Genomic DNA, 50,666 nt, shown 5'->3' on the forward strand with positions numbered 1-50,666 from the left:
AAAATCTATATTATATTTCATTTTCAAGACAAACATTTCTAAAAATATGGGGTATTTTGTGTAGTTGAGTGAGATATAAAACATTTAAGCTGCATTTTAAATTCAGTCTGTAATACAACAAAATGTGTAAAAGTCGAGGGGTGTGAATTATTTCTGAAGTCACTGTATTTTAAGATGAATGCTCTAATTGTATGTCTGCTAAATGACTAAAATGGAAATGTAATAGTAATTAATGGTAAATAATGTATTGTGTAACTTTGGAGTCATGTTTATTGTAAATAAGAATAGAATACTATGATTAAAGATAATAGCACTAATGGTGAGAGGTTAGTAATAGTAAGGTATTAGCATGGTAAATAATGTATTGTGTAACTTTGGAGTCAGGGCATGTCTTGGGGTTATGATATAAAATGCTAAACTCCCCTATTATTGGTAATGGTGAGAGGTTAGCATGTCTTGGGGGTATGATATAAAATGCTAACCTCCCCTATTATTGGTAATGGTGAGAGGTTAGCATGTCTTGGGGGGGTATGATATAAAATGCTAACCTTCCCTATTATTGGTAATGGTGAGAGGTTAGCATGTCTTGGGGGTATGATATAAAATTGGGGTATGATATAAAATGCCAACCTTCCCCTATTAGTAATGGTGAGAGGTTAGCATGTCTTGGGGGTACATATAAAATGTCACCCCATATGAAACATTTGATCTCCTCCCCATTAGCTTCACTGTAATTGGTGATTCAGGTTACAATGTCTTGGGGATATAAAATCACAGAACCAAGGTCACATCCGTAGCCCAGCATTTTCATGTCTGTATTTATTCAAATACAACTGGGGAGTAACTTCAAAAGATACTCATAGCACCTCTGAATCTTTATGTGACATTCCTCCTCCAGACCTGATTGGGTGTTAGAAGGCTCCATTACAGCTGCTTCCCTTTGTCACGTTTCCTGTTAGGACCGGCCTGAATCCCAGACCATAAATCTTCCTGAGTTAAAGAGTTACAACGGTCAACAGAATCATCTTAAATGGGATTTTCTTACATTTGCTTGTCTTTATTAATATTGCAGGTCTTCCGGTGTGACCATGCTGAATAAGAGGTTAGACACCACAGTGTATTTCACAACAGGAGGATTTCAAACCAAACCAAATATAAGGGATGTTATATCCTCTAAATAATCACACTCTCTATCCACCACATCTACATGTGTACTACATTTAGTGTGTATACTTTATACATTAGGTGAAGTAGTCAAGACAAGGGCAGGTATTGATGACATAAGCTACTGAAAGAATGTTCATGCTAGTGTTGAAGAGCAGCATGATTGAAGTTGGGCTGAATGCTGCACCTGTTGAGGCAGGTCTGAGGGTGTTGGGGCTGGGTCTTGTTCTGCCCATGTTGAGACTGGGCCTGGTTCTTCCCATGTTGAGGCTGGGCTGGGTGTGTTGATGTTGGGCCCAGTGCTGCCACTGTTATGGCTGGGCTCGGGGTTGTTGATGTTGGGCCAAATGCTACCCCTTTCGAGGCAGGTGTGTGAGGGTTGAGGCTGGGCTGGGGGTTTTGAGACTGGGACTGGTACTACCCCTGTTGAGGCTGGGCTGGGGGTTTGAGGCTGGGCCTGGTACTACCCCTGATGAGACAGGTCTGAGTGCTGGTCCAGGTGCTGCCCCTGTTTAGGCTGGGGCTGATGCTGGTGGCCCTGTTAGGCCCTGTGTGCTGGGGCCTCCCGCTCTCTTGCCCTGTAGGGTGAAAAGAACCGTACACATAAATAGCAACACAAGAATATAGATGGTGAGAGTAAGCAGTACCTGAACATATAGAAGAGCATGTAGGCACTCCGGGCTCTGGTCCTCAGCACAGTGGCTTCATTGGACATTGACACCTGGCTGTCGTTACAGCAGAACCAGTTTCCACTGGCATGCAATATGTCACTAATGTAGTGCCCTGTGGAACAAGGAAGACAGACTAGAGGTCAAGGGTCAGGCTATTGTGGGTAATAGAGTGTTTTGTAACAGTTAAACAGTTCATTTGGGAGGTATTTTATCTGTTACATGTGTCAAGTTTTGAAATCAGAGATAAACAAATACATGTCGCATATAATTAGGCATGCCTCTCCATTCTTTTGAATTAAATTGAGCAAAGTCTAAACATATTGCAGTGCTTGTTGGGATGACACTTCACTGAAGCCTGCAGCCTTGCTCGCTTGGCCGAAATGGCTGTTGAAGTGTCTAATTATCCCCGAAAACAGGGTTCCACAAATGGCGGCCCGCGGGACAAATTTGGCCCAAGGATGATTTTATTTGGCCACCTATGTTTTTTAACCAAATAAAACGTAATTGTTAAAAGACTGTAAAAACACAAGCAAATCAGCTCCAAGTGATTTTCATTTTGGAAATTTGTTTCAAAGTATTCCCACGCACAATAAAGAGATATATATGTGGTTGTACACAAATGTAAGCAAGGTTTGAAATTAGTCAAATATTATATCTGTTTGGCCTTCCTACGGTATATTTGCAGTCTACAAATTTGAGATATTTTATTCCACACCTCTTCCCATCTGGCTAAGAAAAAAATGGTTGATGATCCCTGGCCTTCACCCTCGATACTTTTCACTCCCTCAGCTTTGGGATGCTTGTGTATACGGCAGAGTCACACGTGAACATGCAAATTGAGATCCAAGGAGAAGGGAGTGATTTGGAATTCAGCTGATGTCATATGTATTGTGCATCTGCATGTGTGTGTTTGATGGTATTTACTTACCGGAGTTTGCGGAGCCTCCCAAATGAGAGACGACGCCAGTCAGCTGGTAGTAACCATTCACTGACTGCACTGGCTTCTGCTTCTGTCAGAAAACACATGTGATGATAGGATTCTCATTTCCTCTACAGTTCACCACACTGTCTACAGTCTACTACAGTACTAGTCTACTACAGGAGGTCTACTACATTGTGTACTCCTCATAACTATCTCAGTGTTCTGTCATAACTTATTTTTCACTGCGTTCACTCTCTCTCTCTATCTCTCTCTTCTCACCACTGAGGCTGTCAGCAGCACTTTCCCTGGTTCCTGCTCATTTGAATCTGAGGGGTCAAATATACATATCAAGAGCTGTGAAAACGTGGTCACTTGTCTGAATTGCTCTGGACTAAATCAGCTCCCATACATCACTAAAGATATCTGAGAAACATTTTAAATTGCAGCTTCTAGATTCTCTGTCAGCAGGACCGTTTTGGGAGTGGGTGGTTTGTGTGGTGTTGGAGCAAGAATAGTGTTATGGTGCCATGACCTACCTGAACAGCAGAGGGCGCTGTCTTTGGTCTCTCCAGGTGGGCTGGAGACTTGGCTGGCGAGGGTCTGGGGGATGGACCCCTGGATGCTGGGGGCCTGGCTGGTGAGGGCCTGTGGACTGGCACTGTGCAGGTGTGGCTCCATGTCCCCACAGAGGGTGGAGAGCCTCAGCTCCGAAGGAAACGAAAGAGGAGCCTCCAGCTTCTCCAACCCCCCAGGTCCTCCAAACCTCTTCAGATGCAGAACCAGCACACTGCCCAGAAACAGAGAGGAAGAGAGATGAACAGACAGACAATGAAACCAGTCAACAACATAACAGATGAGTGAAATTTGTTTGGCGGTGCTCACCTCTAAGTCCTACAACCTGCTCAGGAAGGTAACTACTCCTAAAGGCTCAGGACATTAAACACTGCTAGTACTATGAGAGGTTATAAAGGGACAACTCACAGAGGCAGTGTGTGGAACTGCTCCACCTTTGAGGCGTGGAGGCCTTTACAGCCCTCACATGTGAATTCAACCTTTTCACTCTGGTTAGAAACAAAAGCATTACATATTGAATGATACCACTACAATAATAAGATAGCGTATTCTGAGGCAGTGGGCAGCTTGCCCTGGGTGTTAGTCTCTACATGCAGGGCTGAGCCCTAAGTGCTGACTTTGAAAGTGAGTGCCAGGCTGCTCAGCAAGGTGCGCTCAGGGCTGAAGTCCAATGAGAGGTGGTTGTAGTCCTCTCTGGTAGACGACTCGCGCCCACAGCTTCAGAAGCAGGACAAAGAGAAGAAAAATGCATCAAGTCTGTTTCTGTTTCAGGTCTCTACAATGTTTCTGTTATGCCATGTGTTTTGTAATAGTAATATACACTGTATATATATATATATATAGAAAGATCATGTTCTCAGTAGATACATTACAACCACCCTCTTACCTGGTACATGTGCGCACCGACACAAGTTGGAACTCCAGCTGGGAAACAGGGCAGGTATAGTTCATCCCGAGTGTCTTCAGAATCATGCCCTCCTCCTTCAGCTGGCACAGCATATCGACAAGTAACTCATGTGCGTCCTATGATGAGGAAGAGAAAGAAACACACCAAGATAAAAGCAAATTAAAAAGAGAAAATGAACCCTTGCAAGAAGAGCACTCGTACACAAGAGAGTAGTGCTTCAGTTACCTGTTGCGTGTCCCCCAGATACTTCAAATCGTATCCCGACAAGGAGTACTTGACCTTCCACATGAGGTCTGCTTTTGAGGCCTGGTTTGCCACACTGTCAGGTCGACCCGAACGGTGCACATCAGAAAGAGACCTGTAGGGGAGACAGAGAGTAAGTTAGCAGCTGACTGGATGGAGTCAACCTACTGGCTTACACCTGAAGAGGCAGATGAGTAAATACAAATATGTTTTATCTAGTGGCACCCCATCGTTAGAAATGTTTCATTCGATTCGATGCAATTTCACCTTTGAGGACGGACAATGAAGCCAAACAACAAAAAAGTATTGTTTATTCTCCTAAGATATTTGGTTTGGATACTGCTCTCAATTCCAGAGCATTTTAAAAAACTACCAAATTTACAAAGGTAATGTGGAATGTTCAGTCAATGAGCATTATGGGTCATGTAGTCATTCTACACTTTCCAAATTGGCCTACAAAATGCCTACATGAAAGTCAGTGTGTCATTGTTGTTCTTCTGGGTTATTAAGATTCCGAAAAACAAAATAAACTGGAAAATAGACCTAAAATACAGTAAACAGCAAAGTATGAAGTGGTTAAGGTTAGGATAAGGGAGGATTAGTGAAAGTGCTCTCCTAACCTGCTACGACAATCACTTTCTATCGAAGTGGTGTGAAAAGAGTGTGTCCCTTCTTTAATTTATGACCACAATTAATGGGTGTGTGGGGTGAGTGTCTGCTTTTGAGCATTCCCTTACCTGAGCAGGTTGGAGAAGGGGGAGGAGCTCCAGAGTTGTTCCTGGTTCAGGATTTCCTTTGAGAAGGATGGCAGGACCAGGAGGCATTGTAGGGTGGCGTTAAGGAAGCAAGTGTTGCCAATGTTAGGCAACCTGTGAAGAAGAAGCAGTCATCAGTACACACATAGAGATGAATCATAACCTTCATATCTCTATAAAGTGATGATAATGGCAGGGGATACGGGATACATTATATTTAACACAAAGAAGTGGATGTCCTTTAGACCAAGATTGACATAATTCATGGGTTTATAAATATCTATTAAAACGGACATGCTCGATAGTAAGCCCTATCCCCATAGTATATCAGACACTGATCTCTAAACAATAAAGAACTTATATTCAATTAATTTGCAGTGTGTTGTGGTTTACCCAAGAAGTTCCATGTTGAGCAGTGCCACCCGTTCTCCTCTGGCCCCCTGGGTCTCTTCTGGCCCTCTGGTGGCTGAGCTGGCCCTGTGAAGAGTCATGCTTCTGGTGGCTGAGCTGGTCCTGGGAAGAGTCATGCTTCTGGTGGCTGAGACTGGTCTCTGGGGCATTGGACTAGAGTGTTCCTGAAGAGACAGAGGTCTGGAGGAAGGAGAGAAACAGGTCTAACACCTCCAAACACAGATATTATCACTCTACACAGTCTCTCTATTAAATACTGTACTGTACTATAAACACAGCTGAGTAGTTATGCATGTACTGCTGTCCATATAAATGCAGTGTTCCAAGTAGACCAGGCCAATAGGTTAGTACTCTCTTTATCCACTAGATGTAGACAGAAGAGGCTAAAACTAGTTTCAGGAAAATAACTTTCTGGGACTGTGTTTATCAAGTGTCTCCGACTTGGAGTCTGATCTCGGACCAGTTTTGCATTTTAGATCATAGATCAATGAATCAGATTATTATGGACAGAGAGGACCTGATCCTAGATTAGCACTCATACTGTTGATTAACACTGGCCCTGGTCTGGTAGCACTCAACCCAACTCTCCAAAGAGACTCTCGGATGGCACTGTACTTTATGTTTGGATTACCTGACTGTTGTGCCCTCCTGGCTGGTGTCTCCATGACGGTCCAGAGGGTTGGTAGGAGAGGGAGAACAAGGGTGGGACACCACTGGACAGGATTTCACTGGGGAAGGGTTTTTGGCAGGTGACCGGGGTACAGAGGGTTGTTTAGCAGGAGAGCAAGGCTGAGAGGAACATTTAACAGGAGAGGGAGGTGGATGGAGGGAGGAGAGTTGGTCAGAGGGTGAGGGGTCAGAGGTCGCGGAGCCATTCCGTTCAGAACGGTCAGATGGAATTGGAGAGGGGATGAAGTGCCCCTCTCCTTCTTCTTTCTTGTCTTCTGCTCCACATCAACTGAATTTGCTTTCTGACGTTTTTTCTGTTGACAAGAAAATGTGATAGTGCTAAATACTTCCCCCCAGATCCCCAGCCAATGGAAAGGGGGGGTCATAAGAGTAGGAAGAGGATGGCCTAAATGGAGAATCATAGGAATCTATCCTAAACCTCAAATAACACAGTATAGACAGGTTACATTGAGTGACATTTGCAATAGCCGAACTTCATGTACATTTCATGTACACTTTTGACGTATTCGTCAATCAGAATGTCATTGTACTTTTACTCTTCCCACTAGGTTTAAGAGAAAAATACTACTCCAGAATTATAGTAGTTGTTAATTGATTAAATGACCTGATTTCATACCTTTTTGCACCAGCAGAAACAAGCCATGTCGATAACCAATGAAGACTGATACATTTCCTCATTAACCCATTGTTCAAATTGGCTTTAAGACCATTGTGATGTCATCGGTCATGTATGACACCACCATTTGGCAACCCAATCTATAACATTTTAAAATATATTGTTCAATGAACAAATGTGTTTTATTGAAGAGCAAAGTTATGCAGTATACATACAATATTGTAGATAATATGTTCCGTTGTATTCTTGTTTTTTTTTTACATTCATTTTTTGTATGTTGTTTCATTAAACGTACGACCACAATAAAGGCATTTTAAGTGCCTTGATCTTCATCTTACAAGTTTTTTGATAGCTTCCATGTTGTTTGTGGTTTGGTTATCGGTTTATTTAAACGCTAAATGCGTTTTCTCTTATTCACCAGCAGATGGACAAAGTGTTGGTTAAAAGAATGTGAACAGGTGGTAGAGATTTAGCCTAAACCCCAAACAACAATCCAGATTGGTTAAGGACAGTTTTCCGTATTCAATCTTGCCCTGAGGGCAGCTCTGTCTCAAGGAGGTTGTCACGGGATACTAGGAGTGTTGGGTTGGAATCAGGCGCAGAGAGCAGGGTTCAGTATATCGTGAATTTATTCTCCGGCAAACAAACGGTCACGCAAAACAGTCCGGAGAATACACACATGAAACTCCAACAGAGTAACAAAAACAATCCCTGACAAAACAATGGCGGGACAACCTACTATATATAGGGAAGCTAATTAAACTAAAATACACACAGGTGAAACTAATAAGACAAAACCAACAGACAAACGAAAAAGGGATCGGTAGCGACAAGTTGGACGGTGACGACGACCGCCGAGCACCGCCCGAACAGGCAGGGGAGCCAACTTCGGCGGAAGTCGTGACACACATAATGAATGTGATTGGTTCAATTAAAGCTCAATGGTCAGTGGGCAGAGCTTACAGTGCGTGTTAAATACACTTGCTTGGTGATAAATTGGTGTTGAATGGAAGACATAACACAAGGTTGCTGGCATGAATTTTGTTTTCTAACCTCCAACCCCTAAACAATTCTTCTTACCTAAACTTAACCCAACCCTAGCTAGAGTCCCAGGTCTGTTTAGTGCTGTCTTGTCAACTCCTACCAGCTAGAGTCCCAGGTCTGTCTTTCCTACCAGCTAGAGTCCCAGGTCTGTTTAGTGCTGTCTTGTCAACTCCTACCAGCTCGAGTCCCAGGTCTGTTTAGTGCTGTCTTGTCAACTCCTACCAGCTAGAGTCCAGGTCTGTTTAGTGCTGTCTTGCCAACTCCTCCAGTGATTCTTCCAGCATCATATTGCAGCACAACTTGCGGGCTGCCGCAGAATTCTATGGCACATTATTTATTATTTAAGTGTCAGACATTGTTGCCATTAACGCTCGTTAGAGCTAGTTTGACCACCAGAGAGCATCTTTGAGAAGCATTTGACCGTTTTTAATATGAAACTAATCGTTGGATAACAGATCTGCTCTCGGAACTCATTTACACACGTTACTGTGTGTGTTTCGTTTCTCTCTCGCACAAACACACACATACACGCTCACCCTCTATAACCACTCTTATATTTACAGTGGTGATGGACAGCTGGAGGCATTTTGTTGTGAATTCTAAAAACTAGCCAACCTAACTCAGAAATACATTTCACTGGTTGCCATGGTGAATAATCCGATAATAATTGGTTGGACACATGAAAGGAAACAAAGAGTTTACCGGAAACTGAAAATGAAAATACTTGCAGATCAATTCAGATCAACAATTTTCAATAGTAGATCTAATTACATTTAGAGGATTCTAAATTAATATCTAATTGGCTTTTATACAATGATAATGCAGGGATAATAATAAATTAATATATTTGTAGGGGTTGGGCAAATCTGGTTTTAGACTACTTAAGCATTGAATACATTGAAGTTTGCCCATTTTGCTACACTTTACAATAGGACTCATCTCTGACTGCCTGCAAAATCTACAGTGGTACAATATAAATATATTTTTGAATTACTTTTTAAAAATGTATATGTTTATTAAGTTGTCTTGCTTTTCTCAGAGCAGCACAAAAAGGTGCTGAAATAGTTGACCATACGCGGGTAGGCTTTTGCTTCAAATCCTATTGTAACAATTGGATGACATTGGGAGTTTCAGTAAGCAACAATTTGTTGCCTTCACTAGCCTACTTTATTCTTAAAATAACTCCAGCACATAAAAGAGAAAGGAGCCTTAATTAATTAAACAATAAAGTGATTTAATTCACAAATGCATTTGACTGTACTTAATATTGGCCATCAACCAGAAAAACACCATGGTTGAAACATGTTATAGATTTTTTTTTTTTTGTTTACTATTTGAGAATGTACACATTTATTTAAGCTACTGTGCAGTCTGACAAGTAAACATAGCCCACAGTAGATAGTAAACATGGCAAAGATGCTTAATTCCTGACATAAGGGAGAGCAGGCCATGTCAAGACTTTCTCAGTGACCTCAAGTACTCATTAACTCTGTCTTGAATGTTTTTTTCGGGTTGCATCAGTCTTGGTCACAGTATTAATGATGAACACCTGGAGGTTCACTGGTCAGCCACATTTGCCTTGGGATCCATCCCAGTTGGGGCGGCATGTCGTCTAGTGGTTAGAGCGTTGGGCCAGTAACCGGAAGGTTGTTGAATCAAATCCCTGAGCTGACAAGGTAAACATCTGTTGTTCTGCCCCTGAACAAGGCAGTTAACCCACTGTTCCTAGGACATCATTGTAAATAAGAATTTGTTCTTAAATGACTTGCCTAGTTAAATAAAAAATACCAGTATCTGTTTCTGCAAATAATGAGTGATACTGATTCATGTGCACCTTCATCAGATGAGCAGAATGGTACTGCTCTGCGTCCCCATCGATTGTGGTGTCCTTTGATAGAAATGGTAGATCAATTAAGAATTAAAAGTGACTCCAACACACAAATTCTGCATAATGAATCATGTTTTAAGAATGTAGCAAAACCAACCGCTTTCATGGGAACCATGTGTTTTTACGGAGTGGCCCGTTGTCCAGCCCTTTGGATGGTGATGTTCTAACTGTGATGTCTTATAGTTTTTAACCCTGTAGGTACTGGTATTAACCATGATATCTGACTGGTTTTAACCCTGTAGGTACTGGTATTAACCATGATATCTGATGTTTTAATGTAGGTACTGGTATTAACCATGATTGCTGACTGTTATTAACCCTGTAGGTACTGATATTAACCATGATTTCTGACTGTTGTTAACCCTGTAGGTACTGGTATTAACCACGATATCTGACTGTTATTAACCCTGTAATGCTTCCACCTTGTGGTTAAAGTGAGAGATGAACTCACCATAGAGGTGAGTTCAGACTCAGACTCTGTAGTACAGACTCTGTCTCAAGACATTGGATAATACAATCCCAGGGGAGGGACCTTGGACCATCACATCTAATAGGGTTGAAAGGAGGAGAGGAGATAGAGACAGAGGAGGAAGAAGAAAATTAAGAGAATGAGGAAGACAAATAATTGTTGTGTTTAGATTTAGAGGAGAGTATGTAGTCACACTGTACTCTGTAAAATGTTTCTTCATTATTTTGATTAGAAACATGTCATGTGATTTGCAGTAGGCTTATGCTCAGTAAAAAGAAAGTGGGTCCAATTATCAACCTGTGATCATCACTTTAATAATAAGAATAACAAAGTCACAGATCAAAAAATAAAGGAACAATGTTCTTTAACAAGGTCTACCAGCTTCCTGATTGAATGTGATTGGATACTTAAAACAGTGTGACCTCGACACACAGAGGGCAGAACAGTGCTGAGATGGCACACACACACACACACACAATGCTAATGAAAGGTGAGAATGACTCACAACCTTTGTTACGAATCCCTTTTGGCCCGACAGTCTAGGGGGGATGGTAATGCACGTAACATAACTCACAAATTATTATTGTGACAAAGGAAAACTGTAATGAACGAAATAACACGACAACTGAAATCACCGTCAAACTCTAGGTTTATTTATAAACACACGGTAATGGGGGGAGCAGGAAAAGGGGCTGAGCTGGACAAGGAAAGAAACAATAAGTATTCTATGAAAAACACCCCTAAGCTAGACTAGCCTACTTTAACAACAGCTAACTAACTAACCAAAAATACAGTGGGTGGTCCACCCAGTTCTAACTAGTGTATTTAACAAAGTTCACCTACGGGTAGTGTATGCCCATGGGCGACTTGTCTTGTTTCCCCTTTTCCACCAGCAATCAAACACAAACACCATAACCAAAAACAATACTCACAGGTGATGACAAAGTGCTATGAGGTGCTTAAACAAAAGAGAGGTTACGACACAAAGCGAGAGTGAAACATCAGAGACCACAGACATGGCATTTACAGAGAGATTGAGCTGAGCTGAGCTGGGCTCTAGAACAAACAAATGGGGTTTTTAAACCATGGGGAAGGAACTGTGATAGGTCAGGAAATTGGAGGAGGTGTGTCTTCTGATTGATGATTGGTTGTTGACTGATTGGGGAGTGATGATTTTCACCTGTGAGGGGAGAAGAGAGAAAAGAAACACACACCAGGATACAACACACCAGGTAACTGTATCCGTAACAACCTTCATTGTACATGGGACAGCATGGTGACAACAAAGCACCAGTGGAGCTGAGAACAGGTGAAACAGATCAGAACTTGACAGGAAATAGCTTTTGACTTCTATGATATAGCCTGCAGTAGCCTATATGTGGTGCTCAATGCAGGCATACATTGCAGGACACTTTTAAAACGTTTTACATTCTGAAGATATTGACAATAATTCATAATTTTTTATTTGGTCTGTAACATCATGGGCCAAATAGGTGACTGTAAATGGTATTGTATTGTATTATGCCAGACACCACTCTACAAAATAAAATGTGTTATTACCATACAGAGAATTAGACAATGTAGGCTAGACCTCTGCCTATAAACGTATTTACATATTCAAACCTGTCTCAAAATACAACATCGCCCCTTTAATTAAGACATCAGCTTTTTACCTGTCTGGCTTTTCAAAGACAGCTTGAAGTGTTGGCTCCTCGTTTTGTGCTCCTATACCCATATTAATGTAGAACTGGGCTAATTACTCGTCAACTAGCAAAGAATATCAACAAATGTGCCCACGAGCCGCTCTGATCTGATGTGAAAAGCGCGTTCACTCCTGGGTGATTGAAAGACCAGTCTTGCGCAACCCCTGCCAATTAAATTCTACTCCGTTGTGCTGTGGCTCTGCCAACAACAAAATCACAGACTCAATCTTGGAAAATTTGATTTGTTATGTTTTGTTGCATTGAAAATAGGCTGATATAATATTGATACGATCCCTGATAAAACATTGATCTTTATAGTGCAAACTAATGGGGTTGAACTCAGTGAAGTTCAATCTCTTCCACCTCTGTGTTGCATGGCGTTTCTTCTGTGCAGCAGTCCTGGAGGAAGTGCGCCGCCGCTTAGTTCAGAGTGAACATGGCTGTCCGCAACACAGTCTTGTTTTTATGGTTCAAGGTCACGGTAATAGAAGGAGAAACTGAGCTTGTAGAAAATGGCCAGTAGGGGGAGACAAACACTTATAAAAGTAGGTATTACACCCAAAAGAGGGACTTTTCTGACCAGCATCCAACTACAACCAGATGATAGACCAAACCCAAAACTGACCATTACCTTAACCCTAACCCAACCTTATATCAATGGATGAAAAGTGGCCTGTGTTTTCAGGTCAGATGCAGTACATAAGACCTACATAGAATGTGAATAATGACATAAATCTCAATAAATCTCACCATATTCCCTGTATAGTGCACTACCTTTGACCAGGGTCCATCACTATGTAGGAAAAAGGGTTCAATTTGCGACACATAGAGTTTAGGGATGTTTTTGATTTCAGCATGTGTTGCTGTGCCAACTCATATTTAGCCATACCACTGACTTCCTTTAATAAAGCTTCCTGTCTGCAGCTGTCCTGTCTGCATGTCTGTCTGTCTGTCTGTCTGTCTGTCTGTCTGTCTGTCTGTCTGTCTGTCTGTCTGTCTGTCTGTGTTTGTCTGTCAGTGGTTGGTGGTTATTAGCAGACCTGGGCCACATATTCATTAGGGCACACCATCGTAAAATGGTTTACAACGGCAAAACAAAACACTTTATTCTTATTGGACAGGTACAGTTAGTCCCTCCCTGTTTCAGTTTTCTATCTTACATTTGGTTCCTAATGAATATGACCCAAATACTTGAGCTGTGCTTGGTTGAGATTGCCTGGCTTAATAGAAGCAACAGAATAGCCCCAAACGCCCCAAACGCTCGACGTATTTGACAGATTTCTAATTCTAGTTATTTAAATCATCCAGAGACATTATTAAGATACATCCAATATGTTAATCAGTGATACAGAGTAGTAAGAGATCATATAACAGGGTGTGTGTCTGGTGTATGTATTTGACATTTGCATGTATTATGGGACATCATTAGTTCCTGAGAGAATGTAGGAGAGGATTGTGGTATGTTATCAGCCAGGACATGTTACTGTGTCTGTGCATATGTTTGTGTTGCTTCACAGGTATGTTACTGTGGAACTTAGCCAGGAAGACCTGGAAACCAGCTCAGGAATCAGGAAAAAGGTGGAAAGAAGGTGTCCCAACATAACCAGCCAGGACATGTTACTGTATAACCAGCCAGGACATGTTACTGTATAACCAGCCAGGACATGTTACTGTATAAACCAGCTGTATAACCAGCCAGGACATGTTACTGTATAACCAGCCAGCTATGACATGTTTCTGTTCCACAAATCCCCACCTACAACAGGGTCAAAAGCAGTCAGCTTTTGACTGTCACGTCCTGATTTGTTTCACCTGTCCATGAGCTTGTCTCCACCCCTCTCCAGGTGTCGTTCATCTTTCCCATTATCCCCTGGGTACTTATACCTGTGCTCTCTGTTTATCTGTTGCCAGTTTGTCAAGTCAATCAGCATTTTGTCTCAGCTCCTCAGTCTCTATTTTTCTCGCCCTCCTGGTTTTGACCCTTCCTGCCCTGACACTGAGCCCGTCTGCCTGACCACTCTGCCAGCCCTGACCCTGAGTCTGCCTGCCGTCCTGTGCCTTTGCCCCTACTCTGGGTTACCTCCCTGCCTGCCTGACCCTGAGCCTGCCTGCCGTCCTGTACCCTTGCCCCACTACTCTGGATTATCGACCTCTGCCTGACCTGACCCTGAGCCTGCCTGCCGTCCTATACCCTTGCCCCACTACTCTGGTTTACCTCCCTCTGCCTGACCTGACCCTGAGCCTGCCTGCCGTCCTGTACCCTTGCCCCACTACTCTGGATTATCGACCTCTGCCTGTTTTGAACTGCTTTAAGACACTGTAGCTATAGTCAGAAAACATTGTTGAAAATGTCTGAGTCCATCTACACCAAGCCAGATATGACAGAGGTGCAATGGAAGAGAGGATTGTGGATATCTACATCAGTGCAGAGACCCTGAGAAACGGTGAGACCAGCACCTCAACACATCTGCAGAATGGCCAGCAACATAACAGTTACAACACCCATACTGAAGAGAGAGAGAGACCAGCTACAGACTAGCTAAGACCACCTGACCAAAGAGAGACCAGCTACAGACTAGCTAAGACCACCTGACCAAAGAGAGACCAGCTACAGACCAGTTTTAACAACCTGACTGAAGAGAGATCAGTCATATCATGTATTATATTATCACACTAAGGGTGGTGGGAGTCATATCATGTACTATATTATCAAACTAAGACTGGTGGGAGTCATATAATGTATTACATTATCAAACAAAGACTGGTGGGAGTCATATCATGTAGTAGGTCATCAAACTAAGACTGGTGGGAGTCATATAATTATATTATCAAACTAAGGCAGGTGGGAGTCATATCATGTATTATATTGTCAAACAAAGGCTGGTGGGAGTCAAATCATGTAGTTTATTATAAAACTAAGGCTGGTGGGAGTCATATCATGTACTATATTATCACACTAATGGTGGTGGGAGTCATTCCAAGTAGTATATTATCAAACTAAGGCAGGTGGGAGTAATATCATGTATTATATTTTCAAACAAAGGCTGGTGGGAGTCAAATCATGTAGTTTATTATCAAACTAAACAGGTGGGAGTCATGTCATGTGGTGTATTATCAAACTAAGGCTGCAGGGAGTCATATGTAGTTTATTATCAAACTAAGACTGGTGGGAGTCATCATGTATTATATTATCAAACTAAGACGGGTGGGAGTCATATCATCATGTATTATATTATCAAACTAAGGCTGGTGGGAGTCATATCATGTATTGTATTATCAAACTAAGACTTGTGGGAGTCATATCACGCATCATATTATCAAAATAAGGCTGGTGGGAGTCATATCATGTATTGTATTATCAAACTAAGACTGGTGGGAGTCATATCAGGATGCATCATATTATCAAACTAAGGCTGGTGGGAGTCATATCATGTAGTATATTATCAAACTAAATATGGTGGGAGTTATATCATGTATTATATTATCAAACTGTGGTTATATTATCAAGCTAAGGCTGGTGGGAGTCATATGATCAAACATGTCATATCATGTTATATTATCAAACTAAGGCTGGTGGGAGTCATATCATGTATTTATTATCAAACTAAGGCTGGTGGGATCAAACTAATGGGAGTCCATGTAGTATATTATCAAACTAAGGCTGGTGGGAGTCATATCATGTAGTATATATCAAACTAAGGCTGGTAGTATATTATTCAAACTAAGTCTGGTGGGAGTCATATAATGTAGTATATTATCAAACTAAAACTGGTGGGAGTCATATCATGTAGTATATTATCAAACTAAGGCTGGTCGGAGTCATATCATGTATTATATTATCAAACTAAGGCTGGTGGGAGTCATATCATGTAGTATATTATCAAACTATGGCTGGTGGGAGTCATATCATGTAGTTATATTATCAAACTAAAACTGGTGGGAGTCATATCACTAAGGCTGGTGGGAGTTATATTATTAAACTAAGGCTGGTGGGAGTCATATCATGTAGTATATTATCACACTAAGACTGGTGGGAGTCATATCATGTAGTATATTATTCACACTAAGGCTGGTGGGAGTCATATCATGTATTATATTATCAAACTAAGGCTGGTGGGAGTCATATCATGTATTATATTATCAAACTAAGGCTGGTGGGAGTCATATCATGTAGTGTATTATCACACTAAGGCTGGTGGGAGTCATATCATGTAGTATATTATCAAACTAAGGCTGGTGGGAGTCATATCATGTATTATATTATCGAACTAAGGCTGGTGGGAGTCATATCATGTATTATATTATCGTCAACTAATACTGGTGGGAGTCATATCATGTATTATATTATCGAACTGATACTGGTGGGAGTCATATCATGTATTATATTATCGAACTAATACTGGTGGGAGTCACGTGGTGGCTGACTGTGTTTTACTGATAAAGAGTTTCACTTCTATAATTCACACAGAGACAGGACATTGCATGGAGAAGACACAGCTACAGACGCATATTAGAGCAGATGTAAGAAGTAGAAGTTACTGTACTTGATCACAAGTGTGTTAGAATGTCAGAGGGAGTCTATCAAAACTCAGATGGATTTGAAGACGATGAGCTTGATGTAATGAAGAACACAGACATTGATGGCCAATTATATGCCAACGTAAGAGCCTTCAAGTCCAGTACAAGAGATGGAGTTGTTGCTTCAGGTAAGATTGCAAGAACAACACACACACACACACACACACTTTACATAAATCAAATCAAAGTTCATTTGTCACGTGCGCCGAATACAACAGGTGTAGACCTTACAGTGAAATGCTTACTTACAGGCTCTAACCAATCGTGCAAAAAAGGTGTTAGGTGAACAATAGGTAAGTAAAGAAATAAAACAACAGTAAAAAGACAGGCTATATACAGTAGCAATGCTATAAAAGTAGAGGCTACATACAGACACCGGATAGTCAGGCTGGTTGAGGTAGTATGTACATGTAGATATGGTTAAATTGACTATGCATATATGATGAACAGAGAGTAGCAGTAGCGTAAAAGAGGGGTTAGCATGTGGTGGGTGGAGGGACACAACACAGATAGCCCGGTTAGCCAATGTGCTGGAGCACTTGTTGGTCGGCCCAATTGAGGTACTCCGGTATATACTTGATGCGGTAAGTGACCTTCCTCTGACACCGCCTGGTGTAGAGGTTCTGGATGGCAGGTAGAGGTCCTGGATGGCAGGTAGCTAGCTCCAGTGATGTACTGGGCTGTTGCAGTCAGAGGCAGAGGCATCAGAGTTCGAGTAATTGCCGTACCAGGCAGTGATGCAACCAGTCAGGATGCTCTCGATGTTGCAGCTGCAGTCTTTGAGGATCTGAGGACCCATGCCAAAAACTTTCTGAGGGGGAATAGGGCTTTGTCGTGTCCTAGACTGTTATGTGTGTTTGTACCATTCTAGTTTGTTGTTACACTACAGCCACGTTGATGAGAATGGGGGGTGCTCGGTGCTCCTTTTCCTGTAGTCCACAATCATCTTCTTAGTCTTGGCAACATTGAGGGATAGGTTGTTATTCTGGACGGCAGGTCTCTGAGGTCCCTATAGGCTGTCTCGGTTGTCTGTGATCAGGCTACCACTGTTGTGTCGTCTGCAAACTTAATGATGGTGTTTGAGTCGTGCTTTGCAATGCAGTTGTGGGTGAACAGGGAATACAGGAGGTGACTGAGCACCCACCACTGTGGCGCTCCAGTGTTGAGGACCAGCGTGGCAGATGTTGCTACCTACCCTCACCAGTCAGGAAGTCCAGGATCCAGTTGAAGAGGGAGGTGTTTAATCCCAGGATCCTTAGCTTAGTGATGAGCTTTTAGTGATGGTGTAGAACGCTGAGCTGTGTCAATGAATATTTCACATAAGTATATCTTTTGTCCAGGTGGGAAAGGCAGTGTGGAGTGCAATAGAGATTGTATCATCTGTGGATCTGTTTGGGCGGTATGCAAATTGGAAATTGGAGTGGGTCTAGGGTTTCTGAGATAATGGTGTTGATGTGAGCCACTACAACCTTTCAAAGCACTTCATGAGAATGGGAGTGCTACGGCACATGCCCGGTGCTCCTGGTAATTCATCTTGCCCCACAGCCTTGTCATGTTGACCTGTTTAAAGTCTTACTTACGTCAGCAACAGAGAGTGTGATCACACAGTCGTCCGGAACAGCTGATGTTGCATGCCTCAGTGTTGCTTGCCTCGACGCGATCATAGAACTGATTTAGCTCATCTGGTAGGCTTGTGTCACTGGGCAGCTCGCAGCTGTGCTTCCCTTTGTAGTCTGTAATAGTTTCAAGCCCTGCCACATAAGACGAGCGTCGGAGCTGGTGTAGTATGATTCAATCTTAGCTCCTGCATTTGCGCTTTACCTGTTTGATGGTTCTTTGCAGGGCATAGCAGGATTTCTTGTAAGCTTCCCAGTTAGAGTCCCGTGCCTTGAAAGCAGAAGCTTTAGTTGAATGTTGCCTGTAATCCATGGCTTCTGGTTGGTGACTGTACGCACCCAGTCACTGTGGGGGAGGACGCTCAGATGCACTTATTGATAAAGCCAGTGACTGATGTGGTGTACTTCTCAATGCTATCGGAAGAATCCGGAACATGTTCCATTTACCAAATGGAGGGCGAGGAGAGCTTTGTATGCGTCTCTGTGTGGGGAGTACAGGTGATCTAGAATGTTTTCCCTCTGGTTGCACATTTAACATGTTGATAGAAATTTGGTAGAACTGATTTAAGTTTCCCTGCATTAAAGTCTCCAGCCACTAGGAGCGCCGCCTCTTGGTGAGTGGTTTGATGCTTATTTCCTTAATACAGCTGACTAAGTGGTGTCTTAATGTCAGCATCTGTCTGTGGTGGTAAATAAACAGCCATGAAAAGTATAGCTGAAAACACTCTAGGCAAGTAGTGTGGCCTGCAATTTATCACAATATACTCTACTTCAGGCGAGCAAAATCTAGAGACTTCCTTAGATTTCGTACACCAGCTGTTGTTTACAAACATGCACAGACCGTCCCCCATCCCCCTCGTCATACCGGAGTGTGCTGTTCTATCCTGCCGGTGCAGCGTGTATCCCGTTAGCTGAATATCCATGTCGTCATTCAGCCACGATTCCGTGAAACATAGGATATTACAGTTTCTGATGTCCCGTTGGTAGGATATTTGTGATAATACCTCGTATAATTTATTGTCCAATGATTGCACGTTGGCGAGTAGTATTGACGGTAGCGGCAGCTTTCCCAGTCGCCTTCGCCGTGTCCTGACCAGGCATCCGGCTCTTTGCCCTCCGTACCTGCGTTGCTTCCTCTTGCAAATAACGGGGATGACGGTCTTGGGGTGTTTGGAGAATGTCTTGTGCGAAAAAAAAATCATTGTCTAAGCCGAGGTGAGTGATCGCTGTCCTGATATCGAGAAGTTCTTCTTTGCCATAAGATATGGTTGCAGAAACAGTATGTACAAAATAAGTTACAAATAAGGCGGGGAAAACACATAAAAAACACACATTAAACAGGTGAGATTTCCCTGTAGTGCAATAGCTTTATTTGTCTCAATCCTGGATGATACAGTAAAACACATAACCAAAGATCTTTAATAATTTGTGATTCAGTACATGTTCAGTGGTGGAAGAGACCCTCTGGAGTTGCTGCAGTGTGTCTGGGGCTGCTGTGTGTTCTCCTACTGGCTGGGATCATAGGCCTGTCTGTCTACTGTAAGTTTAGTATGTTTTTACTGAGACTTAAGTAGCCTACTAAATTATACTTACTCTTTAATGGTGTTTTAGTTACATGTTTGATGAACTTTTCCCTTTTACAGATGGAGTCATTGATCATCACGACTCAACAGAGATAGACCAGCTACAGGACAGCAACAGCCTTCTGACTAAAGAGAGAGACCAGCTACAGACCCGTTACAACAACCTGACTAAAGAGAGAGACCAGCTACAGACTGAGAAAGTTTTTCTTAGCGAGAGGCTTTCCAATCTCAGTGAGTAAACCTACAGTATTACATTTTCATTAATCGCACACACTTTATCGTGTGTCTGTATTATTTTATCCAGTGTGAAAAGATGAAGGAAATTCATGATTTCATCTTGTAGGACAAACCTGTCCTGAATGCTGGCAGAAGTTTGAATCCAGTTGGTACTTCCTGTCTACTGAGACTAAAACCTGGAAGGGGAGCAGAGAGGACTGTCTGGAGAGAGGAGCAGACCTGGTGATCATAAACAGTGATAAGGAACAGGTGAGTGAGTGAGTGAGTGGGGGGAGGGGGGGAGAAGCTCTGGGTGTGCAGGTGTTAAATATGATCAAACATATACGCATAAATATTTATCCTTCTCAACAACAGGAGTTTCTCTTCAACCTCAACAAGGGAGTCTGGATTGGTCTGACTGACTCTGTTACTGAGGGGACCTGGAAATGGGTGGACAGCACCCCACTGACCAACCCAAGGTAATATACTATTGCTGTAATAAGACTGACCACCTCAAGGTAATATACTACTGCTCTAATAACACTGACCAACCCAAGGTAATATACTACTACTATAATAACACTGACTAACCCAAGGCAATATACTACTGCTCTAATAACACTGACCACCCCAAGGTAATATACTACTGCTCTAATAACACTGACCAACCCAAGGTACTACTATAATACTGACTAACCCAAGGTAATATACTACTGCTCTAATAACACTGACCACCCCAAGGTAATATACTACTGCTCTAATAACACTGACCAACCCAAGGTATTATACTACTGGTAATATACTACTGCTCTAATAACACTGACCAACCCAAGGTAATATACTACTACTCTAATAACACTGACCAACCCAAGGTAATTTACTACTGCTCTAATAACACTGGGACCAACCCAAGGTAATATACTACTGCTATAATAAATGACCAACTACTGCTCTAATAACACTGACCACCCCAAGGTAATATACTACTGCTCTAATAACACTGACCACCCCAAGGTAATATACTACTGCTCTAATAACACTGACCAACCCAAGGTAATAACTACTGCTCTAATAACACACCCCAAGGTAATATACTACTGCTATAATAACACTGACCAACCCAAGGTAATTTACTGCTCTAATAACACTGACCAACCCAAGGTAATATACTACTGCTCTAATAACACTGACCAACCCAAGGTAATACTACTACTCTAATAACACTGACCAACCCAAGGTAATTTACTACTGCTCTAATAACACTGACCAACCAAGGTAATATACTACTGCTCTAATAACACTGACCAACCCAAGGTAATTTACTACTGCTCTAATAACACTGACCAACCCAAGGTGATATACTACTGCTATAATAACACTGTCCAACCCAAGTTAATATACTACTGCTATAATAACACTGACCACCCCAAGGTAATATACTACTGCTCTAATAACACTGACCACCCCAAGGTAATATACTAATAATAACACTGACCACCCCAAGGTAATACACTACTGCTATAATAACACTGACCACCCCAAGGAGCTCTAATAACACTAGGTAATACACTACTGCTATAATCTCTCCAGGTAATACACTACTGCTCTAATAACACTGACCACTCTATTCTCTGTGTTGTTCATCAGGTTCTCCACTCAACTGATAGACCAACACTGACCACAGAGTGAGAGATGATAACTACTCTGACAATAAGGGGCCAATTTTCAGTTCATTCAACCTTTATCTATACAGGTTATTGTCATTAATGGCAGCAGTCAACAAAGTTGAATTTAAACTGAAACATTTCTGTGCATTATTTAGGATTGTGATGTTCTAACCATGATATCTGTCTGTTTACCCTGTAGGTACTGGTATTAACCATGATATCTGACTGTTGTTAACCCTGTAGGTACTGGTATTAACCATAATATCTGACTGTTGTTAACCCTGTAGGTACTGGTATTAACCATGATATCTGACTGTTGTTAACCCTGTAGGTACTGGTATTATCCATGATATCTGAATGTTGTTAACTATGTAGGTACTGGTATTAACCATGATATCTGACTGTGTTTAACCCTGTAGGTACTGGTATTTACCATGATATCTGTCTGTTGTTAGCCCTGTAGGTACTGGTATTAACCATGATATCTGATGATATCTGACTGTTGTTCACCCTGTAGGTACTGGTATTAACCATGATATCTGACTGTTTTTAACCCTGTAGGTACTGGTATTAACCATGATATCTGACTGTTGTTCACCCTGTAGGTACTGGTCTCCACATCAGCCTGATAATGGTGGTGGCAAAAACAGAATATGGTGAGGAGGACTGTGTTCAGATACATAAAGAACAGAGTTCTCGAAAGTCATGGAATGACATATCATGTCGCAGCAGACTCACCTGGGTTTGTGAGAAAATGCTTTAACATCACCATGACAACCTACTGTAACACATACAGTAGCCTACAGTACACTCAACTTTCTCCTTCATTCTCTCTCACACACACCATCACACCCTCATTCACACACAAGCACGCACACCTGCATGCACGTACACAAACACACACAAACACACACACACACACACACACACAAACACCTATTGTTGTATTTGTTTGTAGTATCATATTAATAAATGTCCTACTTATTTCCTGTTTGTAACTTCCTGTGTACCAGTAGTTATGTTTCACATCAACAGGTTCAACATGAGTTCAGTACTATTGACTTTGTGCATTCACATAACTTCCAATTCAAATATATTCTGCAGATATTTACATGCTCCAATTTAGGCCTGGTGATGACATTCTCAACAGTACCAAACCACCATTACATACACTGTATAGGAGGTGACTGTATCACCAATCAATGAGTGTAGTAGAGATATCAAAGGATGTTAAATAAAAATCTTTGACAGTCAGTCTGTTGTCAAGCACAATATCAAATGCTCATATTTGATTGTTGTTCCCCGAAATGGGTCCCAAAGAGCGAAGGGAAGTGGATATTTTCAGTGGTTCAACCAGCTATCACTCAAAAACTCTTCAACCAATCAGGTTGATCCTCACTGGTTAAGCATGCCCCACCCTCAATATCCACTTGGAGCATTTTGTAGTGTCACATCTATTGTCTGGACATTATAATGACCCATGTTTGTAGTCCTGGTCCTCCTGAACATGTTGATGTATATTTGGGAGTAAACAGAGGGTCCAAATCAGCAGAAAGGTGAAAGGAAGGAGGAGTTCTGGAAACTCCTGAATTATCTTGGGGCTGTTACATATGATATTTAATATATGTTAACAGCTAGTCTTGTTCTCCACTTCCCCTCTATGATCTATATCTTCCTGGTATGACAGTGTCCTGTCCATCATCACAAATAGCAAGTACCATTCCTGGGCAGGAGGACTGTGTTGAGATATACTCTGGACAAGATGACCATGTAGAGACATGGAATGATTTATATTGTTCTGCAGAAAATGGTTTAACAATAACCACTGTAACAATCTCTCTCACACACACACACACACACATACACATACATATGCACAGACACATACACACGCACGGACACAAGTATACACACAAGTACGCACACTAGTATGCAAACTTGTTCTATTTTTGTATTAGCATAGCCACAACTACCCGTGTCATTTTGTTGATAATTCCCTAGAGTTAACACCGACTGCAGTCACACAGACAGAGACACACAGATGACTCAGAGACAGAGATATCACAAGAAGCAGAGACTTAACGTATAGAGGGCTTGCAGTTGACGTGAGACTGACGCCTCCTGGTGGCCCATGTTGGGAAGACCACCACATTAATTCTAGAAGCAGAGACTTAATGTATAGTAGACCTACATAGAAAGAAAGACCCAGGCATTGTTAAAGATGTCAAACGTCATCTATGCTGAACCAGATGGGAACAAGAAGGTCAAGTTTGACAGAGGTGAGATGGAGGAGAGGATTGTGGATATCTACGTCAGTGCAGACACCCTGAGAGACGGTGAGACCAGCACCAAGAGTCAGACACTGCTCCTAATAATGGACCAGGAGACAAGCACTCAGGTACACACACACACACACACAAACACAAACACAAACAACGTAAACGCCTCAGGAAGAGACCCTTTCTAGTTGCTGCAGTATTTCTGGGGCTGCTGCGTCTTCTACTGGCTGGGATCATAGGCCTGTCTGTCTACTGTGAGTTTGTGTCCAAGTTCATTGATTATCACCTAGTTGTAAGAAGTGCTGGTTACTAAGCCTATTTACCAGGTGTTTTACCTAATAACTATGTGTTTATGCTTTGTAGATAACAGAGACATCACAGATTCTGAGGATAAAAGGAACAACCAGAGTTTTTCCTTTATAATACTAACACAACTGCAGAAAGAGACCAGCTACAGACCAGATACAACAACCTGACTGAAGAGAGACCAGTTACAGACCAAATACAACAACCTGACATAAGAGAGAGACCAGTTACAGACCAGAAACAACAACCTGACTGAAGAGAGAGACCAGCTACAGACCAGATACAACAACATGACTAAAGAGAGAGACCAGTTAAAGAACAGATACAACAACCTGACTAGAGAGGGACCAGTTACAGACCAGCTACAACATCCTGACTCAAGAGAAAGGCCATATTCAGGCAAAGATTTTTGTGAGATATAATCTGTGATAAATTATAAGTAAAATAAACAGTAAATATATATCAATGGGTTATATTATATATCAATGAGTATGAAGATACTGGCTATGTTTCTCGATGTGTACACCTTTTGCTCTACAACTGAGCAGCATTTTCAAAAGGGATGGGGAAACCTTGACTACAGTTTGTACTTCCACTCACTAGGAAGAAAACCTGTCTGAAGAGAGAAGCAATCCTGGTGATCATAAACAGCAGAGAGGAAGAGGTGATAGGGAGGAGGCAGGGAGGTGATAGAGAAGAGAGAGAGAGTTGAGAGAGAGAGGGAGGTGAGAGGTGAGAAAGAGAGAGAGAGAGACAGAGAGAGGGAGGTGAGAGGTGAGGAAGAGAGAGAGAGAGAGAGACAGAGAGAGGGAGGTGAGAGGTGAGAAAGGAGAGAGAGAGAGAGAGAGAGAGAGAGAGAGAGTCTCTCTCCCCTTTCTCTATTATTTCCCATAGTTATTATGTTAATGGTTGTGTTGGTTACACTTTTTTGGGCTCCGTTATTTACATAACAGATAAGGAATACTTAAAATGTGCATATATAAAATAGAGATATTTTAATTAGAATACAGCCGTAGACAGAAGTCAAAGATCAAACATCAGACATGCAACTGATGTCTCCTGAGTTCTGCCCCGAACAAAAGAAAGACGGCATCTTTTATACCCGAGATCAGACCTTATGGGTGCGATCTCCTATGTCAAAACCTGCATGTGCAGCTAAAGTTATTCTTAACACAAGGTTTCTCAGAACCTGTCTCAGCAGTATGCAAATCTGCCCCTTGTTTTTAGAAAAACAGACACTGTCTCTCTCTGTCTCGCTATCACCCACAGTCCCTTTTCTCACCTTTCCTCACAGATGCTGAGCGGCGGGTTTTGGCAGAGAGCCAGACACAGACAGAGGCCTCAATACTCAGCTATACAGTGAGCAAAAGTACGATGGCACGAAAGCAAATTAGTAACAACATAATCAATGGTGGGGTTTTTAGAAGACCCACAAAATCAACTTTAACCCCATTTCATTTCAATAAAATACGCTGAACCAATGTGCACTTAACATTGTATTGACGTTTCTGCCCAGTGGGACTTTACTCTGTAAAATACTTGTATTAATAGTTTTCATTAGGAACATGGTCAGTGCGTGAGTTGGGCGGAGTTGGGGTGGGCAGTCTATGTTCATTTTTCTATGATTTGGGTATTTCTATGTTTCGGCCTAGTATGGTTCTCAATCAGAGGCAGGTGTCATTAGTTGTCTCTGATTGAGAATCATACTTAAGTCGCCTGGGTTTCACTGTGTGTTGGTGGGTGATTATTCTTGTCTCTGTGTTTGCATCAGATAGGACTGTTTTGGGTTTTCACGTTTCTTGTTTTGTTAGTTTGTTCATGTGAAGTGATTTATTAAAACATGATTCAAAATAACCACGCTGCGCTTGGTCCGCCTCTCCGTCAATGGAAGTAATCCCTTACAGAAACAATGCCCCAGCAGGAGTACCAGCTTCCTGATTGGATGTGATTGGATTAATAAAATAGAGTGACCTGAAAAAACAACAGAGGTTAGATCTGAGGCACTTACACGAGCACACAAGCATCCACAAGCATCCACACACACAACACACACACACACAAAGACACACACATACACACACTTCTGAATAACTCTTCAAACTAGAGAAAAGAGAGTGTATCATGTATTATATTATCAAACTAAGGCTGGTGGGAGTCATATCATGTATTATATTATCAAACTAAGGCTGGTGGGAGTCAATTGTATTATATTATCAAACTAAGACTGGTGAAGTCATATCATGTATTATATTATCAAACTAAGGCTGGTGGGAGTCATCATGTATTATATTATCAAACTAAGGCTGGTGGGAGTCATATCATGTATTATATTATCAAACTAAGGCTGGTGGGAGTCATATCATGTATTATATTATCAAACTAAGACTGGTGGGAGTCATATCATGTATTATATTATCAAACTAAGGCTGGTGGGAGTCATCATGTATTATATTATCAAACTAAGGCTGGTGGAAGTCATGTGTATTATATTATCAAACTAAGGCTGGTGGGAGTCATATCATGTATTATATTATCAAACTAAGGCTGGTGGGAGTCATGTGTATTATATTATCAAACTAAGGCTGGTGGGAGTCATGTGTATTATATTATCAAACTAATGCTGGTGGGAGTCATGTGAGTCACTAAGGCTGGTGGGAGTCATATATATATCCCATTATACTTATGGGGCCACTAAATGGGTGGCCCCTAGAACCCACGACGCTGGCGTGCAAGCGCCATGCTCTAGTGAGCCACACAGGACCCCATATCATGTATTATATTATCAAACTAAGGCTGGTGGGAGTCATCATGTATTATATTATCACACTAATGCTGGTGGGAGTCATGTGTATTATATTATCAAACTAAGGCTGGTGGTAGTCATGTGTATTATATTATCAAACTAAGGCTGGTGGGAGTCATGTGTATTATATTATCAAACGGATGCTGGTGGGAGTCATGTGTATTTTATTATCAAACTAAGGCTGGTGGGAGTCATGTATTATATTAAGAAACTAATGCTGGTGGGAGTCATATCATGTATTATATTATCACACTAAGGCTGGTGGGAGTCATATCATGTATTATATTATCAAACTAAGGCTGGTGGGAGTCATATCATGTATTATATTATCAAACTAAGGCTGGTGGGAGTCATATCATGTATTATATTATCAAACTAATGCTGGTGGGAGTCATGTGTATTATATTATCAAACTAATGCTGGTGTCATGGAGTCAAACTAATATCATGTATTATATTATCAAACTAAGGCTGGTGGGAGTCATATCATGTATTATATTATCAAACTAAGGCTGGTGGGAGTCATGTGTATTATATTATCAAACTAATTTCTTGGTGGAGTCATGTGTATTATATTATCAAACTAAGGCTGGTGGGAGTCATATCATGTATTATATTATCATACTAATGCTGGTGGGAGTCATATCATGTATTATATTATCAAACTAATGCTGGTGGGAGTCATATCATGTATTATATTATCAAACTAAGGCTGGTGGGAGTCATATCATGTATTATATTATCAACTAAGACTAAGGCTGGTGGGAGTCATATCATGTGTATTATATTATCAAACTAAGACTGGTGGGAGTCATATCATGTATTATATTATCAAACTAATGCTGGTGGGAGTCATGTGTATTATATTATCAAACTAATGCTGGTGGGAGTCATATCATGTATTATATTAGTCATACTAATGCTGGTGGGAGTCATGTGTATTATATTATCAAACTAATGGGAGTCATGTGTATATATTATCAAACTAAGGCTGGTGGGAGTCATATCATGTATTATATTATCATACTAATGCTGGTGGGAGTCATATCATGTATTATATTATCATACTAATGCTGGTGGGAGTCATATCATGTATTATATTATCAAACTAAGGCTGGTGGGAGTCATATCATGTATTATATTATCAAACTAATGCTGGTGGGAGTCATGTATTATATTATCAAACTAAGACTGGTGGGAGTCATATCATGTATTATATTATCAAACTAATGCTGGTGGGAGTCATATCATGTATTATATTATCAAACTAAGGCTGGTGGGAGTCATGTGTATTATATTATCAAACTAAGGATGGTGGGAATCATATCATGTATTATATTAACAAACTAATGCTGGTGGGAGTCATGTGTATTATATTATCAAACTAAGACTGGTGGGAGTCATATCATGTATTATATTATCAAACTAAGGCTGGTGGGGGAGTCATATCATGTATTATATTATCAAACTAAGGCTGGTGGGAGTCATGTGTATTATATTATCAAACTAATGCTGGTGGGAGTCATATCATGTATTATATTATCAAACTAAGGCTGGTGGGAGTCATATCATGTATTAGTATATTAAATCACCATATCATGTAGTATATTATCACACGAAGGCTGGTGGGAGTCATATCATGTATTATTTTATCACACTAAGGCTGGTGGGAGTCATATCATGTATTATATTATCAAACTAAGGCTGGTGGGAGTCATATCATGTATTATATTATCAAACTAAGGCTGGTGGGAGTCATATCATGTACTATATTATCACACTAAGGCTGGTGGGAGTCATATCATGTATTATATTATCAAACAAAGGCTGGTGGGAGTCATATCATGTATTATAATATCAAACTACGGCTGGTGGGAGTCATATCATGTATTATATTATCACACGAAGGCTGGTGGGAGTCATATCATGTATTATATTATCAAACTAAGGCTGGTGGGAATCATATCATGTATTATATTATCAAACTAAGGCTGGTGGGAGTCATATCATGTATTATATTATCAAACTAAGGCTGGTGGGAGTCATATCATGTATTATATTATCACTTCAGTTGAAACACATGTTTAATACTGATGAGCAGGTGCAAGTCACGTGTTGACCAGTGTGGTGTTGATTTGACAGTTTAAAACATGTATCACTACAATTAGTCACACAGATGCAGGACATTCCAGAACGAACACATAGATACAGACGTATATTAGAGTTGCGATAAGTGGGAGTTACTGTATTGGACCACCAGTGTGTTAAGATGTCAGAGGGAGTCTTTGAAAACTCAGATGGATTTGAAGACGATGAGCCTGATGCAATGAAGAACACAGACATTGATGGCCAATTACATGCCAAACATAAGAGCCTTCAAGCCCAGTACAAGAGATGGAGATGTTGCATCTGGTAAGATTGCACGAACACACCCACACAGACACACACACACACACGCACACACACACACACACACACACACACACACACACACATGAGCACACACAAAATTATAGGTGTGACAACCCCAGAACTCTACCTTTATTTGTCTCAATCCTGGATGAAACATGACCAAAAGATCTTTAATCATTTGTGATTCAGTACATGTTCAGTGGTGGAAGAGACCTCTGGAGTTGCTGCAGTGTGTCTGGGGCTGCTGTGTGTTCTCCTACTGGCTGGGATCATAGGCCTGTCTGTCTACTGTAAGTTTAGTATGTTTTTACTGAGACTTAAGTAGCCAACTAAAATTATACTTTCTCATTAATGGTGTTTTAGTTACATGTTTGACTAACTTTCCTTTTTACAGATGGAGTCGCTTTTCATCACGACTCAACAGAGAACAGCTACAGGACTGTTACAACAACCTGACTAAAGAGAGACCAGCTACAGTCCAGTTACAATACCCTGACTAAAGAGAGAGTCCAGCTACAGTCCAGTTACAACAGCCTGACTAAAGAGAGAGACCAGCTACAGACCAGTTACAACAACCTGACTAAAGAGAGAGTCCAGCTACAGTCCAGTTACAACACCCTGACTAAAGAGTCAGCTACAGTCCAGTTACAACACCTGACTAAAGAGAGAGTCCAGCTACAGTCAGTTACAACACCTGACTAAGAGTCCAGCTACAGTCCAGTTACAATACCCTGACTAAGAGAGTCCAGCTACAGTCCAGTTACAGCACCCTGACTAAGAGAGTCCAGCTACAGTCCAGTTACAACACCTGACTAAAGAGAGTCAGCTACAGTCCAGTTACAACACCCTGACTAAAGAGGGCCAGCTACAGTCAGTTAAAATACCTGACTAAAGAGAGGTCAGCTACAGTCCAGTTACAATACCCTGACTAAAGAGAGAGTCCAGCTACAGTCCAGTTACAACACCCTGACTAAAGAGAGAGTCCAGCTACAGTCCAGTTACAACACCCTGACTAAAGAGAGAGTCCAGCTACAGTCCAGTTACAACACCCTGACTAAAGAGAGAGACCAGCTACAGTCCAGTTACAATACCCTGACTAAAGAGAGAGTCCAGCTACAGTCCAGTTACAATACCCTGACTAAAGAGAGAGTCCAGCTACAGTCCAGTTACAATACCCTGACTAAAGAGAGAGTCCAGCTACAGTCCAGTTACAACACCCTGACTAAAGAGAGAGTCCAGCTACAGTCCAGTTACAATACCCTGATTAAAGAGAGAGTCCAGCTACAGTCCAGTTACAACACCCTGACTAAAGAGAGAGTCCAGCTACAGACCAGCTACAACAACCTGACTAAAGAGAGAGTCCAGCTACAGTCCAGTAACAACAACCTGACTAAAGAGAGAGACCAGCTACAGACTGAGAGAGTTTTTCTTAATGGGAGGCTTACCAATCTCAGTGAGTAAACATACAGTAGTACATTGTCATTAATCCCACACACTTTATCGTGTGTCTGCATTCTTTCATAAAATATCCAGTGTTTTAAGTTGAAGGAAATTCATGTTTTCATCTTCAAGAACAAAACTGTCCTGCTGGCTGGCAGAAGTTTGAATCCATTTGGTACTTCCTGTCTACTGAGACTAAAACCTGGAAGGAGAGCAGAGAGGACTGTCTGGAGAGAGGAGCAGACCTGGTGATCATAAACAGTGATAAGGAACAGGTGTGTGTGGGGGGTTAGATGAGATCAAACATACAATTATATGTACAGTATATTTATCTTTTTCAATAACAACAATTTGTCTTCAACCTCAAGAGGAGAGTCTGGATTGGTCTGACCGATTCTGTTATTGAGGGGACCTGGAAATGGGTGGATGGAACCCCCACTGACCACAAGGTGAGAGATGATAACTAATCTGTCAATAAGGCTCCATTCAACCTTTTTCTATACTGGTTACTGTCACTGATGATACCAGTCAAGACGATTAACTATGACACATTTCTGTATATTATTTAGGATGGTGATGTTCTAACTGTGATATCTGACTGTTTTTAACCCTGTTGGTACTGGTAATAACCATGATATCTGACTGTTGTTAACCCTGAAGGTACTGGTATTAACCATGATATCTGACTGTTTTAACCCTGTAGGTACTGGTATTAACCATGATATCTGACTGTTGTTAACCCTGTGGGTACTGGTATTAACCATGATATCTGACTGTTGTTAACCCTGTAGCTACTGGTATTAACCATGATATCTGACTGTTGTTAACCCCTTGGGTACTGGTATTAACCATGATATCTGACTGTCGTTAACCCTGTAGGTACTGGTATTAACCATGATATCTGACCGTTTTTAACACTGTAGATACTGGTATTAACCATGATATCTGACCGTTTTTAACCCTGTAGGTACTGGTTATAACCATGATATCTGACTGTTGTTAACCCTGTAGGTACTGGTATTAACCATGATATGACTGTTTTTAACCCTGAAGGTACTGGTATTAACCATGATATCTGACTGTTTTTAACCCTGTAGGTACTGGTATTAACCATGATATCTGACTGTTGTTAACCCTGTAGGTACTGGTATTAACCATGATATCTGACTGTTGTTGACCCTGTAGGTACTGGTATTAACCATGATATCTGACTGTTGTTAACCCCTTGGGTACTGGTATTAACCATGATATCTGACTGTCGTTAACCCTGTAGGTACTGGTATTAACCATGATATCTGACTGTCGTTAACCCTGAAGGTACTGGTATTAACCATGATATCTGACCGTTTTTAACCCTGTAGGTACTGGTGTTAACCATGATATCTGTCTGTTTACCCTGTAGGTACTGGTATTAACCATGATATCTGACTGTTGTTAACCCTGTAGGTACTGGTGTTAACCATGATATCTGACCATTTTTAACCCTGTAGGTACTGGTATTAACGCGATATCGACTGTTGTTGACCCTGTAGGTACTGGTATTAACCATGATATCTGACTGTTGTTAACCTTGGGTACTATTACATTAACCATGATATCTGACTGTCGTTAACCCTGTAGGTACTGGTATTAACCATGATATCGACTGTCGTTAACCCTGAAGGTACTGGTATTAACCATGATATCTGACTGTTTTTAACCCCAGGTACTTGTGTTAACCATGATATCTGACTGTTTTAACCCTGTAGGTACTGGTATTAACCATGATATCTGACTGTCGTTAACCCTGTAGGTACTGGTATTAACCATGATATCTGTCTGTTTACCCTGTAAGGTACTGGTATTAACCATGATATCTGACTGTTGTTAACCCTGTAGGTACTGGTGTTAACCATGATATCTGACCATTTTTTAACCCTGTGGGGCACTGGTATTAACCATGATATCTGACTGTTATTAACCCTGTAGGTACTGGTATTAACCATGATATCTGACTGTTGTTAACCCTGTAGGTACTGGTATTAACCATGATATCTGACTGTTGTTAACCCTGTGGGTACTGGTATTAACCATGATATCTGACTGTTGTTAACCCTGTAGGTACTGGTATTAACCATGATATCTGACTGTTGTTAACCCTGTAGGTACTGGTATTAACCATGATATCTGACTGTTTTTAACCCTGTAGGTACTGGTATTAACCATGATATCTGACTGTTGTTAACCCTGTAGGTACTGGTATTAACCATGATATCTGACTGTTGTTAACCCTGTAGGTACTGGTATTAACCATGATATCTGACTGTTGTTAACCCTGTAGGTACTGGTATTAACCATGATATCTGACTGTTGTTAACCCTGTAGGTACTGGTATTAACCATGATATCTGACTGTTGTTAACCCTGTAGGTACTGGTATTAACCATGATATCTGACTGTTGTTAACCCTGTAGGTACTGGTATTAAACCATGATATCTGACTGTTGTTAACCCTGAAGGTACTGGTATTAACCATGATATGACTGTTATTAACCCTGTTGTTAACAGTATCTGACTGTGGGTACTGGTATTAACCATGATATCTGACTGTTTTTAACCCCTGTAGGTACTGTATTAACCATGATATCTGACTGTTGTTAACCCTGTAGGTACTGGTATTAACCATGATATCTGACTGTTGTTAACCCTGTAGGTCCTGGTATTCCAAACAGCCTGATAATATAGGTCCAAATGGGACGAGGACTGTGCTGAGATACACAAAGACCAGAGTCCTCGAAAGTCATGGAATGACTTGTCATGGCAACAAACGGACCTGGATTTGTGAGAAAGTGCTTTAACATCACCATGATAACATGCTGTAACACATTCTGTAAACCACAGTGCACACAGCTTCCTCATTCTCTCTCTTTCTCTCTCTCTATCTCTGTCTCAAACGCATGCACAAATTTTGTATTAGTTTGTATTAATAAATGTCCTGCTTTTTTCCTGACATTATAGCTTCCGGTAACGATGTTAATTAATAATCTTTGACAGTCAGTCTTTGTGGTCAAGTTCGTATAAGAACAATATCAAATGCTCATATTTGACTGTTGTTCTCCTAAATGAGTCCCAAAAGAGGGAAGTGAAGTTGATATTTTCAGTGGTTCACCAGCTGTCACTTAAAACGCCTGAACCAATTAGGTTCATAGCGAGAGAGGAGAGCCCTGGTGGTTTATGTTGTCTCCTCATCCTCACTGGTTAAGCATAACCACCCTCAATATCCACTTGGAGCAGTTTGTAGTGTTGAATATATTGTAAGAACATTATAATGACCCATGATTACAGTCCTGGACCTACTGAACATGTTGATGTATATTTGGGAGTAAAGAAAGATGCCCAGGGTCCCTGCTCATCTGTGTGAACGTGCCTCAGGCATGCTGCAGAGGCATGAAGACTGCAGATGTGACCAGGACAATAAATTGCAATGTCCATATTGTGAGACACCTAAGATAACGCTACAGGGAGACAGGACATACAGCTGATCATCATCACAGTGGCAGACCACGTGTAACAACACCTGCACAGGACTGGTACATCCGAACATCACACCTGCGGGACAGGTAAAGGATGGCAACAACAACTGCCCGAGTTACACCAGGAATGCACAATCCCTCCATCAGTGCTCAGACTGTCCATAATAGGCTGAGAGAGGCTGGACTAAGGGCTTGCAGACCTGTTGTAAGGCAGGTCCTCACCAGACATCACCGGCAATAACGTCACCTATGGGCACAAACCCACCGTTGCTGGACCCGACAGGACTGGCAAAAAGTGCTCTTCACTGACGAGTGGTTTTGTCTCACCAGGGTGATGGTCGGGATTCGCGTTTATCGTCGAAGGAATGAGCGTTACACCGAGGCCTGTGGCTCTTGTGGGGGGATCGATTTGGGGTGAGGTCCGTCATGGCCTGGGCGGTGTGTCACAGCATCATCGGACTGAGCTTGTTGTCATTGCAGGCAATCTATACGCTGTGTGTTACAGGGAAGACATACTCCTCCCTCATGTGGTAACCTTCCTGCAGCTCATCCTGTCATGACCCTCCAACATGACAATGCCAGCAACCATACGCTCGTTTTTGTGCGTGATTTTCTGCAAGACAGGAATGCCCAGTGTTCTGCCAGGGCCAGCAAGAGCCCGTATTCCAATCCTATTGAGCCCGTCTGGGACCTGTTGGATCGGAGGGTGAGGGCTAGGACCATTCCACCCAGAATTGTCCGGGGAACTTGCAGATGTCTTGGTGGAAGAGTGGGATAACATCTCTTAGCAGAACTGGCAATTATGGTGCAGTCAATGAGGAAGAGTTGCACTGCAGTACTTAATGCAGCTGGTGGCCTGCCAGACACTGACTGTTACTTTTGATTTTGACCCCCTTTGTTCAGGGACACATTATTCCATTTCTGTTAGTCACATGTATGTGGAACTTGTTCAGCTTATGTCTCAGTTGTTGAATCTTGTTATGTTCATACAAATATTTACACATGTTAAGTTTGCTGAAAAATAAATGCAGTTGACAGTGAGATGCTTCTTTTTTTTGCTGAGTTTATGTTAACAGCTAGCCTTTGTTCTCCACTTCCCTCTATGATCTATATCTTCTGGCATGATAGTGTCCTGTCCATCATCACAAATAAGTAAGTACCATTCCCTGGGCAGGAGGACTGTGTTGAGATATACTCTGGACAAGGCGACCATGTTGAGACATGGATTGATTTCATGTTCTGCAGAAAACGGTTTAACAATAATCACTGTAGCTAATCTCTCACACGCACAGACACAGCATGCCAACTTGTTCAATTCTTTGTATTAGCATAGCCACAACTACCCGTGTCATTTGTTGATACTTTCCTAGAATTATATATGCAAAGTCACAATGATACCTACATGTACATACTACCTCAATAAGCCTTATTATCAGGTCTGTATATAGCCTTGCTACTCTTTTTTCAAATGTATTTTTACTGTTGTTTTATTTCTTTACTTACCTACACAAACACACACACACCTTTTTTTGCACCATTGGTTAGAGCCTGTAAGTAAGGTCTTCACCTGTTGTATTCGGCGCACTTGACAAATAAACGTTGATTTGATTTGATTTGAACACCAACAGAAGTCACACAGACAGAGACACACAGATGACTCAGAGACAGAGATATCACAAGAAGCAGAGTTAACGTATAGAGGGTTTGCAGTTGACGTACGACGCCTCCTGGTGGCCATGTTGGGAGACCACCACATTAATTCTAGAAGCAGAGACTTAATGTATAGTAGACCTACATAGAAAGAAAGACCCAGGCATTGTTAAAGATGTCAAAGGTCGTCGAAGCTGAACCAGATGGGAACAAGAAGGTCAAGTTTGACAGAGGTGAGATGGAGGAGAGGATTGTGTATATCTATGTCAGTGCAGACACCCTGAGAGACGGTGAGACCAGCACCAAGAGAGAACAGTCAGCAGACACTGCTCCTAATAATGGACCAGGAGACAAGCACTCAGGTAACACACACACCCCGACCGAGCAGAGTGAAGACCCATCACTCAGGTAGGAACTAAGAAAACTCTGTCACGGAGACTGAAACACTCTAGTGATAACACACAATCACAGCGACTCAGGCAGATTACACACACACACACACACACACACACACACACACACACACACACACACACACACACACACACACACACACACACACACACACACACACACACACACACACACACACACACACACACACACACACACACACACACACACACACACACAAACAACGTAAACGTCTCAGGGAAGAGACCCTTTCTAGTTGCTGCAGTGTTTCTGGGGCTGCTGCGTCTCATACTGGCTGGGATCATAGGCCTGTCTGTCTACTGTGAGTTTGTGTCCAAGTTCATTGATTATCACCTAGTTGTAAGAAGTGCTGGTTACTAAGCCTATTTACCAGGTGTTTTACCTAGTAACTATGTGTTTATGCTTTGTAGATAACAGAGACATCACAGATTCTGAGGATAAAAGGAACAACCAGAGTTTTTCCCTTTATAATACTAACACAACTGCAGAAAGAGACCAGCTACAGACCAGATACAACAACCTGACTGAAGAGAGAGACCAGTTACAGACCAGATACAACAACCTGACTGAAGAGAGAGACCAGCTACAGACCAGATACAACAACCTGACTGAAGAGAGAGACCAGCTACAGACCGGATAAAACAACCTGACGGAAGAGAGAGACCAGTTACAGACCAGATACTACAACTTGACTAAAGAGAGAGACCAGTTACAGACCAGATACAACAACCTGACTAGAGAGAGACCAGTTACAGACCAGATACAACAACCTGACAAGAGAGAGACCAGTTACAGACCAGCTACAACATCCTGACTAAAGAGAAAGGCCATATTCAGGCAAAGCTTTTTGTGAGATATAATCTGTGATAAATTATAAGTAAAATAAACAGTAAATATATATCAATGGGTTATATTATATATCAATGAGTATGAAGATACTGGCTATGTTTCTCGATGTGTACACCTTTGCTCTACAACTGAGCAGCATTTTCAAAAGGGATGGGGAAACCTTGACTACAGTTTGTACTTCCTCTCTACTAAGAAGAAAACCTGTCTGAAGAGAGCAGCAATCCTGGTGATCATAAACAGCAGAGAGGAAGAGGTGATAGGGAGGGAGGCAGGGAGGTGATAGAGAAGAGAGAGAGAGTTGAGAGAGAGAGAGGGAGGTGAGAGGTGAGAGAGAAGAGAGAGAGAGAGAGAGAGAGAAAGAGCGAGAGAGAGAGAGAGAGAGAGAGAGGGAGGTGAGAGGTGAGAGAGAAGAGAGAGAGAGAGAGAGAGAGAAAGAGCGAGAGAGAGAGAGAGAGAGAGAGAGAGAGGGATGAGAGAGAGAGAAAGAGCGAGAGCGAGAGAGAGAGAGAGAAGAGAGAGGGATGAGAGAGAGAGAAAGAGCGAGAGAGCGAGAGAGAGAGAGAGAGAGAAGAGAGAGGGATGAGAGAGAGAGAAAGAGCGAGAGCGAGAGAGAGAGAGAGAGAGAGAGGGAGGTGAGAGGTGAGAGAGAAGAGTCTCTCTCCCCTTTCGCTATTATTTCCCATAGTTATTATGTTAATGGTTGTGTTGGTTACACTCTTCTGGGCTCCGTCATTTACTTAACAGATAAGGAATACTTAAAATGTGCATATATAAAATAGAGATATTTTCATTAGAATACAGCCGTAGACAGAAGTCAAAGATCAAACATCAGACATGCAACTGATGTCTCTCCTGAGTTCTGCCCCGAACAAAAGAAAGACGGCATCTTTTATACCCGAGATCAGACCTTATGGTGCGATCTCCTATGTCAAAACCTGCATGTGCAGCTAAAGTTATTCTTAACACAAGGTTTCTCAGAACCTGTCTCAGCAGTATGCAAATCTGCCCTTGTTTTAGAGAAGAACAGACACTGTCTCTCTGTCTCGCTATCACCCACAGTACCTTTTCACCTTTCCTCACAGACGCTGGGCGGTGGGTTTTGGCAGAGAGCCTGGACACAGACAGAGGTTTAATACTCAGCTATACAGTGAGCAAAAGTACAATGGCACGAAAGCAAAATAAGTAACAACATAATCAATGGTGGGGTCTTTATAGAAGACCCACAAATCAACTTTAACCCTTCAGTTGGATAAGGTCCTGAATGGTTAAGGACATTCCACTCGTGGTTAAAATGAGAGATGAACTCACCAAGGAGGTGAAATAATGGTATTACAGACTGTCTCAAAACACACTGGAGAATACAATCCTAGGGAGGACCTTGGACCTTCTCTCCCAATAGGGTTGATAGTAGGTGAGGAATTGAAGAAACACAAACTGAGATGAAGAAGAAGATTAAGAAAAAGGCAGAAGAAAAATAAGAATAGTTAGTTTAAGATTTAATAAAAGGAGTGTGAAAACATACCTTACTGGGTACACATTAGTTGAATCAACATTGTATCAATATCATTTCAATAAAATTACGCTGAACCAACGTGGAATTGACATTGACATTGTCTCTGCCCAGTGGGACTTTACTCTGTAAAAAGCTTGTATTAATTGTTTTCATTAGGAACATGTCATGTGATTTGCCATATTCTAACACTGTCTTTTCAAGGCTCTGAAAGTCAACTAACAAGGAAACAATGTCCCAGCAGGAGAACTAGCTTCCTGATTGGATGTGATTGGATCAATAAAATAGTGTGACCTGAACACAACAGAGGGTAGATCTAAGAGGCACGTACATGAGCACACAAGCATCCACACACACAAGAAAACATACACAAAGACACAACACATACACACACTTCTGAATAACTCTTCACACTGATGTCAGTATAGATAGAGAACAGACAGTAAAGAAGGCCCCTATAGGGCCATTGGTGGCTGGCCACTTAGCACAAAACATAACGTGACTTCCTTATGAACAATGACACATACAGGCCTTGCAAAGTATAACTTCCAGTCTGATTTTGATTGGATACTTAAAACATTCTAGCAACTGTATAGGACCACAGACAGAGAGCAGAGATCAGAGGTCTACAGTCAATCACGGATTACAAAAAGAAAACCAGCCCTGTCGCGGACCAGGATGTCTTGCTCCCCAGACAGACTAAATCACTTTTTGCCTGCTTTGAGGACAATACAGTGCCAATGACACGGCCCACAACCAAAACCTGCGGACTCTCCTTCACTGCAGCCAACGTGAGTAAAAGATTTAAACGTGTTAACCCTCGCAAGGCCGCAGGCCCAGACAGCATCCCCAGCCGCGTCCTCAGAGCATGCGCAGACCAGCTGGCTTGTGTGTTTACGGACATATTCAATCAATCCTTATCCCAGTCTTCTGTTCCCACATCCTTCAAGAAGGCCACCATTGTTCCTGTTCCCAAGAAAGCTAAGGTAACTGAGCTAAACGACCACCACTTCCGTCTTCATGAAGTGCTTTGAGAGACTAGTCAAGTACCATATCACCTCCACCCTACTTTGACACCTAGACCCACTCCAATTTGCTTACAGCCCAAATAGGTCCACAGACGCCGCAATCGCAACCACACTGCACACTGCCCTAACCCATCTGGACAAGAGGAATACCTACGTGAGAATGCTGTTCATCGACAACAGCTCAGCATTTAACCCCATAGTACCCTCCAAACTCGTCATCAAGCTCGAGACCCTGGGTCTCGACCCCGCCCTGTGCAACTGGGTACTGGACTTCCTGGACGGCCGCCCCAGGTGGTGAGGGTAGGTAACAACATCTCCACCCCGCTGATCGTCAACACTGGAGCCCCACAAGGGTGTGTTCTGAGCCCTCTCCTGTACTCCCTGTTCACCCACGACTGCGTAGCCATGCACACCTCCAACTCAATCATCAAGTTTGTGGACGACACTACAGTGGTAGGCTTGATTACCAACAACAACGAGACGGCCTACAGGGAGGAGGTGAGGGCCTTCGGAATGTGGTGTCAGGAAAATAACCTCACACTCAACGTCAACAAAACAAAGGACATGATTGTGGACTTCAGGAAACAGCAGAGGGAGCACCCCTATCCACATCAACGGGACAGTAGTGGAGATGGTAGTAAGTTTTAAGTTCCTCGGCATACACATCACGGACAAACTGAATTGGTCCACCACACAGACAGCGTCGTGGAAGAAGGCTCAGCAGCGCCTCTTCAACCTCAGGAGGCTGAAGAAATTTGGCTTGTCACCAAAAGCCCTCACAAACTACAGATGCACAACCGAGAGCATCCTGTCGGGCTGTATCACCGCCTGGTACGGCAACTGCTCCGCCCACAACCGGTAAGGCTCTCCAGAGGGTAGTGAAGTCTGCACAATCGTCACCGAGGGCAAATTACCTGCCCTCCAGGACATCAACACCACCCGATGTCACAGGAAGGCCATAAAGATCATCAAGGACAACAACCACCCGAGCCACTGACTGTTCACCCGCTATCATCCAGAAGGCGAGGTCAGTACAGGAGCATCAAAGCAAGGACCAGAGACTGAAAACAGCTTCTATTTCAAGGCCATCAGACTGTTAAACAGCCACCACTAACATTGAGTGGCTGCTGCCAACACACTGACTCAACTCCAGTCACTTTAATAACAGAAATTGATGGAAATTGATGTAAAAATATATCACTAGCCACTTTAAACAATGCTACTTAATATAATGTTTACATACCTACATTACTCATCTCATATGTATATGTATATACTGTACTCTATATCATCTACTGCATCTTTATGCAATACAGGTATCACTAGCCACTTTAAACTATGCCACTTTGTTTACATACCCTATATTACTCATCTCATATGTATATACTGTACTCGATACCATCTACTGCATCTTGCCTATGCTGTTCTGTACCATCATTCACTTATATATCTTTATGTACATATTCTTTATCCCTTTACACTTGTGTGTATAAGGTAGTAGTTTTGGAATTGTTAGGCTAGATTACTTGTTGGTTATTACTGCATTGTCGGAACTAGAAGAACAAGCATTTCGCTATGCTCGCATTAACATCTGCTAACCATGTGTATGTGACAAATAAATGTTGATTTGATTTGTACAGTACAGTTAGAATCATACAATAGATATTACCATTAGGAGACAGTTAGAAAGGTAATCATACAGTAAATATTACCATTAGGAGACAGTTAGAAAGGTAATCATACAGTAGATATTACCATTAGGAGACAGTTAGAAAGGTAATCATACAGTAGATATTACCATTAGGAGTCAGTTAGAAAGGTAATCATACAGTATATATTACCATTAGGAGACAGTTAGAAAGGTAATCATACAGTAGATATTACCATTAGGAGTCAGTTAGAAAGGTAATCATACAGTAGATATTACCATTAGGAGTCAGTCAGAAAGGTAATCATACAGTAGATATTATCATTAGGAGACAGTTAGAAAGGTAATCATACAGTAGATATTACCATTAGGAGTCAGTTAGAAAGGTAATCATACAGTAGATATTACCATTAGGAGTCAGTTAGAAAGGTAATCATACAGTAGATATTACCATTAGGGTCAGTTAGAAAGGTAATCATACATTTAGATATTAGCATAGAGTCAGTTAGAAAGTATCATATCCAGTACCATTAGGAGACAGTTAGAAAGGTAATCATACAGTAGATATTACTCCGCTGTCCTGGCCGTGAGTGGATTGTTACCATTAGGAGTCAGTTAGAAAGGTAATCATACAGTAGATATTACCATTAGAGTCAGTTAGAAAGGTAATCATACAGGGAGAGATATTACCATTAGGAGTCAGTTAGAAAGGTAATCATACAGTAGATATTACCATTAGGAGTCAGTTAGAAAGGTAATCATACAGTAGATATTACCATTAGAGTCAGTTAGAAGGTAATCATAGAGACAGTTAGAAAGGTAATCATACAGTATATTACCATTAGGAGCCAGTAGATACAGTAGATATTACCATTAGGAGACAGTTAGAAAGGTAATCATACAGTAGATATTACCATTAGGAGACAGTTAGAAAGGTAATCATACAGTAGATATTACCATTAGGAGTCAGTTAGAAAGGTAATCATACAGTAGATATTACCATTAGGAGTCAGTTAGAAAGGTAATCATACAGTAGATATTACCATTAGGAGACAGTTAGAAAGGTAATCATACAGTAGATATTACCATTAGAGACAGTTAGAAAGGTAATCATACAGTAGATATTACCATTAGGAGTCAGTTAGAAAGGTAATCATACAGTAGATATTACCATTAGAGTCAGTTAGAAAGGTAATCATACAGTAGATATTACCATTAGAGTCAGTTAGAAAGGTAATCATACAGTAGATATTACCATTAGAGTCAGTTAGAAAGGTAATCATACAGTAGATATTACCATTAGGAGACAGTTAGAAAGGTAATCTTACAGTAGATATTACCATTAGGAGTCAGTTAGAAAGGTAATCATACAGTAGATATTACCATTAGGAGTCAGTTAGAAAGGTAATCATACAGTTAGTTAAGATTAGTTAAGATGGATTACTACTCAACTGTATATATATATATTTCATCTTTCTTCGCATATCTTTTATATATTTTCTTTAAAAAAATCAACTTCAAAACACTCTCCTGCAACCCGCTCACCAATTAAAAATAAACATGTATTTACCTCAAATCTGAAATTCACAATAGAAGCAAGCCAGAAGCTAACCAGAAACTGGCCAGTTTACTGGCTAACGTTAGCATTCAGCATAACCATAGTGGTGGCCATCAGCTATCCTTTAGCTTGAAAGCTATCGCCAGTTTTGTACAACGCAACTCAGACCAGATCATACCGGACCTATTTTCTCTCCATATCCCCAGATTTCAACCGAAAAACTCTGGACATTTACACCTGGATCTTGCAGCTAGCTAGCTGCTATCTGTGTGACTATTGGCTTTCGTCGATTCCGGAGCAAACATCAATTATTCGGAGCAAGCCAGCTGAAGAGTTCCATCAGCCACCCCTGGGCTACAATCACCTATCCGGACCCGTTTACTGCCGGGCGGAGCCCACCGAGCCTTCACGACTGGACTACCAACGTTATCTGCCCGAGGAGTTATCCAACTGGCCCCTCCGTCGTGACTGTTCCTGAACGCCCATCTGCGCCCGCTAATCGTTAGCTGTCTTGTCGGCTGCTATCTGAATAGGTCTATTGGACAATTTCTTTTGGGTCACTATAACTATATCTATTTTGCCAATTGGATTGACTTCTACCACACGGAACCCCACTAATCTACCGACGGAATGCATGAGGTGGCTAAAAACAGACCTCCATCCTATGCTAGCTTGCTACCATGGCTCTAGCTAGCTGTCTGAATCGCTTGACCCCAACCAACCTCACTACTCACTGGACCCTACAATCAATCGACTAAGCATGCCTCTCCTTAATGTCAATATGCCTTGTCCATTGCTGTTCTGGTTCTGGTGTTTATTAGCTTATTTCACTGTAGAGCCTCTAGTCCTGCTCATTATACCTTCTCCAACCTTTTAGTTCCACCACCCACACATGCGAAGACATCACCGGGTTTCAATTATGTTTCTAGAGATAATATCTCTCTCATCATCACTCAATACCTAGGTTTACCTCCACTCTATTCACATCCTGCCATGCCTTTGTGTAACGGTCTGAGTGTAGTGGGTGAGGAGTCAGGCGCAGGAAGCAGAGGGTTCAGGGGAGTGCTATTTTAATGCACAGAGAAACGGCGAACATAAGCCAACCCCACAAAAACACAGGGCGTAATGAACAAACAAATGCCCCAAACAGGGGGACTTAAACTGTCCAGAAAAACCCCACAAAATGGGAAAACACAAAACCCATAGACGTGTACACAAGTACACCAAACAGACGGTCACATTAATTAATCCCGCACAAGGAACCAGGCGGGCCGGCTGACTAATAAAGCCTTACTACTAACTACCTAACTCAAAACAGGTGCACTCAATAAACACATAAGGAGGGGGAGGAAATAATCAGTGGCAGCTAGTAGGCCGGCGACGACGACCGCCGAGCGCCACCCGAACGGGAAGGGGAGTGTCCTTCGGTTGGAGTCGTGACACTTTGTCTGTACATTATACCTTGAAGCTATTTTATCGCCCCCAGAAACCTCCTTTTACTCTCTGTTCCAGACGTTCTCGACGACCAATTCTCATAGCTTTTAGCCGTAACCTTATCGTACTCCTCCTCTGTTCCTCTGGTGATGTAGAGGGGAATCCAGGCCCTGCAGTGCCTGGCTCCACTCCTATTCCCCAGGTGCTCTCTTTTGATGACTTCTGTAACCGTAATAGCCTTGGTTTCATGCATGTTAACATTAGAAGCCTCCTCCCTAAGTTTGAGTAAAACACTGCTTTAGCACACTCTGCCAACCCAGATGATCTAGCTATGTCTGAATCCTGGCCAGGAAGACCAACAAAATTGAGGTAATCACAGAGTAGATATTAACATTAGGAGACAGTTAGAAAGGCAATCAAATTGTTAGATAGGAATATCATTAGGAGACAGTCAGAAAGGTAATCATACAGTAGACATTACCATTAGGAGTCAGTTAGAAAGGTAATCATACAGTTAGTTAAGATTAGTTAAGATGGATTACTACTCAACTTTATATACATATATGCATCTTTCTTTCGCATATCTTATATATTTTCTTTTCCAAAAATCAACTTCAAAACACTCTCCTGCAACCCGCCTCACCAATTAAAAATAAAATGTATTTACCTCAAATCTGAAATTCATAAATAGAAGCAAGCCAGAAGCTAACCAGAAACTGGCCAGAAGATAGCCAGAAGCTTTAACCAGAAGCTTTCGAGAAGCTAACCAGAAGCCAGCCGTGGAAGCTAACCAGAAGCTAGCCAGTTTACTGGCTAACGTTAGCATTCAGCTAACCACAGTTGGTGGCCATCAGCTCTCCTTTAGCTTGAAAAGCTATCACCAGTTTTGTAGAACGCGACTCAGACCAGATCATACCGGACCTATTTTTTTCTCCATATCACCGGATTTCAACCGGAAACTCTGGACATTTACACTCTGATCTTGCAGCTAGCTAGCTGCTATCTGTGTGACTATTGGCTTACGTCGATTCCGGAGAAACATTAATTATTCCGGAGCTAGCCAGCTGAAGAGTTCCATCAGCCACCCTGGGCTACAATCACCTATCCGGGACCCGTTTTACTGCCGATGCGGAGCCCCACCGAGCCTTCACGACTGGACTACCAACGCATCTGCCCGAGGGAGTTATCCCACTGGCCCCTCCGTGACTGTTCCTGAACGCCCATCTGTGGCCCGCTAATCGTTAGCTGTCTTGTCGGCTGCTATCTGAATAGGTCTATTGGACAATTTTACTTGGGTCACTATAACTATATCTATTTTGCCATTCGGATTGATCCCCATGCATGTTAACATTAGAAGCCTCCTCCCTAAGTTTGAGTAAAACACTGCTTTAGCACACTCTGCCAACCCGGGATGATCTAGCCATGTCTGAATCCTGGCTTAGGAAGACCACCAAAAAGACCAACAAGATAGAATGGCCAAAGGGGGCAGTGTTGCAATCTACTGCAAGAGAGCCTGCAGAGTGCTGTCCTACTATCCAGGTCTGTACCAAACAATTTCAACTTCTACTTTTAAAAGCCACCTCTAAAAACAAGTTCTCTCACTGTTGCCCCCTGCTATAGACCACCCTCTGCCCCCAGCTGTGCTCTGGACACCATTTGTGAACTGATTGCCCCCATCTATCTTCAGAGCTCGCTACTAGGGGCGACCCAAACTGGAACATGCTTAACACCCCGGCCATCCTACAATCTAAGCTTGATGCACTCAATCTCACACAAATTATCAATGAACCTACCAGGTACCACCCCAAAGCCGTAAACACGGGCACCCTCATAGATATCATCCTAACCAACTTGCCCTCTAAATACACCTCTGCTGTTTTCAACCAAGATCTCAGCGATCACTGCCTCATTGCCTGCATCCGTAATGGTTCATGTCAAATGGCCCCCACTAACATCAAACGCCTCCTGAAACACTTCAGCGAGCATGTTTAATCGACCTGGCCGGGGTATCCAGAAGGGTATTGATCCTACGCGTCAGTAGAGGATGCCTGATTTTTTTAAATGCCTTCCTCACCATCTTAAATAAGCATGCCTTATTCAAGAAATGAACCAGGAAGGATATAGACCTGTGTCTTCCACCTGACTGTCTTTAACCAACACAAAACATCCTATGGTGTTCTGCATTAGCATCAAACAGCCCCAGTGATGCAACTTTTCTGGGAAGCTTGAAACCAATACAGGCAGTTAGAAAAGCCAAGGCTGTTTTTTCAAGCAGAAATTTGCCTCCTGCAACACAAACTCAAAAAGTTCTGGGACACTGTAAAGTCCATGGAGAATAAGAACACCTCCTCCCAGCTGCCCACTGCACTGAGGATAGGAAACACTGTCACTACAGATAAATCCACTACAATTGAGTATTTCAACATGCATTTTTCTACGGCTGGCCATGCTTTCCACCTGGCTAACCCTACCCCGGTCAATAGCACTGCACCCCCCACAGCAACTCGCCCAAGCATTCCCCATTTCTCCTTCTCCCAAATCCAGTCAGCTGATGTTCTGAAAGAGCTGCAAAATATGGACCTCTACAAATCACCGGACTAGACAATCTGGACCCTTTCTTTCTAAAATGATCTGCCAAAATTGTTGCAACGCATGACGCGTGTCACGCCCTGACGATCGTATGTTTTAAGACTATTCAGTGTTATTGTGAAGGCAATCTGCTGTTCAACCTAAACATAGCGGTCACCCCACCACTGATTTTGTAAAAGTCTGAGGAATGGTGCTGGAGAAATGTAACCACTGTTAAATTCATAGACAGAGCTATGGATGCATCAACGGATCATCCATCAACATTGTAGTTTTATCCGTGTTTTGAGGTTTACATACAGTTTATTTACAATAATGTTGTTTACAAACAATTAAAAACTAAATCTTAAATTTTGTGTTCCAATGGGGTACAACTGTTGAATTAAGCTGATGAGGCATTTATAAGTTAGCATCTTTAAGAATGGATTGGTAGACTTGATATCATCAAACAGCTGTGAGAAACTGTGTGTGTGTGTGGTTATGTTTGGTTTTCACCCTCTTATTTGTGTGTGTGTGTGTGTGTGTGTGTGTGTGTGTGTGTGTGTGTGTGTGTGTGTGTGTGTGTGTGCGCATATCAAATCAAATCAAATCAAATTTTATTTGTCACATACACATGGTTAGCAGGTGTTAATGCGAGTGTAGCGAAATGCTTGTGCTTCTAGTTCCGACAATGCAGTAATAACCAACAAGTAATCTAACTAACAATTCCTAAACTACTGTCTTATACACAGTGTAAGGGGATAAAGAATATGTACATAAGGATATATGAATGAGTGATGGTACAGAGCAGCATAGGCAAGATACAGTAGATGGTATCGAGTACAGTATATACATATGAGATGAGTATGTAAACAAAGTGGCATAGTTAAAGTGGCTAGTGATACATGTATTACATAAGGATGCAGTCGATGATATAGAGTACAGTATATACGTATGCATATGAGATGAATAATGTAGGGTAAGTAACATTATATAAGGTAGCATTGTTTAAAGTGGCTAGTGATATATTTACATCATTTCTCATCAATTCCCATTATTAAAGTGGCTGGAGTTGAGTCAGTGTCAGTGTGTTGGCAGCAGCCACTCAATGTTAGTGGTGGCTGTTTAACAGTCTGATGGCCTTGAGATAGAAGCTGTTTTTCAGTCTCTCGGTCCCAGCTTTGATGCACCTGTACTGACCTCGCCTTCTGGATGATAGCGGGGTGAACAGGCAGTGGCTCGGGTGGTTGATGTCCTTGATGATCTTTATGGCCTTCCTGTAACATCGGGTGGTGTAGGTGTCCTGGAGGGCAGGTAGTTTGCCCCCGGTGATGCGTTGTGCAGACCTCACTACCCTCTGGAGAGCCTTACGGTTGAGGGCGGAGCAGTTGCCGTACCAGGCGGTGATACAGCCCGCCAGGATGCTCTCGATTGTGCATCTGTAGAAGTTTGTGAGTGCTTTTGGTGACAAGCCGAATTTCTTCAGCCTCCTGAGGTTGAAGAGGCGCTGCTGCGCCTTCTTCACGATGCTGTCTGTGTGAGTGGACCAATTCAGTTTGTCTGTGATGTGTATGCTGAGGAACTTAAAACTTGCTACTCTCTCCACTACTGTTCCATCGATGTGGATAGGGGGTGTTCCCTCTGCTGTTTCCTGAAGTCCACAATCATCTCCTTAGTTTTGTTGACGTTGAGTGTGAGGTTATTTTCCTGACACCACACTCCGAGGGCCCTCACCTCCTCCCTGTAGGCCGTCTCGTCGTTGTTTGTAATCAAGCCTACCACTGTTGTGTCGTCCGCAAACTTGATGATTGAGTTGGAGGCGTGCGTGGCCACGCAGTCGTGGGTGAACAGGGAGTACAGGAGAGGGCTCAGAACGCACCCTTGTGGGGCCCCAGTGTTGAGGATCAGCGGGGAGGAGATGTTGTTACCTACCCTCACCACCCGGAGGCGGCCCGTCAGGAAGTCCAGTACCCAGTTGCACAGGGCGGGTTCGAGACCCAGGGTCTCGAGCTTGATGACGAGCTTGGAGGGTACTATGGTGTTGAATGCCGAGCTGTAGTCGATGAACAGCATTCTCACATAGGTATTCCTCTTGTCCAGATGGGTTAGGGCAGTGTGCAGTGTGGTTGAGATTGCATCGTCTGTGGACCTATTTGGGCGGTAAGCAAATTGGAGTGGGTCTAGGGTGTCAGGTAGGGTGGAGGTGATATGGTCCTTGACTAGTCTCTCAAAGTACTTCATGATGACGGAAGTGAGTGCTACGGGGCGGTAGTCGTTTAGCTCAGTTACCTTAGCTTTCTTGGGAACAGGAACAATGGTGGCCCTCTTGAAGCATGTGGGAACAGCAGACTGGTATAGGGATTGATTGAATATGTCCGTAAACACACCAGCCAGCTGGTCTGCGCATGCTCTGAGGGCGCGGCTGGGGATGCCGTCTGGGCCTGCAGCCTTGCGAGGGTTAACACGTTTAAATGTTTTACTCACCTTGGCTGCAGTGAAGGAGAGACCGCATGTTTCCTTTGCAGGCCGTGTCAGTGGCACTGTATTGTCCTCAAAGCGTGCAACAAAAATTATTTAGTCTGCCTGGGAGCCTGTGGATAGACAGTAGATGTGCATGTGATTGTGTGTGTGCACACATGTGTGTGTGGGTATGTGTGTGTGTGTTCTCACATCAGTGTGTATCTCCTCAGGATCTGAGGATTCAGGTAGAAGACTACAGGATGGTTTCTGTGAGCTTTGGGATGCTGTGTGTTCTACAAGTCACTCTCAACATCTCCCTAAGACTAGTCTGTGAATGTATTGTTCCCTAATCATTCCACTACATTAGACTTTCACAACAAGGTCCTAAATTCAGATGTTATCTGTGTACAATAGCTAAGTTTCTCCTCTGTTACAGACCAGTTACAATACCCTGACTAAAGAGAGAGACCAGCTAGAGACCAGTTACAACACCCTAACTAAAGAGAGAGACCAGCTACAAACCAGTTACAACACCCTGACTAAAGAAATAGCTACAGAGGGAAAGAGATGATTTTGAAGGCTGGTACTACATCTCAACCAGTTCTAAAAACTGGACAGACAGCAGACAGGACTGTATCAACAGAGTAAGGTCCTTGAGGCCTCATTTATCAATACTACTTAACACATCAGAGTCTAAGCCCTGTTTATTCCAGGGGAGGCTAACTTCTATTAGCACATACAAACACAATGAATAACAGATTCACTTCATGGAACAACAGACAGTCCAAAGAAATAGCAGAAGGAAGTTTGTTCTGAAATGTCACTATCCACAGGTTAACTGTCAAATCATCTACTGTCTATCCACAGGTTAACTGTCATAACATCTACTGTCTATCCACAGGTTAACTGTCATAACATCTACTGTCTATCCACAGGTTAACTGTCATAACATCTACTGTCTATCCACAGGTTAACTGTCATAACATCTACTGTCTATCCACAGGTTAACTGTCATAACATCTACTGTCTATCCACAGGTTAACTGTCCTAACATCTACTGTCT

At 42.1% G+C, this 50,666-nt stretch overlaps 2 protein-coding genes and 1 pseudogene across 3 annotated transcripts; 2 read left to right on the plus strand and 1 right to left on the minus strand.

Annotated features, from left to right (window-relative positions):
• Window positions 1-801: 801 nt before the first annotated feature.
• On the minus strand, window positions 802-2,964 carry LOC135536957 (uncharacterized). The gene is made up of 4 exons (XM_064963177.1): window positions 2,935-2,964; window positions 2,764-2,845; window positions 1,812-1,947; window positions 802-1,742 (listed from the first exon to the last, which is right to left on the minus strand). Exons 1-4 carry the CDS (start codon window positions 2,962-2,964, stop codon window positions 1,706-1,708), a joined length of 285 nt encoding a protein of 94 aa, XP_064819249.1. The 3' UTR covers window positions 802-1,705.
• A 13,571-nt stretch (window positions 2,965-16,535) lies between these two features.
• On the plus strand, window positions 16,536-22,546 carry LOC135536953 (C-type lectin domain family 6 member A-like). 2 transcript variants are annotated; one of them, XM_064963171.1, is made up of 6 exons: window positions 16,536-16,762; window positions 19,688-19,789; window positions 19,894-20,064; window positions 20,177-20,319; window positions 20,425-20,528; window positions 22,322-22,546. In XM_064963171.1, the coding sequence occupies exons 1-6, from the start codon at window positions 16,621-16,623 to the stop codon at window positions 22,374-22,376; spliced, it is 717 nt and encodes a 238-aa protein (XP_064819243.1). In that variant the 5' UTR covers window positions 16,536-16,620; the 3' UTR covers window positions 22,377-22,546. The 2 variants fall into 2 exon arrangements, with proteins under 2 accessions (XP_064819243.1, XP_064819244.1); XM_064963172.1 differs by lacking the exon at window positions 19,688-19,789.
• Window positions 22,547-29,372: 6,826 nt separating this feature from the next.
• Window positions 29,373-31,422, plus strand: LOC135536963 (C-type lectin domain family 4 member M-like; annotated as a pseudogene).
• Window positions 31,423-50,666: the final 19,244 nt, after the last annotated feature.

The sequence above is a fragment of the Oncorhynchus masou genome, unplaced genomic scaffold (assembly GCF_036934945.1).
Source record: "Oncorhynchus masou masou isolate Uvic2021 unplaced genomic scaffold, UVic_Omas_1.1 unplaced_scaffold_688, whole genome shotgun sequence".
NCBI lineage: Eukaryota > Metazoa > Chordata > Actinopteri > Salmoniformes > Salmonidae > Oncorhynchus > Oncorhynchus masou.

Coding starts and splice junctions, on each gene's coding strand:
- LOC135536953 (XM_064963171.1), top strand. CDS start 16,621: ATGTCAGAGGGAGTCTATCAAAACTCAGATGGATTTGAAGACGATGAG. Junction 20,065..20,176: donor CGAGAGGCTTTCCAATCTCA/GTGAGTAAACCT, acceptor TTCATCTTGTAG/GACAAACCTGTCCTGAATGC. Junction 20,529..22,321: donor ACCCCACTGACCAACCCAAG/GTAATATACTAT, acceptor TTCACCCTGTAG/GTACTGGTCTCCACATCAGC.
- LOC135536957 (XM_064963177.1), bottom strand. CDS start 2,964: ATGAGGAGTACACAATGTAGTAGACCTCCT. Junction 2,846..2,934: donor CACAATGTAGTAGACCTCCT/GTAGTAGACTAG, acceptor GTTTTCTGACAG/AAGCAGAAGCCAGTGCAGTC. Junction 1,743..1,811: donor ATGCTCTTCTATATGTTCAG/GTACTGCTTACT, acceptor TTCACCCTACAG/GGCAAGAGAGCGGGAGGCCC.